General features: G+C 41.4%; 1 protein-coding gene and 1 long non-coding RNA gene across 2 annotated transcripts; one reads left to right on the top strand and one right to left on the bottom strand.

The window, feature by feature from the left end:
• Window positions 1–18,146: 18,146 nt before the first annotated feature.
• LOC308300351 (uncharacterized protein) lies at window positions 18,147–39,720 on the top strand (the record flags this gene model as incomplete). Its single annotated transcript, XM_080744167.1, has 6 exons — window positions 18,147–18,603; window positions 18,909–19,052; window positions 26,775–26,906; window positions 29,267–29,764; window positions 30,363–30,389; window positions 39,713–39,720. The coding sequence occupies 6 exons, from the start codon at window positions 18,147–18,149 to the stop codon at window positions 39,718–39,720; spliced, it is 1,266 nt and encodes a 421-aa protein (XP_080600293.1).
• Window positions 39,721–42,187: 2,467 nt separating this feature from the next.
• LOC308300499 lies at window positions 42,188–43,206 on the bottom strand. The gene is made up of 3 exons (XR_013962832.1): window positions 43,073–43,206; window positions 42,833–42,959; window positions 42,188–42,251 (listed from the first exon to the last, which is right to left on the bottom strand). It is a non-coding gene; the product is annotated as an uncharacterized lncRNA (long non-coding RNA).
• Window positions 43,207–72,089: the final 28,883 nt, after the last annotated feature.

Genomic DNA, 72,089 nt, shown 5'->3' with positions numbered 1-72,089 from the left:
GTGTATCCTAAACAATGTCTAAAGATACAATTCTGAAGAGTCTTCCATGTATGGACTGATGACGTCGGAGCGCGCGTGGAGCCACGGTCCCGACAGCTGTTGCTGAGTCAGTCTTACTGTATTCTTAGGTAAAGTGACAGACACGTGACTGCACATATAAAACAAATAGATTACATTTCATAGAATCTATTACACTATACACTACACTTTAAAGGAAAAAAATACTCCCAAAAAGATCTGCTTTAAGTGGGATGTTTGAGGGGTCAAACTAGGGGTTTTTAATTATTCTGAATCCATTGCAAGCATTTGTTTTGCACAAAAAACATTCCTTGGGAAAGAAATGGCCCCTCAAAATGATGGTTTAGTGATGAGTCATCAATTTTCACAGTCTTTTGGGGTCCGTTTTTAGCCCAAGGAATGTTTTTCATGCAAAACAAAGGCTTGCAATGGATTCAGAATAATTAAAAAACCCTAGTTTGACCCCTCACATCCCACTTAAAGCAGATTCTTTGGGAGTCATATTTTCCTTTATAGTGTAGTGTATAGTAAGTGAAGGTAGGTAGGTCGTTTTCAAAACTTTGCCCCGATGGGATTCCTTGGGACTTTTTTTCCCCTCACTAAGGACATAATGAGGATACAGAATCAGTTGAGTTTGCTACTATTGCAATTTGTTTTAGGTTTTTTCATATAATGACTGGACTAATTGTAATTAGAGAAAAGAAAAGATGAGTGTTAAAAAATGTTTTTTTTAACTTACTGCTTTCTATCGTTTTAGCGATTTTAGTAGTTTGATTTCAGTGGATGGGGACATGCGTACGTGGCTAAACATGTCTTTTAGGCGCGCCACACACATATGCGTGAAACATCTTCTCCGTATCGTCTGAGAATGGCCACTGGGGGCGCCGTACTAATGCATTGTCAATGGAAGGTTGTTTAGTGTTTTGACGTTGCCGTGTCTCTTGGCCAAAAGACAGGCTGTGGTTGAGCTAGAGACATGGCAACGACAAAAAACAAAACAACCTTCCATTGACAATGCATTAGTACGGCGCCCCCAGTGGCCATTCTCAGACGATACGGAGAAAATGTTTCACTCATATGTGTGAGTCCAGCCTTAGACAGAATAAGCCAGCAATTTCTTTGTTACTATTTACACCAGCCCCATAAGTCACATCTGCCCATGAAAGATAGCGGTGCACCTTGGGAATGGCTTATTGTGTCTAAAAATACATATTTAGACCCTTGCATGCATGCCCCCAACCTGGGGTCATGCATGAAAATCTAAATCATTAAAGGAATTATATGCAGGCAGCAGCCTAAATTTAAATGTTTGCCAACAATGTCTGTTGGCAAACTGAAATTCAAACTGGGCTCCACCCCCCCACTCCAACACCTCCCACCTCCCACTCTTCCCACGATCATCACCACGAAAGCGTGGGATGGCTCAAAGTAGCTGACAGAGTACAGCATCTTGCAATGGGCCTGGTGTACAAGATACACTACACCTCCAAGATCCCCATGTACCTGACAAACTACTTCTTAAAGGTCAAGGATGTTCACGACCACAACACCAGAGGCAGCTCCACTAATCATCATCAACGTAGATTCAACACTAAACAAGGCTCTAACTCGTTCTCCTGCTACACCATCAACATGTGGAACACCCTTCCTCAAGCCCTAAAGGAGAGCAAATCCCTAGCCTCCTTCAAAATTGGTATGAAAAGTCACCTTCAGACAGCTGCTACCCGTGACTTGTAAATAGACTAAGCCCCCATGCCCCCCCCCCTTTTTTTTTATTATTCTTTTTTCTGCCTTTGTATTTGATGTTATGCTTTTGAAACTGATATTATCCTAGATAAAGTACTATGTTCTATCCGTCTGTCTTTCAATGTTATATGAGATACTTAAAGTGTGGTTCCTGTGGAAATAAGCCTCGGCTTTCTAGGATCTCCTTTTAGTTGACCTTGTACCAGTGATTTGTACTGTCATGAAACTGTACTTTTTTCTATTGCAAACATCTAATAAATTCTTCAATCAATCAATCAATCCCCCGCTCAACGTCATACTGCAGCACCCGCCCCCCCTCCCCCCGGCATGTGTTTCTGTTGTCCTAAACTGCGCATGCGCGCGTGCACACGCACTCACGGACGCGCCTGTTCCGTGCACACACGTGTACGCTCGCAAGTTAGTCGCAACATACGATCATCATCATCATCTCGACAAAACATCATTACAAAAGAGAAAAAAGAGCACCTTTCCTGCACAATGAGTGAACAGGTATGTTATACAATTTTTTACTGCACGATGCCATTATGTGTTTTTATAGAAGCTAGAAGTCGGCCAATTACAGCACGGTAGTTATCAGTAGCTTTAGCATCAGTGACAGTGTTAGCCACCAAGTGAATTGAAATACTTGTCTGTCGAGTGACACTGGACAGCTAGATAACAAGCCAACATATATTTTTCTTTTTAGGCCGGATTCTCCGGTAATTCAGAGGGTGACGATGAACCCGTTAGGCAACGGCCCCGTCGTGACGCCAGCCGCCGCCGATCCACCGCAACTCCTTCTCAACCCGTTGTAGAAGCTCCTGAACGACTACCCAGAAAATGTGTCCCTCGTGTAGCAGCAACATGTCGGTCCATGATACCCACACACGCTGCCGCGTATGCCTGGGACAGTTGCACTTCACAAGGGCTTTGCAAGATATTTCCTACTGTGAACATTAGAACAAAAGCTGTCATTGTTTGGGATAGTTAACGTCTCTTTAGTCAACGTGTGCATACCTGCCAACCTCAGACCGTAAGAAAACAGGAGATTTTTTTTAAATACTTTTATCAGGCCTGCTTTATTAGCATGGAAAATTATGGGTACACTTAAGCCATTAAAACGCAAAAAGTAGCTGTACAGAAATTGATTTGCAATGTAAGACCCATTTTGTATGATAAAAAAACAATCATTACTTAAATGAATATCTCTGTATGACTGCATACACTGCCCCCACCCCTTAAGCGGGGGGTCTGGGGGTTGTTCATTGTACGTGGCTAAACATGTCTTTTAGACAGAATAAGCCAGCAATTTCTTCATTACTATTTACACCATCCCCCATAAGTCATCTGCCCATGAAAGATAGCGGTGCATCTTGGGAATGGCTTATTGTGTCTAAAAAAAATACATATATAGACCCTTGCATGCATGCCCCCAACCTGGGGCATGAGTGAAAATCAAAATCATTAAAATCACTAAAATGATAGAAGTAAATGAAAACATTTAGACACTCATCTTTTCTTTTCTCTAATGACTATCTAAAATATGAACCCTTGTTGTAAACAACCAAAGTTGTCCTTTAAACACCCAATTCAAACAAAATATAAAGGTGGATTTTTGTTAGAACACCCAATTCAAACAATGTAAAGGGGGATTAAAAAAAATGTTATAATTGTCATGCACATACACAAATGTTTCTGTAAAAAAATACAATAAAAATGATAGTGAAACAATATCAGAAATGATAAGATTTAGACAAGCTCTGCCACTGGCATTACGTTTCAAGTTATATGGTGATCTACATGAGATGAGGCCTTAATAAACATTACACCAAGAAAACACCTGAACAAAATACAGAGGGATATTGTTTTCACAGTATTGCTTGCTTTGGGCCTTGGGCAGGTAATTTTAGGCGAATATTCTAAAAATGACACTGGGGTTGAAGTGGTTGACCATACCCCTACCCGATCATTAGATCAGATTGTTTGTCCAAAAATGACACAAAGAAGAGTCACTCGTCTTGTGCATATTTGCACACCAAATATGAAGCTTTGGTCTGTAAAATGGAAAAGTTCTTGGGTGGTACACGACTGTGGAGAGCATGCACTGCATGTCTGGAGAGAGCAAACCGACTGTGTGGAGTGGACTGGCTTAAATAGCAGGTGTGGAGGACCAAACAGGTGTGGGGAATTTTCCAAATCAAGCTGGGGTTGCCATGGCAATCAATTGGCCCAGAGCCTGCTGTAACTCAAAATCACCCAGAATCACTTGATTGTTGTTTGTTTTATTTCTACATAGTTTTATTTGTTAATTTAAACACCAAATTATAAGACAGTTTAAAGGACCACCTCACCTCTGGGACAACCAGATCTTTTGTTTGGGACACGATCAACACAATCCTGAGTTATTTTTTGTGTTCAATCTGTGTTTTTTCGATATTTTAGTATTTCAGCATGCTACAACTGGTCATATGATGCAAAATGCATGCAAAATGTTTATAATTGTTAGGCTAGGGCTCCACTGGGAGCGTTGCATGTGCCGACTTAAAAGAAATATGAACGGGGGCGAATTTGGACGTCCGATGTCGAGTGCAACGTCGGCAGTGGAGCGCCCTTCATTGATTAAAACTTGAGCGTTCCCAGCGTTGACGTTGATGCGACGCTCGATGCACCCAGTGGAGCCGGCGGGGGTTATATTTCTCATGCACAAACACAAATGTTTATGAAAGAAATTAAGTATAAATCTCAGAATTAGTTGAATTAGACTTGTTTTCGCTCCACTGATCAGTGTAAAACGTTTTATGCAATCTCCCTAGAGGGCAAGGAAGACCCTTTATCCTGCATTTTTCACATCTGACTTTTATAGCGCCACCAGGAGGCATTTTCGTGTCATTTCATGTCGTCTCCGTCTTCATCTACAAACACGTATCATCTGCAATATAGAAATACTATGTTACAATTAAAAGGTCAACAAGTACTGCCATCAAAATGTACTTAAAGTACCAAAAATAAAAAGTACACATTATGCAGAATGTCACAATCCCAAATGTATAAAAAAATCTTTTCACAATGCACCGCGACGCATTGTGATCTTGTAGATTGTCTATTTTCAAATGGCTTAAATAGGGCCAAAGTGGTTAATGTTAATGTAATGCCTGTTCCAAGACGCGTTTGCGTTCCTCTTCCAAAACGCGCGCCTGTTCCAAAAGGCGTCCTATGCACAGGTACAACATCTGGATGAAGGTGAGGAGCATGGCGAGGGCAGAGACTACGAACATGATCAGCATGAAGATGGTCTTCTCTGTGGGTCGCGAGATGTAACTAACTTACTTAATCCTCTTCATCCCAAGTGGGACATAAAAGGCTTCGACGATCTGCCTCCATCCAGACCGGTCTTGTGCTGCGTGTTGTGCCTCGCCCCATGTAAGGTTCATCTCCTTGAGCTCAGCTGTCACGGTTCGCCGCCAGGTGGTTTTGGGTCGACCTTGACTTTTCCCTGCTGGGGTCCATCTCAGTGCAACCTTTTAGAGGAGGAAAAAGAAGCCCCAAAGTTGACCCCTACCCGGGGTAGAACAAAACACAACATAGTTTTTTCATATCTTTAGGATGTCCCCTTCATGAAATGGATTGTCCCGAGTTTTGCTTTTACTTTTAATCCATGAATGAACTCACCACATAGGCAAAAAAAGAAAGAAAAATTACTATCCTGAAAGATGGAGTTCCAAGTCAATCCTTTGTCATTTTCTACCTGCTGGTTGTTTTGACCTCATACTTGCACAGATGGTCTAGAGGTAGTGTCCCTACATCCCAAAACAATCAGAATGCACAAATGTGGTTCTGTTTTGAATCAGCAACCTTTTATATACAGACTTTCTATAGGCGTAAATAACATTTCTGAGGAATATTCCCCTGTAATCCTGGTGATAATCTTCTATAAGGGGTAGAACAAAACCTGACAGTATTCTTTCATAACTTTTACTTGTCCTCTTCATGAAATGGATGGTCAGTAGTTTTAATTTTACTGCAAAAGTCATTAAAGTCTTCAATAAAGTGATTTACCAAAAAGTGCAGAAATCATGCACCATTTTTGTTTTTTTATACTATTGTATAAATATAATATTGCATTGACACCAACCAGACATTCTTAATGCCAAATAATCAATCACCAGGTTTTTGCATTTTCATTTATTTTGTTTATTTCTTTTTCAATATTTTCAAATCAACAACTATTTCAGAAACTGCCCATTTTGTTTATTGTGTTTTTTCCAGCAGGTTGAATTACTCACAAACATTAGGACAGTCCATGTAAATACAGGTGCAATATTCTGTGCAATTTAACCCCACAGACAGACATTGGCACTTGCTACTTTGACCACAATCCTTATCATTGCAGTAGAGATGAGTGAGGTCTCTTACAGCTTTTGGTGCAGGCTCATTTTTGAACATGACAGGCTGCAGTGATGCATCTTCCTTTAGCATCCAACCCTTCCCAACTGGATTCCACAGAAGGGGTCTGGGGACATGACTGGCACCATATACCATATGTGTGGTACATATCCCGTTGAACGTGCTGTTCAAAAGCATCCTCAGTGGGAGGTAGATGTGAGACTGGCATGTCTGTCGTTGATGCAAGAATGCAACGTTACATGGCTGGCCCTTTGCCTTCTTTTTTAGGCCATAGAGAGTGAGGGCTTATTGTCTTGCACATTCTAAAGCTTCTTGTAGACAATCTGTCAAGCCGAAGGTTCTCAGACCCTGAAGCTCTTTTATGTGCTTCTCCAGCTTGTTGAAAGCTGTTGTTTTTTCCTATTCTGAACAGGCTGCTCGCTGTATCGCATCCAGTCAATGCGTGGCATGCTGGAAGACTCTCACACAAAGCCACTCCCAATTTATCTGAAATATGAGACACTGGGATGTATCGTTGTCTATCCCCATGACCAGCATGCATGAAAATGGAAGCTGTTCCAAGGGGTTGTCGACTGACATAGTAGATGAGCAACACAAGTACATCAGTTCTGTATCATCACTTTTCACAATGATGGTGTTGTATTTTTGACAGAGGCAGTACCATTCTGGTGTCGGCCTTCTCTTGGGTGCTGTACAACTCAGGCAAGCAGCGGACACCTGTATGGTCAACAATCCTGACTTCCTGGCCATTTTCAAATCCTCCCGCCAACACAATGGAGTCTTCGACTTTGAGTCTTGTCTGTGCTGCTCCAATGACGTAGTTAGACACAAACAAGCAAAGGGCTTCTTTGTTACCACAGATCTGAAGGTACTGTCGATAATTTGGAACGTTTCCTGTGCCTGTGATATGATGTGTTTTGTGGCCTGTTATGTTTCCTCTTCTCTCCCTCTCGAGAAATTTGATTGACTGCGGATTATCATACCGATCAAAGACTATGGTGACACAGTTTACTTTCTGACTTTGATTCAGTAGAGAGAGAATCTTCCGCAACACACACTCTCCAAGGTCATTGAATGTTTGAAATAGAGAATCATTCAAACTCTGCAACATGACCATGCCATCTATGATGTGAGCAGATGGTGATGCAGCATCTGGCAAGTGATTTCCTTCAACAGTAGACTCCAGTTTCTTTGCCAGTGTTGCTTTTGCAGTTTTTCGCATACTTCCATCATCGTGAAAGAGAGAAGGTGGAACAGCGGCCAGCTCATGGGCTAAAACATCCTCCATACATATACTTCTCTTTGTTTAGACACTGCCAACAATCTTCTAAAGAGGATATCTGAATCCATTACAATCTGTCCTTTGGCTTTAGAAGTTAATGGCTTCTTCATATCAGCAAAGGTGGCTGAACACTTTCTGGACTCTGGAGCCCATAAACTTTTAGATTTGGTTTCTTTGACCAACCGTTCTTCAATGAATGTCATGCTCTGTATCTTTCCATCTTCAATGAAGTTCGACAAGTCTTTGGAAACTCAATCTGATGCCAGCTGCCCAGTTGCAATGTGTATCAGCATGTCAGGAACGGTGTCTAAGTCAAATGGGATTTGCTTTTCTTCCATAACCTCCATAATCTTTTCCACATCTTTCTCATCCCGATCCATCCTCGATGCTCCATGCTCATGATGAGTTTCAGTAATTGGTGAATTATCATCACAGAGTAGCTTCATTGCATCCACATAGTCTGCAGTCTTGTGCCTAGTCATGAGCCATCTTGTGAGAGTGCCTTTTTTTGTGTGTATCCCACAACTCCTTGTGATGTGCATGCCATCAAGTCTCATAGTGACCTTGCCAAATCTGCTGTCACAAAAATAAGACTCTGCCCCACTTTTGATGCAACGTCCACTAGGTTCAAGAGTGCTGTGTAAATGGTTGAAAGCTCTGTTGGAGGTGCTCTCAAGAAAGGCATGCACTTCACAGTTGTTACTTTACATGTTGGTTAACTGACAAATTCATTGAAAGCTGACCATGCAGGCATACTCTGCCGACCTTCCTTCATTATCCTGCTAATTTTCCAAGCGGTGTCTATTTTTGCATGGTGAAACTGTTGTGAACCCTCCAGTAGAGCATTGTCAATGTGTGGAGGCTCTGGTCTCACTGGAGGCTGAAATTGGTGTATAATAGAACACAAATTAAACATTATAATGCCATTTCATGTAGGACTATGTATATTTGAAATACTCATTTAGTGATTTCTAATGATATGTATTTCACATTACTTACCTCTGAATTACATCTTCATTGACATCATAAGTGTCTAAGGCATTCAGGGATTTCTCAGGCACCCTTAAGATGCGGTCAGCGTTAGCAGAGTTGTAACCACATGTATAGACAACTGTTGCCATGGCATGAGTGGTGTGTTTTCCATCCAGTGTCTCCTCAAGCTGATCAAAATTATCTATTGCTGCATGAATAGGTTCATGAGATGCAACTCCTGTTATCCCTTGTGGAACAGAACCTTGAGTATCTCTCGATATCTGGTCTGCAGCAACAGATGTGAGGAACTGTCTCACTTCTGCATATGATACACAATGGCCCAATCCATGCAACTCATAATGATGGCTATGCTTCCAAACTCATGGTGTACAAGAATGGCCAGACCAAGTGTTATGGGGGTTGAGATTTTGCAGCTTTGTGCAATGATATTATGACAAATTGCAATTACTGGCAGTTCTTGTCTTTGTTCGCTTTTCTCTTCATGGGTCTGGCCAGCTCTGAATGATTTTTCATCAACACACCAATTTATGAAATCATATATTTGGCACGTAGTCACAGCAGTGTGAAAAAGAGAGGTCATCACTGCTTGCATAATATTGGTGGTCATGATGAATATCTTCTATAGCTTTCCTTATAATTCCTGATGCTCTGTGTAGGATTTGATTATCAGTTATACTCTCATCCATGTACACATCACATTCAGTGGGGTCCTCCATGTACTTTTCACTGTTTTTCAGGGTTGAAGCTTCTTTCATAGCATCACGTATTGCCTTCATATGTGAGTGTGACAGGGCGATATAATTAAACAATAGCCAGACAACGCCACCTGGGGAATTGCACCCCAGGAAATATCTATATAAAGACCTAATTTAACTATCAACCCTTGTACAATAGTTACTCCACACACAGGTTCGTTTCACCATATTAAGATGGGCAGAAACATGGTTACAAAAGTACAAAAAGCTTTTATTAATATGATTTCATAGTATCATCAACTTCATCATTGTAACAATAAGAAAAGAATGCATCCAAGTTTGCAACTTTAACTCAAGTTGAGTATGTAAACGGACGTATTTGCATGTGTCAAGGACTTCAGGCTGAACTGGTCCAACTCTACAATCCAGTAAGGACTCTATGGTCAGCTATCCCCTATGGCTATCGCTCGACTTATTACTAGGGGCGATCGTGCCTTTGCCGTGGCATAAGGCTTTGGAACGACTTTCCCCTTCATGTCTGATCCGCCCAGACCATCAAGGTTTTTAAATCCTTCATCAAGACTCACTTTTAAAATTTGGCCTTTAATCATAGCTCAGCTTAAGTGTTAACTTGGTCAATTCCTTTTGTCTGTTTACTTTGTATGTTGCACTCTCTCTCTCTCTCTCTCTCTCTCTCTCTCTCTCTCTCTCTCTCTCTCTCTCTCACAGGAGACACTGGAGAAAAAGTTCCAATCAGTCATGTCACCTGAAGGCACACCAGCGTATCCACATTGGAGAAAAACCTTTTCATTGTAAACATTGTGACAAGAGTTTCAGTGATTCATCTAGCCTGAAGAAACACCAGCATGTCCACACTAGAGAAAACCCTTTTCACTGTAAAAATTGGGTGCGTTAGGAAATGCGCACTCAAGGCACTGGTGTGCCATGTTGTCGTTTGTTCATTCGGTGCACTTGGTGCGTTGTCGTTCGGAAATCCAGTGCGTGGCACACCGGGTGTGCTGAGTGCACGCACTGACAGACTCTACTCAGAAGATGGGGTTTAGCTGTGTGGTGCGGCAGTGCCGTGTTTTGATTGGTTGGTTTTCATGGCGGTGTCTCGCGCTTCTCAGCTGTGAACAATGGAGGAAAATTATAACAAAATGCACCATTTGCTGCTTTATTGGTCCTATTAATTTCCATATAGTATCCTTATAATGCAATTGAATGTGTCAAATCATGCCTGGAATTGATGGGTACTGAGTTATAAAACATTGTAATGCAGAAGAATATTACTTAGAAATGCAAAGTTAGTATATAGAGGAATAATAATATTTAAAAAATAGGTCAAATTTGATACATTTTCGTTTCTTTTAAGGTCACAAAATGTGCTATATTTTCCTAAATATTTAACATAGAGACTTGCATTTAGCATTACAATGTGCACATAAGACTCTGATGTTGTGAATTATAACTATTAAACAGAAGAGTTTGAGCTTAGGTAATTATGACATGAGAAATAACTGAAATTCTTGTTTTTTTTATTCATTTCCATATCATATCCTTATAATGCAATTGAATTTATTAAACTATGCCTGGAATTGATGGGGACTGAATTGTAAAACATTGTAATGTTCAAAAATGGTACTTGGGAATATAAAATTAAGGCATACAAAAGTAATTATTCAAAAACTTTTTTTTCTTTTTTTGCACAAAATGGGCTATATTTTGCACAATATAATACCTAGAGACTTGCATTGAGCATTCCTGATGTTGAAATATAACAATTACTCCAGCTATATAGGCTTGGCCCCTGAGAGGCGCAGGTGGTCAGATCTAGTTCCAGACCCCCTCCACCCACAGTGCTGATCCGGAACACTGTGATGTTCAGACTGTGATGCATGTTGAGTTTTGCTCTGCAGGAAACTAGACTTGTACCAAAAATACTCAAAGTGAAATAGACGGAGGATAATCAAACAAAAGAACTTGAGACAGAGAGGCGTCAGCTCAGGCTGGAACTCAGTGACACAAAACTGAGGCATGATTTATTTTGTCAGCTTAAATACCATGAGGCTAACAAGCCCTTCCGGTCCAGTCCTTCACAATAAAGGTTCAGCAATATGATGGGAGAGCATATCTCAACAATGCACTTTCTGCAGTCACTGCTGGATAAGGGCTGGCCGGCTAACACACTGAAGGTGTATGTTGCTGCTATCTCTGCATGCCATTCTGGTGGAGCTGTCACCCTTTATGAAAGGATTAAGGTGCCTCCATTCAGACTCTTCAGGTTCTCATTTGGGACCTTGGCTTGGTGAAGTCTCGGGAAGTCTCCCTTTGAGCCCCTGTATACTCTTGAGCACCTTTCATGGAAGGTGCCATTTCTCTCAATCACCTCCGCAAATAGGGTTGGTGAGCTCCATGCACTCTCGGTGAGCGCGGAGTGTCTTCAGATAGGACATGACAAGTCGAGTGTCACCTTGCAAACCATTTCCTCATTTCTGCCAAAAGGTCTGGCCTCTGTACCCGTCAGCTTATGTCCCTCCCATGAGTGTTGACGGCTTGGGAGATGCTCTGCATGTCCTCTGCCCGGTGAGGGCTTTGGACACTTACAGTACATCATATGGACAAAGGCTGACTGATCAGCTCTTTGTATACTATGGTGATAGAGTCCTGGGCTGAAGGATTTCGAAACAGAGACTCTCACATTGGCTTGTTGATGCCATTGCTTGTGCGTATCACTTGGCCGGACAGACTCTGCCATCCACAGTAGTGGCACATTCCATTCAGGGTATGGCCACTTCTTGGGAAGCCTCGGCAGGCTGGACATCGCCTAGTACCTTTACCAGGTTCTACTGCGTCAACGTGGTCCCTGAGAATCAGGTGGAACAAGCTGTTCTGCTCGTCTCTGTGAGTTGAACTGGAGCTGTCCGTTTCCCACAGGGAGGGCTTGAACTCATAGTTCTTATTGATAGATCACCGACTGATCTGGTAGTGTACTATCATATATTGGAGTGATCCAATATAGCGATATGTTTGTAACCACGGTTATGTGAGCGATTGGATCACTCCAATCCAGTCGCAGAGATCAATTGAAACCATGCTAAATCTGTGCTTGCATTGTAAATGGACTGAAGTGCACCCAAATGTGTTGGTTAAAGGACTGCCAGAATGTCCCTGATGATCTAGGTCAGTGGTTCTCAATCTTTTTTGGCTGCAGTACCCCCTTACACTGATTTCCGAAGGCAAGTACCCCCTTCCCCTGACTACAGCAAAATGTACAACAAAAGTCCAGTTCCGATACCAATACATTCAAAATACATATTCTCATTTTCTAGTTTTTCCTCACGTACCCCCTGCCCCGCGTACCCCTATGGTTACACGTATCCCCATTTGAGAAACACTGGTCTAGGTGACCTCATAGATTCACTTGCAATTGATGATGATAGCTTTGATTAATTATCTCTGACACCATTCACTGAATGGTTTTCAGTAAGATAATAATGACTAGACCTTACCCGTTCGAATATATGTGCTGCAAAATATGTGCAGAGTGTGGGTTATGGGGAAAGTAACTGTAACTGCATGGTGCGTGCGTGAGAACATGTGGGAGCATCATAATGTAAGGAGCAGCCCATGGAGGAGTGTATATTTATGATGGATACAAATAATTTAACAGCAAAATTAGGTGAATAGAAGTATGAGGATGTATTTGCTCCACATAATTTTTCTATACCCGTTAGAAGATGAAACACACATCACCCGTTGCATGCGTGACCCATGCAGAGAGAGAGAGAGAGAGAGAGAGAGAGAGAGAGAGAGAGAGAGAGAGAGAGAGACTGCAACATTCCTAACTGTGAGAGAGGTGTGTGTGGGCCTGGGGCTACAGATCCCATGGCCTGGAGGGACGGACCGTAACCCTGACAACAGGCTGTAGAGCTGTAGAGTGAAGAAACGCTAAGAAACCGCTAGAATTTGGGAAAAATGAAATTCGGGCTCCGTCACCGTGTGTATAATGCTAATGGCCAATGCCATGTTAAATTTGAGATCAGTCGCTGAAGCGAGTGAATAGATAATGCATTTTGTGACTGACCTCTCTCTCTAATTATATGTTAGATAATAATAATGTAATGAGGCATGGTCTTTCGATGTGCACATTTTAATGCTAAATGCAAGTCTGTATGTTAAATATTTAGGAAAATATAAACATTTTGTGACCTTCAAAAAAACGAAAATGTATCAAATGTAAAACTTTTTTTTAAATAAGTTCTCTGTATACTAACTTTTTGCATTTCTAAATGTTTTATAATTCAGTACCAATCAATTCCAGTCATGATTTGACATATTCAATTGAATTATAAGGATACTATGGAAATTATAAAAAAAAAACAGAATTCCGGTTATTTCTCATTTAAAAGTGGTGGTAACAGACCTAGCATGTCATAAAAATCACCATTAGAATTTGCCACCAGAATCTATTGCTTTTCATGAAATTCTGGGCTCTGTCCCATGAACTAAATGTTATGAATTAAATTACCTATCAATAGCTACATTAGCAACTGGCACTGCTGCTTTTCAGAAAGTTTTCCGACTGAAAAAGCACACAGCTGCCTCTTAAATCTTCGTTCGTAAATAAGCCACAAGGCCAGTTTTAATACTGGCAGTTAATGTGAGTCGATTTTTTTGACAAAATCGGTCCGTACGAGTAGGCCTACATTACAAAAATGTGTCTTGCACCTCCTGGTGGCGCTCTAACAGGCCTGTGTGAAAGATTGGTTCTGCTGTGGCAACCAGTCCAGCAAGAGCAGCGAAACTGACTGTGCGTGACAGTTTTGCTGCCATCGTGCCTTTCGGCCTGGCTGTGACAATAGACCGTTTGTCAGCCTTCTGATTGGTCCCTGAGACTCCCTGACTGGAAACTACTGTTTTGCTATGTAACTACTGTACTTTTTTCTTCCCTTTTTATTAATATCACGTAGATGTGTTTTTTTTTTTTGTACTTTATATAGCTGTAATGAGGCTATGAAAAATCTTTTTTCCCCATTCATTTCCAATGTAAAAACAATCTGCCATGGTGATTCTGTCCCACTGGGATTAAACTAATCAAAACATATATTTTCTGGGGAAACCCCCTGTTTTGCAATGTAACTACTGTACCTTTGTCTTCCCTTTTTATTAATATCACCTAGATGTTTTTCCTTTGGTACTTTAAATAGCAATAATGAGGCAATGAAAATACCCCCTCCCCCCATTCACTGCCACTATCCACGAGTTTCCTACGCCCCATAGTGCATTGCGCAAACGTCTGCACCGAGTTTCCGCCGCCGATTTACAAGCTCACAACGGGTTGCATCTGCGACGCGACATGAGCTTGTATGTCTGCTGTTAAACCCGGAAGTTTGGTCCTGATAGTCTCCAGTAAACTCCCGCGGAAACTTGTGGATAAAAACAATCTGCTAGCCAGGGGTAATTTGTACCACTTAGTAACAGAGCAGAATGGGGCGGGATTTGACCAACAGTGTATTATAATATTATCAAACACAACCTTTGGCCCTATGTTATACCTGTACTCACTTCTGACATAGACAGGTTTCTTGTTTACAAACATTGAGACATGCACAGCTGACTGTATCATGTAATCAATTCCATCCAATCCCCAAACCTGTTGTTTTGGGGAGCGCTGGTTTCATTGGCTAATTTTGGTACGGACCCTGCGCACGCATCTAGTTTTATCAGTGTAACGTGGACCAGAAACCCGTCTATAAATGAAAGAGTGGCAGACAGGCTGGGAGAGGGAGGAAAAGGGACGAAGTGAAGCTATGTAGACTCAGGCTAGGGCACAGTGGATTGAACGGGAGCCTGTTTATTATAGGGAAGCATGACACTGGTTTATGCCAGTGTGGGCAGTCAGAAACTGTGACTCATGTGTTCCTGGAGTGTAGGGAGTATCAGACTGAGAGAGACAGGGGCTTTTTACAAGCATGGCAGAAATAGGAGTGGAGGTTTTTTCCCTTTTTACTTTGTTTGGGCACAGTGAGAACCACCAGAAGATTACAAAGGCAGTACTGCAGTTCCTGCATGACACTGGGCTGTATGGAAGAATATGAGTAATTAAACCACCAAAACAGTGGAGGGCAGTAATACGCCGAACGGCGTCCACACTGCCGGAAACGAAAAAGAAGAAGAAGAAGAAACCCGATAATAGGCTACTGTAGTACTAATCTCTCGAGACAGCCTCAGAGAACGCTACAAGAGACAGACCGATAGGTGTCGCCCTTTCTTCTTTGACGATGGGTTCCCAGATTGCTGTAGTACTGTTACAATGGAAATTACCCGAGACCAACAGTGGGGGGCAGCAAGCAATACGCCAACTGGCGTCTGGACCAGTCTGGACAAAGTGGTCAGATGAAGAACAACATTACCCACAATGCAGCAGTGAAAACAACATGGTGGCTGCGTAGAGCTGCCTGACGGACCGTTGTTGATACTTGTCTTGACTACAAAGAACACTATAACAGTGTCGTCGTTAAGTAGCAGCAGGAGGACGTTTGTTTGCAGCTCAACCACTGAAACACAGTAGGTAGGACTATTTATTATGAACTCATTCATGTGTTCCGTCTATTAATCAGTTCACATGAGGAGACGCGATGGACCAGAGCTAAGTTCACATCAACACGTCCATGTGTTTCAGCAATGTGTGTTTGTTGACACGTCGTTTAGTGCAGTGGTTCTTCTCAACCATTTTCAGGTCCCGACCCAAAAAATAATCAAATTTTAATGTGGGGACCCCCCACCCTGCGAGCACTATGAGTTTTTGTATTACACAGGCATTACATTTTGTATAACACGGTTCTATTGTGAAAATAGCAGATCTACATGCTCACATGTAAATTGGCTATTTTCACAATTTCTGCCTCTAATATTTGACAATTTGCCCAGTGTTTAATTTGTCATTTTAGAGGTATTAAAAAGTCATTAAATTGTCACTTTAGAAATGTGTAGATAGTAGATACCCTCTATACACTTATACTTTATGTTGGTTTGTTAACTGTTGAGTGAGAAAACAATGTTGCATTTATCATCTGGGGACCCCCCCAACACATTTTGGGGGTTGAGAACCACTGGTTTAGTGCAGTGCTTCTCAAACCTTTTCATGTCAAGCACCCCCAAGTTGACCCGCGGACTGCCATTTGGAAAGATATCCCATAAGAGAAGATTGGTACAGCTTAGCTATAGCAGTGATTCTCAACCATTTGAATGTCAAGGACCCCCAATTTGAAATGCGTTATAGCCAGGCTACAGACGGACCCCCATTTAATGGCATTTCTATCTCTGGGACTCCAATTTATATTGAATCATGTTAATTTAACTCTGAGGGTGTACAAATGGAACCAAATAGACCTGTTCCATGATTTGTACACTCTATGAGTTACATACCCATAAGGGTCCATTTAGTTCCTAACTATCATTTAGCTGTAGACCCCCTGGAACTCAATGACCCCTCAATGACCCCTGGGGGTCCCCAGACCCCCACTTTGAGAACCAATGATTTAGAACCAGAGTTCCCAGTTTCGCCGGGATTGTCCTGTTTTCAAGCTGCGTGTCCGGACAAATATCACAAGTAATTAAGTACATTTACTTAAGTACAATTCTGAGGTATTTTTATTTTATTTTACTTGAGCATTTCCAATTTCCAATACCTTTACTTCTACCCCTACATCTCGGATCCATATATTGTACTTTTTACTCCACTACAATTATTTGACAATGTTATAGATTTTGATTAAATTACAAAATATACATTAAACTAATTTAATCCGTTATATGTTTCGGCCATTTGAAAATGGCAGACAAGCTCACAATATACATTGCGATGCGACTCATATTTTATGAGCTTTTAGATCTGCTATTTTAAAAAATATTTGCATACGTTTTGAAAACTTGTGAAATAGGACATTCTGCATAATGACTACTTTTACTTTTGATACTTTAAGATATGTTTTATAATAATAATCAAGATCTTCAAAGTAACCAGTAACTAAAGTCTTCAAATAATTGTAGTGGAGTAAAAGTACAATATTTGGATCTGAGTCCGAGATGGAGTAGCTTAGAAGTAAAAGTATTTGGAAATTGGAAATACAGTAGAAATACTTAACCCCAGGCCCGGGAATAAGGAGTAAGCATGTGGGAGAGAAGTCAGAGAACTCTGCTGTTAGATTGACTGTTGTAGTGAGTTGAATTAGCACATGCACTGTGAGACCATTTCAAATGGGTTAAAATGGAGGCCTGGAGGGCCAAACATTTATCTAGTGATCTATACATTTCTACCACCACACCCCAACCTTGTTTGGATCTGACGACGTAGTTCACATGTCGTTTTTACGTGGTAAGACATGCCTCATCTCGCTTTTCTTAGTGTTGGTGACAGCAAGAATCTTAGCAAGTGAAGCATGATTTGAATGTATTGATGAATTACTCATTTCCATCAGGCATAACAAGAGGGAGGATGAGATGAGCAAGGACGTCATCACCATAGCCGTGCCCGGGGCCTGGCGCTGAGATCACTGCTGCTGAAGCCCTTCCACCAGCGAGGGAGCTGCAGCAGGAGGCAGTGCAGCGAGACCAGCCCTTTCAGTTCCCTCTTCCTGAGGATGCCTCTGGTCTGGCTGTCGGCAGAAGAAGGCACACTGCTGCTGCCTCTTCCTCCTCTGCCCTGCACACACCCGAGCCTTCCTCCTCTGCGGACACTTCTGCCCCGTCCAGTACCCTTGCATCTCCCCTCGCCGACTACTGTCACCTCTGCCCCGTCCCATACCCTCGCCTCCGCCCTGCCGACTACTGTCACCTCTGCCTATGACTCTGCCTCCTCCAGTGGTGCCATCTCTAAATGTTCAGCACACTCAACCTTCTACCACAGGAAGAAGAGGCAGGAAAAGGTGCAGAAGGCACGGGAGGCGGGTGCTTTTGTGAAAGACCCCCTGATCAAGGAGAGCTTTAACTGCTCCAAGTGTGGCATGCCCAAAACTAAAGAGTATGGTCACAGTATCTACAGAGGTGAGCACTACTGCTCCCGGAGTGGACACCTCTCGGTGGAGGAATGGCTGGCCGAAAAGGGGAGGGCTAATCCTAAAAGTACCTCTGCCCCGTCCCGTACCCTCGCCTCCGCCCCGCCGACTACTGTCACCTCTGCCTATGACTCTGCCTCCTCCAGTGGTGCCATCTCTAAATGTTCAGCACACTCCACCTTCTACCGTAGGAAGAAGAGGCAGGAAAAGGTGCAGAAGGCACGGGAGGCGGGTGCTTTTGTGAAAGACCCCCTGATCAAGGAGAGGTTTAACTGCTCCAAGTGTGGCATGCCCAAAACTAAAGAGTACGGTCACAGTATCTACAGAGGTGAGCACTACTGCTCCCGGACTGGACACCTCTCGGTGGAGGAATGGCTGGCCGAAAAGAGGAGGGCTGATCCTAAAAGTATGTTTACTATTTGTGTCCATAATGTGATCCTTTTTCTGGGTTTTGTCTAAACTAGCGAAGCAATTTTCTCTGCGTTGCCTCTCATCATGAGCTACACTGCAGCGCGTACGTCCCTTTGGCAATCATAATAAGGAGATTAACTAATAATTACTCCACCAGAGTTGTGTTGTTGGTTAGTTTACCTGCTTCCCCAGCCAAAGAAATATACACGCCAGTGGTGGTTTGTGGGAGTTAGTGATGTTTTCTGTATGTAAGGTTGCTGAATGATAATTACAAGTTCTTTCTACTGGCTATTTCCACAGACCACCACAAGGAGAGGTCTACAGTATCGAGAGAAATCACCTCCAAAAGATATTCAACGTTGTCTGAGGAACAGCGAGAGATGGATGAGGGACATGGATTGTCTGCTGCAAGGATGCAACCTGTAGTGAAGTTGTACAGGATAGGTATGTACTGTCTTATTTACTAGAGATGCAAGGATTGCAATACTCTTGGCCGATACATATTCCAGAATTCTTCTAATCAGGCTGACTTGCTGATACTGTTTTCTGCCGTCTTTACATCTAATCTAAGAACTATAATTAGGGAAAGCACACTTTTTAATTTATTTTAAATGTTCTTCCCACCGGTCATCACCGGTACACTTTTCTTATTTTCTGGTCTCACAGTAGTCCTGTAACTTCTTCAGCAATGCAATTTAGTCTCTCAACATCCTCAAAGACAATTGAAAGTGCAGTTTCATCGGCTCCAAATAAACTTCCAAAACCCCACTGATGCACCCAGACTGTTAGTTGTACGCAGACAGGCGAAAGAAAGCAATATCCACAGCTTCATATTTAGTTTGCATACTTTACTTTTACTTGTTCCTCAAAGTGCATATTGGTACAAACAACAGTGGCATTGTTCTCTGTCTCTGGTCACTCTGTGCTGGTAAAAACCGTTTGTCCACCCAGGTGCATGCCCTTCCCTCGTTACCCAGGCCTACTTATACCCTTTGCTGCCAGTCAATCAACTAGGCCTGGGAGAGGCGTGCCCTTGGTGTACAAACTAATTAACCAATAATATGTGAAACAAATAGAACTAATTAAGCTAAATAATGCCAAATAATCACAACTATAATAATGAAAATAATAGCAATAGTCTAACATACAAAACAGTGCAATGGCCTTTACACTCCCCCCTAATTGGGCATTATATGAACAATTACAAAAAATACATGTAAGAAGCCATAAACAAGAAAACGGTAATACATGGTATGTTCAGCAGAGCAGCGCTCTCAAACCGATCCACACCACAAAAAGTTTTAAGAACAAAAGAATCTCCTACACAACAACAATCCCTACAACATCCCGTTTGTATTCTACATATGGCCATGCATTGGAGCGATGTCCAGAACTGGGGGAAAGGGGCACCAAGACTCTGGACTTCTATAGGAGAAGGCTGTGTTTGTTGGTTGCCTGTGCATAGGGCACCGAAGCCAGAACTGTGACAAGTGCATTGGGCGCATACTTCACTGCAATATTCCCAGTGTCCTACATATGGATGGAGAGTAATTAGGAAATGGGGATTGGAGATATTGAACTGCAAAATAAGACCAGAGCACTATATCAACGTGTGGTCACACAGGCCAGAGATGACAACAATGACATTCTTCAGATCTTGCCTGAACCATGACTGTGCTGTTCTGAAGAGTTGAACAAGTTGAACAAAATCTGCCTTTTTATGGGAAGTAGCATCTAAAAGCAATTTGAGTTTGTTTTTGTAATGATGAATTCTGCAATTGAATATTGACTGAGTTATACCTGCAAGGTTCTTTGTATTTAGATTTTTTTGTTCAATGGCTTTGTAATTTATTTTTTTGAATTGCTCTGTCTCCCGCCAGTAGCAATTGGGGGCGGGTGTAAGAGCCATTTGAGCCACATTGCTTATTTAATTGATGATGTCACTGATTGCCTGATTGCCTATCTATTTAACCCTGCCCCTAACCAGCCTCAGGTGGTGTTGATGGCGAGGCAAACAGTTTTCCAACTGTGTCTCATGAGCTGTGTCTGTATTCTTGCCTTGCTGTGTAAAGTTTGATTATTTCTTTATTTGTTGCTGAAGTATAGGACCGAAGTTACAGATAATAAATATAATTTCTTTAACCCAATGACAACGTTTTGGACAACAGATTTATTGAGCAGACGTTTTAACATCACCCTGGCCATCAGCATCCAGTAGCACCCAAGTATTGGACTTGGGCACTACATTTACTCAGTCAATATTCAATTGCAGAATTCATCATTACAAAAACAAACTCAAATTGCTTTTAGATGCTACTTCCCATAAAAAGGCAGATTTTGTTCAACTTGTTCAACTCTTCAGAACAGCACAGTCATGGTTCAGGCAAGATCTGAAGAATGTCATTGTTGTCATCTCTGGCCTGTGTGACCACAAGTTGATATAGTGCTCTGGTCTTATTTTGCAGTTCAATATCTCCAATCCCCATTTCCTAATTACTCTCCATCCATATGTAGGACACTGGGAATATTGCAGTGAAGTATGCGCCCAATGCACTTGTCACAGTTCTGGCTTCGGTGCCCTATGCACAGGCAACCAACAAACACAGGCCCTTCTCCTATAGAAGTCCAGAGTCTTGGTGCCCCTTTCCCCCAGTTCTGGACATCGCTCCAATGCATGGCCATATGTAGAATACAAACGGGATGTTGTAGGGATTGTTGTTGTGTAGGAGATTCTTTTGTTCTTAAAACTTTTTGTGGTGTGGATCGGTTTGAGAGCGCTACTCTGCTGAACATACTGCTGTGTTGTCCCGGTCCAGGTGATCTCTGCTGGCTGCTGGCGACACCCCAGTGAGCCCCTATAGCTCCCAGTTGATCGCATCCAAAAACAGCAGACCTTTCTGACAGAGGATCGCTGCCGATGTGAGCCCCAATGGCTCCGGCTCCGGGTCACAAACAATCAGTCCACTGCCACTCCACATCAAACACACGGCCTGTCCGTGTGTCCAAACGAGCCCCGCTGGTTTTGATTCGTTTTCCAATACGAATCACCGCTGGAACGAGGCAGTTTTCCAACTAAATGTAGTGCCCAAGTCCAATACTTGGGTGCTACTGGATGCTGATGGCCAGGGTGATGTTAAAACGTGTGCTCAATAAATCTGTTGTCCAAAACGTTGTCATTGGGTTAAAGAAATTATATTTATTATCTGTAACTTCGGTCCTATACTTCAGCAACAAATAAAGAAATAATCAATCTTTACACAGCAAGGCAAGAATACAGACACAGCTCATGAGACACAGTTGGAAAACTGTTTGCCTCGCCATCAACACCACCTGAGGCTGGTTAGGGGCAGGGTTAAATAGATAGGCAATCAGGCAATCAGTGACATCATCAATTAAATAAGCAATGTGGCTCAAATGGCTCTTACATCATCTGACCAGTCACTGAGATCTGGACTCGGTTCATCAGAATCCCACCATTCTGACATTTTCTCAATCACTTCGGGACTGAGCTCTGGAGGGTTGTCTGACCACCAGTCTTCTGATAGTTTGTCAATCACTTCTATGTGCAAAGCCATGCTGTCTTCTCCATACAATTTGTGTTCCTTTTTCTTGTTGCACTTGCAGCACACCGTTGCCCCTGGACTATAGCGTGAGTTTTAATTACTTTTAACATTAACCACCACACAATAAAGTGCGGTGCAGCTCACTTACAGTGCAAAAAGTGAACGGTCAAAAATAAAACGGCAGTGGCTAAGCAAAAGGTACGTCACAGATAAAAGTCCAGCAGTGAGTGACATACAAAAATTATAATGGACTGTAGAAAACGTATCACCAATAAAAGTCCAGCGGTGACAAAAGGATAAAAACGGACGGCAGTGCAGTAAACAGGTCACCAATAAGAGCTTAGCAGTGACAAACACGAAAAATATGCCGTTTTCCTATACGTTTTTTCAGTGTCTGTTACATACCCCGATCTCCTTTTGTTTTCTCCTTTTTCAGTTGTGGCTTTCCAATACCAAATCAACTTCCTTTTCCCTTGTCCAGCTTCTCAAAGGACTGGGTTTTTACTTGTGCCTCCGATTTGACCACAGAGTTGTAGTGGTTTTTGTTGTGGTAGCTGACTCTGATTGGCTCGTTGTTGTTCTGGATGGTGCTGTTTGGCCCTTGAACTGGAATGTAATCTGGCTCTGAAATGTCATCTGGAGTCGTATCATCTATCTTGTAGATCTCCACGGGTCTGTTGTACATCGTCGCCATGACCTGGATCTCGACGAGGGCCCCTTCGCTGTGTTTTTTCCTCATGTGCTTGATGTGAGTGTCGAAGTCCCCCTCCACAAACCCGAGGAAATCATCTTTGTTCTCCTCCAGGTAGTCCATACAGTCTTTCCTAACCACTATATGCTCCTCCTGATTCGAATACAGCTGGTCAGCGACAGCTCTGAACAGACACGCTCCGTCTCCTGTCATTTTTTTAATGAGGTATCCTTTCTCCTTCAGGAGATTCTTCTTGAACGAGTGTTCCTGATTGTTGATCTCCTGATCCCTGTAACTCATCCACTCATCCTCCTGACGACTGCGCTTCTCCTTGTGCCTGCGCCCAAAGCAGCAAGGGCAGAACACTGCCAGTCCATCCTCGTCAACCAGCTTGATCTTGGAACCAAGCAGATCTTGTTTCAGCTGGTGCTCATGCTTGTCAGACTCCAACATCTCGGTTTCCAGCTTCTCTCTGGCCTCTCTGATCTTTATGTCCAACAGCTCCCTCTCCTGCTTCTCCATCTCTTCCAGTTTTTTACAATCGGACGCATACACGTTTTCCAGCTTCTCTTTGGCCTCTCTCATCTTTATGACCAACAGCTTGCTCTGCTGCTTCTTCATCTCTTCCAGATCCTCAATGGTGCCTGGCTTGGCTAAGGGTGGCGACTGCTCCCTCTTTCTGCGCCCAAAGCAGCAAGGGCAGAACACTGCCAGTCCATCCTCGTCAACCAGCTTCAAAAGATCCATGTCTTCTTGTAAAATGCACTCCGGTGTTCGCAGATGTGGGCTCTCTGGTGCTGGAGCAGCAGGCTCTGTTACAACTGGGGACTTGTCCACTGGGGGTTCTGCTAGTGCTGGTTCCTCTGTGACAACAACTGGTTCCTCTGGAACTTGTGCAGGCTCTATTTCTTCTGAGGATTTTCCTTTATCCTCCGTTTGAAAATATCTTTTAACAATTTGGTCAATCACGTCCAGACCAAGCTCTGGAGGTTCGTCAGACCACCAGTCTTGTGACATTTTGACAAGCGCTTCCGGACTGAGCTCTGGAAGATCATCTAACCGCCATTCTGCCGCCTGAAGATTCATATGTTGGAGAGTTGGGCTCAGGACTAGGGATGGCCAAATGGAGATTTTTTCTTAACCGATAACCGAAAGGCCTTATCAGTTAACTAGAAAAACTGTTCCTTCGAAACAGTGTGGGCTCGCTTCCAACCCAAAACAATAATAGTAAAAGTGTCAAGTTCCCAGGCAATGCTCTCTTTCATTTTACTGACGTAAAATGGTAATGCAAATACAATGTAGACAAGCAGTGTTATTACATGAACTTAAAGGACCAGGTCACCTTTGGGACAACCAGATCTTATTTTATTGTTGTGTGGGGACACGATCAACACAATGTTGAGTTATTTTTTGTGTTCAATCTGTGTTTTTAGATATTTTAGTATTTCAGTATGCTACAACTGGTCATATGATGCATTTTGCATCATATGATGCATGAGATGATGCAATATCATGCTACAAAGCATCATATGACCAGTTGTAGCATGCTGAAATACTAAAATATCTAAAAACACAGATTGAACACAAGAAATTACAGGATTGTGTTGATCGTGTCCCACACAACAATAAAATAAGATCTGGTTGTCCCAGAGGTGACCTGGTCCTTTAACGGTATGGACAATTAAATCAAAATAAAATTAAAATATAATGTGGACGGGTAAACAAACAACAAAAGTTCGAGACCAGTAGCATGTTGGGAACTGAAGTTATGGCTGTTTAAAGCCTGGGAAGAAAGAGGGGGGACCTGTGTGTGTGTGTGTGTGTGTGTGTGTGTGTGTGTGTGTGTGTGTGTGTGTGTGTGTGTGTGTGTGTGTGTGTGTGTGTGTGTGTGTGTGTGTGTGTGTGTGTGTGTGTGGCTCCGTCACTTTGAACAAGTAGAGGACAAAACTACAGAAAGATGCATGATCTGGCTATGACCTACCACTCCACACCGAGCAACATCATCACTTGATAAAAGTTTAAGTCCCTTATGTAATGTCCATACTCCCAAAAGCAACGCAAACGTGCACGGAAGTGTTTTGTAAAATCCAATCGCTGTCTCTCTGTCAGGCTCAGCGCAGGCTGTGCAGCGTGCCAGCGTCTCGTGAATAGATGCATGTATGTTACACAGATATTGGTGTCCTATAGAAATGTGTGACCGGCGACCGCATCGCCTATACAGTAGTTGCATGGCTGTTACACACAGACATCGGAGTCTGGGGCTTTAGCTTCTAAGTGAATAAACTTTACACCTGCTATAGGCCTACTTATTTTAGTATTTTGTTATTTAATTCGCCTTATATTATTTAGTTTATTTATTTTAGAGATATAAAAAAAAAAAAAAAAAACGAAAAATAAAATAATAATAATAATTTAAAAAAACGGGCCATAGTCGACTAATATTCGACTATCAACACAATGACTGAAATCATAGTCGACTATACAAATCCTTAGTCGGGGACTGTGTGTGTGTGTGTGTGTGTGTATGGCTGACTGTCCCTGCGGGCTCTAGGATATATGGCTATGGGATTTACATCCCATCGCCCGGGATGAAAACTAAAACTTGATTCTTTTAAAGTTAAATTTCTCTAAAACTACAAAACATTTCAAAATGAAAAATACACGCACACTTGTCCTCAGTAAGCTGAACACATAAAAATTTGAATGGTGTTGAAAGGTTTAAGCGTTTAGGAGATGAATCGCGCCAAAGTTTTGAGGAGATACTGACTGACTGACTGACTGATAGATAAATAATGAAGATAACATACGTGTGCTCGCCTTCCAGGCGAGCCCACAATTAACCGTTAACCGTTAAGGAAATGTGTTTGTGATTTAAAAAAAAAAGGAAAATACACCCGTTTTCCCCATAATAAAGTGCCATATTTACACATTACAAACAATAAAACTAGGAGAAACAAGAATACAAATGTTTTCTAAAAGAAATGTGTTTTTGCAAAGAAACCGTGGGATTGAAATGATCAATCTGTAATGTGATGCGCTTCCGCCAGGCACGTGCGCACATACAGCAAAGGGGGCTGGAGCCCTTAACTTTTATCAACAGAATTGTCCACCAAAAGGCCCTTCAGCCCATGCCTCTCTAAAATTCTGTGCACTCCCTGGCTCTCGCCTAAAAACAGCAGCAACGAGATGCTCGCATGTAGAGCAATAACTTTCAATCGTATGACATTTGGAATGGTTGAATCGGCTAAACGTGATGTCCATTTCATTCATTTTCTTCTCTCTCGACCGTGTTTTGTGTGTGCTGATGCAGCGATCATTGAATTTGCGACTCTGAGCTGTGTTATTTTCGCATATCCTAGGCTACTCTCTGTAACCAAGACGACTTTAGCGTTCCTCACGTCGTCAACATGTAACATTAGAAAGTTGTGTTTTAAGCTCTTCTTAACGGGATTCAATGTGACGCTGACGGGGGTCTGTTTTGTAAAATCCAATCGACGACGGAGCATTTGTTGAACAAGTCAGCGTGTACGACTCCAAAATCAAGCAGCGTCGCACACTCCCAGTTGCGTGAATGCATGGATGTTACACAGATATTGGTGTCCCAGAAATGTGTGACCACAGCGCGTATATATATATAGTTGTATGGTTGATGACTTGATGTTGCGTAGATATTGGTGTACGGGGCTTTTGGTGTGACACATGGGTTGATTTCCTTTTTCTTTTCTTTTTTATCGGTCAAAATTGACCGTTAGTGCTTACCGGTAACCAATTTCTTACCGGTAACGGTTAACCGTTGGCCATCCCTACTCAGGACATTTTGCCTTTAGCGTCTAAACATATTACTGTTATTCTTGACACCACTGGGTCTCTACTCTCAGGCATTAAAGTCGTTATGCTATTGCTTCATTTCAGAACAGTCTATGGAGTCCAGACTGCAGGTGAAGATGAACTCTCCAGACTCCGCCAGGGACATTTCTATTAAACTAGAGGAACATGAGGACATTTCTGTTAAACAGGAGGAATCTGAAGACCAACCACATCTCAGTAAGTTTCATGTGCTCTCCCTTTCCTCCATATTTTTTGTGAAGTATGTCTTCCTTTGCAGTAAAAGTGTTTTGTGGTCACCACCTATAGGTGGCAGTGTGACCTAGAATAACAGATTGATTACGAAAAAGAAAGTGTAAAAGCGATAGGCTTATGGGCTCCACTCTATGCTATGAGGGCTGCTGGGTTCTGCTGAGGAAACTGGACAAGGGCATTGCTGCCGAATAGAACCCGTCGACAGTCATTTGGGATCAATATAAGTAGGAAAATGAGCCTAGATGTTATTTAGTCTGGAGTTGTCCTTTAACACACGGGTGACTAACAGGTATTTTTGACTGATTTTGAGATTGCAAAGTGCAATAACTCCCCGTGAAGGTCTCTGAAATTTCCCCTTCCATGACTTTTCCTAAATACTCGACATATGTTCTCGTTTTTTCCCCCTTCTGAAACGTTTCCTAAGTATGAAATAATATACCATTATACCACTCTGACTGTTAGTTATCGGTCATAAAGACAGGTCTCACCCGTTCCTCCCCCTCCCAGAAGCAAGAAGAGAATTTCACACCTTTGCACTCCCCATTTGAGAGGTCAATTGAAATGCTAATTCACATTTGGAAGACAATATAGAACCCCTGCTGGCAGCAGGGGAGGAGGTGTTGCTCTTCTGGGCCAAAAGGGAGAGAATTTACCTGTCAATTTGACTGATAAATGCAGTCAGAGTGGAAGTGATTTCTTTTTTCAGTCACCCGAGGGTTAAAGTCTTCATTTCAGATCAGTCCAGACTGGAGCAGAAGATGAACTCTCCAGACTCAGCCAGGGACATTTCTATTAAGCAGGAGGAACCTGAAGACCATCCACTCGGTAAGTTTCACCTGATCTTTCTTTCTGTCATTGTTATGTTGTAGAACTGTCAATAATCTCATCTCATTTTTCACTGTATACTAACCATTGCAAAAATATCTTGAGAATGATAATAATAATGCAAACTATTACTAAAATGTCTCTATCATTAAAATACATCTCAAAATTAATTGTTAAACTAGTTTGTCTCAAAATCACATCTCCTTTGTGCGAATGCAATACTAAAGACTGCACTATATTTTACAGACAGATGCTGATAAACAGACCTATGTCTAGACGTACAGAGCCACAGCATAAAAATCATTTACTGTATTTTCCGGACTATAAGGCGCACCGGACTATAAGGCGCACTTGCACTGTCAATAAATGGTCTATTTTCGAACTGTTTTCATATATAAGGCGCACCGGACTATAAGGCGCACATAATAGACGCTACCATTGCGTTATGCATCCAACAGATGGAGCTGTGCTAAAGGGAATGTCAATGTATGATCCATATAAGGCGCACTGGACTATAAGGCGCACTGTAGTTTTTTTTGAAAATTAAAGGCTTTTAAGTGTGCCTTATAGTCCGGAACACACGGTACACACAATTTAAACTTTGACCCGACTTGTACAGTACCGTATGCAAATACAAACTCTGTTCTATGCTGTATGATTTGCCCGAAGGCCAAGCCTGCAAAGACAACAAAAGCCTGCAAAGACAACACGCTATCCCTTCCAGACGCATAGCCAGAGACGTTTTGGGTGTTTTTGCATACCTGAGTGTACAAAATGGAACCAAATGGTCCCTTACATGTCCATTTGGTTCCAGTTGTACACTCTGGAGTTAAATGAATACAAGCTAATGAATGCTGCAGGGGTCCCTGTGTACATTTTATATCTGTTGTTATTTAGGAGGCAGCAAACAAGCCCCCAAAACAGTATTTGAGCAAACACATTGGGTCCCTGGGCAGTAAGTAGGCTACATCTGCCAGCTGGGAAGGTGGAAAAACACAGCATTGTGGCTTTGAGTGCTTTTCACAGCTTGATTGTAATGAACTATATTTTAGTCATGAAATAGAACTTTGAGTTGCTGAATCTTTATTATATAAATATATATATATATATATAAATACAACTGCAAGATTAACACTTGATACAAATTGTCTGCTGTTTTCATATGTTAAGTGATTGACAGCTAGAAGATGCGACCATTTTTACCTTGAAAATATACACTTTTGTCCCATCGCAAAACCCATCGTTCCGTGCTAAAATGTTTTAGCTAAACACGCTACAAAGTGAAATATAGGAGCGGTTTGCACCGCTCAAAAATATATGCTATTTTATCATGAACAATAGTGAACAATAATTATATGAAGATAGGTTGAAAAGTGGTGAAGTCGTCCTTTAAGTAGGTGATACACCAATTTATACATTGAACATGGAGGATGGATTATGTTTACAGTATTTACACTTCAGGAATCCAGTGTTCACTATTGTTATTTTTCTGCTCCTAGACATCCTGCACATGGTTGTGTGTAAAGAGGAGGATCCTCCTGAACAGGAGAGGAGCTCCAGTCTGCTCCAGGAGGAACCAGAGCCTCCACACATTAAAGAGGAACAGGAGGAACCAGAGCCTCCACACATTAAAGAGGAACAGGAGGAACCAGAGCCTCCACACATTAAAGAGGAACAGGAGGAACCAGAGCCTCCACACATTAAAGAGGAACAGGAGGAACCAGAGCCTCCACACATTAAAGAGGAACAGGAGGAACCAGAGCCTCCACACATTAAAGAGGAACAGGACGAACCAGAGCCTCCACACATTAAAGAGGAACAGGAGGAGATACTTCAAAGACCAGAGGAGCCTGATGGGTCAACGTCAACATTACCAGCAGTGAAAAGTGAGGCCGACGATGAAGACGTCTCTTCGCACTGTGCTGGAGTTGAAGTGGAGCTTGAATCTGACTCTGAAGTCACTGAAGACCGTGACGATTGGGAGGAGACCAGAGGAGGTCAGTCAGTGTTAAAAACTAGGGATGTCCCGGTCACGTTTTTTTGCTTCCGATCGATTTGATTTTGAGTATCTGACGATACCAATTTTTCCCAATCCGATCTTTTGGAAATGTATTAAGGAAAAATAAAAGAAAGAACGCATTCAAGTTGTTCCTTAAGTTATTGTATTGTATTTAAAAACAGTATCTACACTATCCAACATGCATATAGATTATTTTGTTCACTTAGTACAGCATTGGATCAAAACAAAACGAAAATAAATCTAATCAGCTTATACCTTTCATAAAATTCCAATCTTTTGAAAATCACGTGATCGGGCCCGATCTCCGATCTCCGGATCCTGTCCCCGTAACAGGGACAGGACTTACATGTGTGGGGAAAAGAAACTGGGAGTTGGAATAAAAGGGGTTGATGACAAATATAATTAAATCAGAAATATTAACAGGGAAGCCGTAATTGTTCCTCATTTTATAATTACTAGTTTTTAACCTGCCTGTCCCCTTCTCTCTTCCTCTCTCTCTCCCCTCTGTCCCTACTTCTCTCTCTCTCTCTCTCTCTCTCTCTCTCTCTCTCTCTCTCTCTCTCTCTCTCTCTCAGGAGACACTGGAGAAAAACCTGTTAACTGTAAACATTGTGACAAGAGTTTCAGTTATTCATCTTGCCTGAAGAGACACCAGCGTGTCCACACTGGAGAAAAACCTTTTAAATGTAAATATTGTGACAAGAGTTTCAATAACTCATCTACACTGAAAAGCCACCAGCATGTTCACACTGGAGAAAAACCTTTTCACTGTGAACATTGTGACAAGAGTTTCAGTGACTCGGGTAACCTGAAGAACCACCAACGTGTCCACACTGGAGAAAAACCTTACCACTGTGAACATTGTGACAAGAGTTTCAGTTTTTCAAGTCAGCTGAAGAGACACCAGCATATTCACACTGGAGCAAAAACATTTCATTGTGAACATTGTGACAATAGTTTCAATCAGTCATCTAACCTGAAGAGCCACCAACGTGTTCACACTGGAGAAAAACCTTTTCACTGTAAAGATTGTGACAAGAGTTTCAATCATTCATCTAGCCTGAAATGCCACCAGCATGTTCACACCGGGGAAAAACCTTTTCACTGTAAACATTGTGACAAGAGTTTCAGTGAGTCAAGTAAACTGAAGATACACCAGCGTACCCACAACGGAGAAAAACCTTTTAACTGTAAACATTGTGACAAGAGTTTCAATCATTCATCTAGCCTGAAGATACACCAGCGTACCCACACTGGAGAAAAACCTTTTAACTGTAAACACTGTGACAAGAGTTTCAATCATTCATCTAATCTGAGGCGCCACCAGCGTGTCTGTCCAGAGTTGAGAAAAACCTTATTGACGTCACCAGTGTAACACGTTTTTCAGTGTGTCAAGTAGTCTGAAGGCACACCAGTATATCCATCCACATAACACAGGAGGAAAACAAATCCAGTGTACAGTACACGTTGTGACACAAGTGTCAGTTGTTGTAGTAATTTAAAATGACACCAGTGGTGAAAGTGAGCCGTTAAAACATTTTGGGGCGGAACGGCGTTCCGTTAAGAAGAGGAGAAGCCAGCTGTCAAAATCCCATGTTAAATAACCAGCCACAAACGCACGTCCAGGAAGAAAACAATAGCCTATACTAAAGTCAGATTAACATACAGTAGCCTACACAAGTGTTACTAGTTATATTTTCTGATGAAGTGCTTCTATATTATTACCGTCGGTTTGTGTAGGTCAGTGTGATCCAGTCTGTTTGCGTTTCAGTGTTTGTTTGACACGGAGCCGGTAGAGGTGGGACGTTCGCGAACAAATCGAGTCTTTTGAACGGCTCTTTGAAATGAACGATAGGATTCGGTTCACAGTAGGGAGCCGTTCCTTTCTAATGTACAGTGGTGGGAAAAGTACTCAATTTCTTTACATAAGTAGAAATATCAATACTGCAATCAAGTAGAAGTTCGGAATGTTAATGTAGGCTACTTGAGTAGAAGTATCATAATGTAGGCCTACGTCTTTTGAACGGCTCTTTGAAAGGAACGGATCCCAGAGATCCGGCTCACTTCAAAGAGCCATAAATCCCATCTCAAGGAGGACTCGTGTCTGTGCCTGCATGCGGACATAAATGCAGAATAGACCAAAATGATTCTATTCTGCATCTGGGAATGGGAGAAGTAGTGGAGTAGAATTAAAAGTATTGGAAATACTCCAGTAAAGTAGGCTAGGCTATACTTAAAACCTGTACTTAAATACAGTACTTTAGTAAATGTACTTAGTTACTTTAGATAACTGTTTTAGACGGCACCCGGGAGCAGGTTGGGTTAGCACCCCAGCATGTGTCTTCCGTGAGGAAGAAGCCCAACAAATCCACGGTGAGGCCTTTAGGAGGGCCATTCAACTGCAGCAGCTGAATGGAATGTTTGGATTGGGGTCTGGTGCAACGCACAGGTTCTGAACCTGGTGAGAGCAGGGGAGGACCTGGTGAGACGTAGGAGGAGCCCGGCCAGGAGTCAACCCATAGAGCCTAGTTCTTCCACGCGCCAGAATGGTACCCCCAATCCCGGCAGAGTAGTTCCGGTGCAGCACATTGAGTGACCCTGTCTTTCCCTAATAGGACTGATCGTGGATAGCTACTGGGACGTAGGTCGGGACTTGATCAACCCCGGCTGGGTCACCTGGGCGAGGGTGTATGATGTTGCGAGACCCGAAACACCCGTCGACCCCAGGCTACATCACTGATGATACGTCCCAGTTGCATCCTTGTGATGTTTTTTACACTTTATAATAATATTAATAATAATATATATAACAATATAATAATATATATATATATATATATATGCTTACCCTTCTGTATGGAACAATGAACAATATGAAGAGGCTTATTATAGAAGGGCAGCAGGTGGGCCTCCCAAAATGCAGTTTTCTATGCATTTCAAGGGTTTTGGGGGATTAGAGCCTCCCAAATTTTTTGACAATTTATGACAGTTCCGGCAAGAATTTCAAACCACTTTCACCACTGAACGACACCAGTTCATTCACACCAAGGGGGGAAAACATTTTAGCCTACTATAAAATGTCACTGGGAGGATCAAATTAAACAACCTGTATGGATAGGAAAGAATAAATATTATAGATATTCATACTGATCCTGTCAGAGGCCTCTGTAGCTCTTTATTTGCTCAATCCTTAATTTTTTCAATTTGTTTTAAGTGTTAACACAGCAAACATATATGCTCAGAAATTATATATATATATATATATCAGAGATTGCGTTAGACCGGGAATTGCCGGATTTGACCGATTTTAAATGACAAAGACCGGAAAATATAAACCTCATCGGACATAAGGACCGATTGAAAATGACACGGCAGTTCATTAATATTACCGCGAATCCCTCTCTCTCTCTCTCTCTCTCTTTCTCAATGTCTCTCTCTCTCTCTCTCCCTCATCACTCTCTCTCACATGCACGTTTGGTTGCACAAAAACACACGGGTTAAGCTACACTTTTTCCTGTTAATAATAACCTGTGTGAAATAAGCTGCATTGGGAGGTAAGCGGGAGACACTTTATTGTGAAGGTAAGACAGGAAACGATAGTTGTTGCTGGGTTGGCCCTAGTTGTCGGTTTGTTATGTTCGCTAAACTCTGTGAGCTGCATTGGTTTGGAATACGAGCGCGCAGTTATACATGATGAATGGACAGCCAAAACAAGTTGTATTATCAGAACAGTTTAGCCTATACATTAATTTGCGAACGGGGCGCTGGGGGGAGAGAGAAGACAGCAGTCCATTTCAGCGTCATCTTGCAACGTGCAGCTGTTGCACGCAGGACAAACAACCCATATAAAACAAACATTATACACTCGATTGAAGTTCTTTATGAGGAGATGTTATGGAAACTGTACAAGATCACCACCAAAGCCTTTACAACCTTCCCAAAGTTGCATAACAGAGATGCATGGACGCACTATTGTGACCACTCGACCATACTAGTGAGTAGTCTATAATTGATTCCTTTCTGGCCAGATTAATCAATCAACCTATTTGCGCAGACCCCACTTTCAGACTATTTCTCATTATTCTGTACATGTGTTGGCCTCGATGCAACAGAAACAACTTGTTATGAAACCATGCAGTATGCATGCAAACACACAGCCTGAGCCTGCGCGAGAATTCCCAGCAGAAAGCCTGGTGAGGCGAGGTTAGCGCGAGAATAGTCCAATATAAATGAATTCCCTTATGCAAGATGAAGCTGTATGTTTTTTGTACAGCCTACTACTCCTTTACATTCAATTCTTCAGTCCCAATTATACAACAGGACTTAAAGGAGACATCCAGACCAAAACACATATAGGGTTAAATCTGCCTTTTATCATACCCCTTCATACCTGCTTTAGTCGATTTTTTTCATAGCTGCCCCTGTTGCTAGATTTCGGCTGCCCCTGTTGCTAGATTTCGCGGGCTCTCTCATAACTAACAGAGTGGATTGTCCTTAGGCTAGTGCGGTTATTTCTTTAGCTTCAAAGTTAGTATTTTTTGATTGGATTGTGTTTATACAACGTCCTGAGACCAACCAAACCGCTGTTTTGACCTCACAGTTACCCTTAATTGTCAAACAGACCCCTCCCTCCCCTCCCTTTCTAGCCTCTCCTCTCCCTGCTCTGGTGCAGAGCAGAAGCCGTTTGACAAGTAAGGGTGCCTGTGAGGTCAAAACAGCGGTTTGGTTGGTCTCAGGACGTTGTGTAAACACAATCAATCAAAAAAATACTAACTTTGAAGCTAAAGAAATAACCGCACTAGTCTAAGGACAATCCACTGTGTTAGTTATGAGAGAGCCCGCGAAATCTAGCAACAGGGGCAGCCGAAATCTAGCAACAGGGGCAGCTATGAAAAAAATCGACTAAAGCAGGTATGAAGGGGTATGATAAAAGGCAGATTTAACCCTATATGTGTTTTGGTCTGGATGTCTCCTTTAAACTGTTGTTTTTGGCTATGTTTTTGCACCTGCTTGTCATCCATGCATTACAATTATTATGTCCGGTATTTTTTATCACATGTCCGATAAATTTTAATCATGCCGGTCACGGTGACCGGCTGTTAAAAATCCTAGCGCGACCTCTGATATATATATATATATATATATATATATATATATATATTTATTTATTAGAGGTGGGCAACGATTAATGTTTTTTAATCGCGATTAATCGCACTCAATCCTGGAGTTAATCGCGATTAATCACGATTAAATGGCTAATTTTAAGTCTGCCGAAGGCATTCAAAATTAGTGGCCAATGATCAGTGGCGTCCCTGAAAATCGCGGGCCCCATCTGTATGATGATGGAGTTCTATCCGTCTGTCATTCAATGTTACTAGGATCTCCTTTTAGTTGATCTTGTTTGTCATGAAACTACTTTTTCCTATGCAAACTTCTAATAAAGTCTTCAATCAATCAATCAATCAATCTCTCTGGAAGAAGTTGCACATGAACTCTGCAGCCGCACTGAGGCTCAGTAAATGTAAGCTAAATGCTGGGTGCAGTAAATGTATTTGTCTGCAAACAGCCAAATGAGCCCATAATATTAACAGCTACATGTTTATTTTATTTGTAGGCTATTTATTTATTTTCAAAAAAAATAATAAGGGTAATAATAAGAAAACCATAATTCTTAAAAGATTTTTTTGACAGTGTACTCAGTCTCGTTTTTGAGGTGATCAGAACAATTGCTCCGGCAAGCCATGATGGGGCCATCTCTGGGCCGTCATTCCTTGCGGTATGTGGGCCAACTGTAAGTGGTTTATGTGGGCCATAACTGGCCCAGATCTATTTTGCTATGTGGGAAGAAGGCACAACGTTTTTTACAGTGTAGGCTACTTTGTGCTTCCTTGTGGTCGGAGCTGCTGCTGCACTTCTATCAACGGATTTACACACTTTTCTTGCACAAGTGATTTATAGGGGAGTATTTAACAACACGGAGCACTTTTGCTTGCTTGTTTTGTGACGGCAACGATCACGACAGTCAGAACGTGGTAGGAGGCGGCTTGAAAACCGTTTTTAGGGCACTCAAGCTCAGAGACAGAACGGTCAGACATGTCTGTCCATGCAGTGAGCTTGAGTAATAACAACTGAATTTAGGAAAGCTGACGTCTCATTATCAAAACTAGCACAGCACACAGGTGCAGCCAATGACAGTGTGACATTAACATGCACATTGTTGTGAAATATACAGCCAGAATTTAGAACGCCTCTGCCAAGACAACATGTTGGCTGCATCTAACAAAACAAAGCAGCGTGTCCTGTGTGTGATGTCATTGCGCATGCAGCTCCCAGGCCCAACTTTGATCCGCGATTAACGACGATATTTTTTTTTACCGCCGATAAGAGTCTTGCGTTAACGCAGCACGATAACGCCGATAACGGCCCAGGTTTAATATATATATATATATATATATATATATTCTTACCTGCAGGCCACCCTTTATTATAGTCCGAGGTGAAGGGTGATCACCTCAACTTTTAGGTGATAAGTTATCACCTAAACATTGGATAACAAGTGGAGGCCATCATAGTCAAGGCTCATGCCTCATTCACACTTAGAGAAGCCAAGCTAATGGTTGGCTTGGTAATTCAATGTAATCTTTATGCAAACCAGCTTTTAAAATTTCCAAGCTGGAAAAAAAAAAGCTTGGACATTTTTAAAGCTGGTTTGCATAGAGATTACATTGAATTACCAAGCCAACCATTAGCGTGGCTTCTCTCAGTGTGAATGCAGCATAAGTCCTATCACTGTGACCCCGCCTCCCTCTGATCAGTGGTGGAAAAAGTACTCAAACTTTTAACTTAGGTAAAAGTATCAGTACTGCAATGCAGAAATACTCTGTACAACTCCAGATTACCAGAATTCAAAATGTACTTGAGTAAAAGCTTGTGAGCATGTAGATCCTCTATTTTCAAATGGCCGAAATGTATAGGGTGGAAGTGGTTAATGTATGTTTTGTAATAATAATCCAAATCTACAAAGTAACTAAAGTTTTTAAATAAATGCAGTGGAGTACAGTGTTTTCTCTCTCAACAGAATGAAGTTTAAGTGTACAGAGGGTTTCTGCACACTACATGCTCACAACGCAAGGCGTTGTGAGCATGTAGATCTGCTATTTTCACAATAGAACCGCGTTATACAAAATGGGGGGGGTCCCCAATTAAAATATGATTATTTTGGGGGTCGCGGCCGTTTCTGAAACTATTCATTACAGCTAGCTATATATATATGTTACAGTATGTTTGGGTAACTCAGGACGTTCATTGTAAGAGCGCTTGTTTTGTCGTTCACCACACACTAATCACCACCAGATGGCGACGACAGCCATTCACTAGTGCAGGCGCTGACGTCACTCGTTTGCGACTCTCTTTCTTTATTTACTAGCCTAGCTCGGCGGTGTTTAGCCATTAGCTTAGCCATTAGCTTAGCCATTAGCTTACTATGAGCGTTTATCGTGGGCTTGCCCAGGCCTTACGGCCTGGGCATAAATATAACGATTGCATTCACCACGGCTTCGTAACTCGCGCGGCGCTCCGCGGGCCGCGCGGCCCTGGCCCGCTCTTCGCGGCCACTCGCGCCTGCGGCGCTCGGGGGCGAAGAGCAGGACCAAGGTCCGCTGGCCTATCGCCGCTTGCAATGTCGTGGACAATCGAGCGGCTCCGCCTGGAGGACGTTGTTGTGGCGACCGCTTGTTCCGCCCCGTGCCGCACCACGAGTGCTCCGTTTCTCGACCGTACTGTTTCTCTAACAAACCGTGACATATATATATATATATATATATATATATATATATATATATATATATATCCTCCTTCAAATCACTTATGCCTCATTCACACTACAAATATATAGTTGAACGTTTTGCTTGGTAATTCAATGTAATCTCAATGGAAACCAGCTTTAAAGCTTTCAAAGCTTTGTTCTTTGTGTGTCCTGTATCTTTAAAGCTGGTTTCCATTGAGATTACATTGAATTACCAAGCAAAACGTTCAACTATATATCTGTAGTGTGAATGAGGCATTACACTACCATCATTCTTAATGTTTCTTAATTGTTTGTTTATCCTGTTTTATTGAAACTAGAAGTTCGGGCGGCCCAGCGTCTAGTCGGCGACCTGGCCAACTCGGGAACGATGTAAATAGGGAATGAATGCCCCGCCCTTTAATGCAAACCCCATTATACCTGTTGTCATAGGACCCGTTTTGACCATCTGTTTGCCTGTGTCAATTTATGCCCATATATGGAGATATCTGTTATCTGTCTGTCTGTCAGCGTCCATTTTATGTCCATATATGGAGATCACTGCAGATATAGTTCTGGGTCCATTTTATGCCCATATATGCCCATATATGGAGATATCTGTCTATTTGCGTCCATTTCATGCCCAATTGCCCATATATGGAGATCTCTGTATCTGTCTGTCTGTGTCCCTTTATGCCCGTATATGGAGATCTTTGTGATTCTGCGTAAATTTTATGCCCATATATGCCATTTGCGTCCATTTTATGCCCATTTATGGAGATCTCTGTATCCGTCTGTCTGTGTCCCTTTATGCCCGTATATGGAGATCTTTGTGATTCTGCGTCCATTTTATGCCCATATATGCTATATATGGAGATATTCAGAGATTTTTTGCTGACTCATGTGGCGTACGTGATGTCAGAGCCTTTTATGAAGTGATGTCACAATGAGTCAGCGCTTGCGCCGATTTCCTCCGGAACAGCCTGATGTCAACAATCAACCCCGCATAAGGAGATTCCGAACGTTTCGCGCCGGTTCGGGAAAACCTTGTTTCTGCGTAAATTTTATGCCCATATATGCCATTTGCGTCCATTTTATGCCCATTTATGGAGATCTCTGTATCCGTCTGTCTGTGTCCCTTTATGCCCGTATATGGAGATCTTTGTGATTCTGCGTCCATTTTATGCCCATATATGCTATATATGGAGATATTCAGAGATTTTTTGTTGACTCATGTGGCATACGTGATGTCAGAGCCTTTTATGAAGTGATGTCACAATGAGTCAGCGCTTGCGCCGATTTCCTCCGGAACAGCCTGATGTCAACAATCAACCCCGCATAAGGAGATTCCAAACGTTTCGCGCCGGTTCGGGAAAACCTTGTTTCTGCGTAAATATTATGCCCATATATGCCATTTGCGTCCATTTTATGCTCATTTATGGAGATCTCTGTATCCGTCTGTCTGTGTCCCTTTATGCCCGTATATGGAGATCTTTGTGATTCTGCGTCCATTTTATGCCCATATATGCTATATATGGAGATATTCAGAGATTTTTTGTTGACTCATGTGGCGTACGTGATGTCAGAGCCTTTTATGAAGTGATGTCACAATGAGTCAGCGATTGCGCCGATTTCCTCCGGAACAGCCTGATGTCAACAATCAACCCCGCATAAGGAGATTCCGAACGTTTCGCGCCGGTTCGGGAAAACCGCGCGTCGGGTCGGGTCGAGACCCGGCACTGCACTCCGTGCCGCGGCGGGGAACGCGCGTGCCGAATCTGAAGCCGGTGGGACGAACGGTTCTCGAGATACGCGGATTACAGACACACAGACAGACAGACAGACAGACAGACACACACGCAGAGACTTCTCGCATTCAGATAGATGATCAAAATCGCTCTACATGCAGTGTATCTCCAGCCAGTTCCAGTACGTCCCTCCATTGGATGTGTAACCATTTTCTCAGAGGTTCACGGATAGACTTAGTTACAGAGAAAGGGGAAGAGAGAGTTGAAATTAGCCCAACCAAAAACAGCCATGATGTTGAGGCATGTTTTGCAATGCGTTGACTTCCTGCTCCAAATGGGAGAGTGCCCTGGGAGCTGTGACCTGTCTTACACTACGCCTCTTTTCTTGTGTTAGTTAGGTAGAACTGAGGATAGTCAGGTTTTTGTATTTTTTTCACTCTTGTCCCCATTCTATCGCTGCAGATGAAATAACCCACACGGAAGAAAAATATATGAACATATATGTTTTTAATATATGCATGCATATATGTCTAACATATATGCCACATATAAAAAAATGGCCGCCTATATGTCATATATGTCATATATGTGTGCATATAGACATATATGTACATATATGTATATATGCACACATGTTTATATATGGTCGCAAGATATATGCACATAGCCTACCAGTCAAAGGTTTGGACACAGCTTCTATTCAATGTGTGTTTGAGAAGCTGTGTCCAAACCTTTGACTGGTATGTACACATATACATGTAGAATATATGCACATATATGCACAACATATATGTACATATATGTGTTAAATTATACACATACCATACTCTCTATATATACCTACAGGAATACAAAATAAAACACACAATCTTGAAGTCATTATTAGCATTTATTCACATACAAGCAGAACTCAACTGACACTGATACTGTATGTTCCATTTGAAAACTGAACTGACGACATATTGACTGCTGTAGCCTGGCACATTAATGGCCACACATTGTGTGTGTGTGTGTGTGTGTGTGTGTGTGTGTGTGTGTGTGTGTGTGTGTGTGTGTGTGTGTGTGTGTGTGTGTGTGTGTGTGTGTGTGTGTGTGTGTGTGGGCAGTAATTAACATACAGGCACATACTTACAGAGAATGCAAAATGTCCATTGGTCAGTGCAAAAAAGTAGAAGTGACATGGTGACATGGGCTGGACTCCCAGCAAAGCCGCACAGGAACAGTCAGTAACAATTATTCCAGTTAAGTTACAGTTGTCCAACCGCTGTGTCTCTCATTGTATAACATTCACAAAGGACTTTCCCAGTCTCTCACATCTCCGTCCTGGGTAGATGAATCTATCGGATCCTCTGTCTATCCAAGGAAGGTGGAGGGGGTGGGAGGATATCCAGCGTCCTAGCCATTTGCATCCTGGCCAATTAATCCTCCACCCCCTACAAGGAGAACCCAACAACGGAGCCCGCCTTCCTCACCAGTCTGTTGAGTTGAAGGTGTCACTCGCTCAGTTGTTCCTCCCCAGCACGTTATTCCACATTAATAAAAATGTTTGGTGGCAAAACGATCGCAGTCTTCTCAGGAAGAACAGCCTGCTCTTCCCCTTGCTGTGAATCACCTCAGCGTTGTCCAACCAGTCTTGATGTTTCCACCGATACTGCCTTCCATCCAGCTCCGGTGCTATACCGTAAGATTGGAGACAGAGAAGATGAAATTAGCTATAATAGCACATTAAACATGTTTTCCCCTAGCCCATATAGAACCTCTGCTGCATACTGTTATGCACCGCGGGATGGAAAATCATACTACCTTTACTTTTTGGATAGAACCTATGGAGGCATTCTACTGCAGCCCAGGGATATCCGCTTAGGACCTCATCTCGAGGAGCACAACGGTATGCAGCGGAGAGTGAGGTTCTATATGGGGCTAGTTTTCCCCATGTTCGGTCCTTTGCTCAGTCAGTGGTGGATGTTACAATATTACATTAAAAAGTATTTGACTAGACTGGGAGAGACTCTCACCACTGCAACATCATGTTGAAGCTGGGCAGCGCATTTCTTTACTAACTACTGCACAATGTGTCAGACACATTATTTCCCACATAACCAATGCAATGGTGACATCATACTGTATATCTGAATATACTTTACAAAACGTGTAAGTGTAAGATAAACTTACTTTGAATCTTTTCCACTTTGGTGGGGTCCAGCATATGTTTGCCCTCGAGCTCTGGAACAACACCATGCCTCCCTGTGACAACTGCATCCTTCCAGTTTCAGTCGTGAAGAATTTGTCAAACAGCTGGTGGAACAGGCGACTGCAGTCCTTCTTAGCACTGTGGTGAATGGCTACCTGTTCCAACGAGAACACAGAGTCCACAGCCAGTGAACAAAGATTCCATGATTAACACATTTCACAAAGTTTCTGCTCTTCAAGTGGACCATGGAAACAGACCATTGTGTGATCTAATTAGGCCTGGTTTACACTGGCAGCCAAACCCAGCCTGAATCAGATCTGTGTCACATCCGGGTTGGAATCTGATTGGTTCCATGTGACCATTTAAGCCAATCGGATTCCAATCTGAATGTGACTCAGATCTGATTTAGGCTGGATTTGACTGCCAGTGTAAAGCAGGCCTAAAGGAAACTTAACTTTCTTGCTCTATCAGATCACAAAGCGTAGTATGGGATATAGTTAAGATAGTTAATCTTCTCACTGTAGTGTGAAATGTATATTGAACATGTTCGTCTACCTCCCAAATTTTTACCTGGACTATAATCGTACCATCAAAAATGTAAAATCCATTATACATTTGTACATACCTGGATATAGCTCTTGCACCTCAATGGCCAACACCTAAACTTTTCACATTGGATCTGCCATCTCCATGTCCCCAACCATCTCAACAAGTCCCTGTAGAGCTTGCAGGTGTTCAATGCCTGGAATGAAGAGGAAAAAATATTATGACAATCCCAACATATTCAAAGGTTGAGTACAAATAAGTGTTAAATAGCGCTATATTCTGATAACAGTCATTGCTATGCCATTGCTATGGAATATTTATTTTCTCAGTAGCAGGGATTGTCATGTTCAACGGCAACCTTCTCTCCCCATCTCTCCAGTAAACAGAAAATGTAAAGTTTCAAGTGAGACAAAGAAATGAGCTGACAGAATTGACAACTGCAACACTATGCTTAATTTTTTGTGAATGGTGGGTGACCCAGCCAGGGTAGGGGATATTTATAACAACACACCCGGGGGTCTAGAGTAACTTAAAGAGATATTTCAATTTCAAAATTACTTTTTGTCATTTTAGCATCTAATCAGGCTTTTGGGAACACCCAGGACAGTTTTTGAATTTCTTCATTCAGTATTTAGATTTAGAAGCAGACACATATCAGTCGCTGATTACAGATGAGCATGGTCATCGCATAATTTCAGAAAAGTATAGTTTTAAGGGTGAATATTAGGGACAGTACAGTGAGCCATCTTAAAAACTTTAATTGAACTGTAACCTTACCTAGATAAACTTCAAAAGGTGGTCAATGGCTTGTCGGGCTGAGAGCTTTCCTGGTCTCGTTGCGGCCTTGAGGTGAGGGTGGCATGTGGTGGATAAGGCAAGATGGAGGACATCTCACTGTCCCATCCTGAAAATACAAGGGTGGGGGGAAACAAAGACATTTTTACTAAAATCAGTTTACATTTTGGTTTCAAAACCATCCCCTCTTCCATTAGTATTATTCCTTTAATTCCAGCGTACCATTTTCCAGTTCTTCTGTTGTGGATTCAGCATTATGAAGCAGATCTACATGGTCGCCTGTCTGGGCGAGTCCACAGCTTTGTTCAAGGACTTACTGCATGTAGTGAGTAAGTAGGCCACTTCTGCAGCGATGTCATCACCAAACATCAGACTGAAATCCTGTATCTGCAGACAGGATGGAATACAGACAACATGGCATACATTTTAATGGGTTCACCCTATGACCAGGGATGTGATCTGTTTAAAGTCATTTTTCATTTCTGTTTGACTTTAAGGCAAGACAGTTAAAGAGCGACATACCAGCTGCAATGTCAAGAAATCGTGTAAAGGTGGTGAATATTTCAGAGGACTTCACTGGGTCATGAACCATTGTTTGGCGATGGGTGAAGGTCTGTTTCATCTTCTCCTTGACCATCATCAGTGCGATGCCCTCAAGACACTGGGTTTCTGTCATTAGCTGAAGAAACCCACTCCCATCTACTGGATTGTAATACTGCTCCTAAAAAACAAGAACGTGTTTTATTTTTTCCCCTTAAAAAACTAAACACATGCCCTTGTCTGGAGAATTGCTAAAATCAAGGTCAACAGGTCTGATATCTGTGACGATCAACTTGTTGGGGTTAGGAGAAAGGTATGTACTTGTAGGGGTTAGGAGAAAGGTATGTTGGGACTTGGGACTAGTTCTGACCAATGGGCCATGGCTTGGAGCAGTGGTTCCCAAACTATTAGCTCAAGAGAAATTATGCCCAGGACCCAAGCTAGTGAAAACAGCAGATCTACAAGCTCACAATGCGGTGCGACGCATTGTGAGCTTGTAGATCTGCTGTTTTCACTAGTTTAGGCCATTTTCACTAACTACTTTTTTATACAAATATAAGGGACGTTAAAAAATGTGTCTGCGACCCACATATGGATCCCGACCCACTGCTTGGGAACAAGTGGCCTAGTGGGCACCCACGCGATTTGCTACAATGTGATGTTGGGTTTAGTTTCTCAAAAACGTTAAGACAGTTTTTACCCCTTACCTTACCAGAGGGCCACTTGTCTTTTTACTGGACCCCCTTGCGATGCCCACCACAGTAGCAAAAATGCACTATAGGCCTATGCACATTAAAAAATTATTCAACTTGTGAAATTCTAACTATAATCAAAATCACATAGCTGTCAGTGGCTGAGTGTTTCTTCTCTTCTTTTGTCCCCCTGAGGCTTCGTTTTGAAGTGTTTTCACTCTCCATGCAAGAAACCCACTCCCATCTACTGGATTGTAATACTGCTCCTAAAAAACAAGAACGTGTTTTATTTTTTCTCCTTAAAAAACTAAACACATGCCCTTGTCTGGAGAATTGCTAAAATCAAGGTCAACAGGTCTGACATCTGTGGCGATCAACTTGTTGGGGTCAGCATATAGAAAATGTGTTGAAATTTAGTTGAAATCTCACTCTTGTCTTTTCGAGCAATTCCAGGAGGGGGAGTAAGGAAGTTAGACTTGTATTATGTACTTACATAGCCCAAAGTGCCCTAGGGATCGGCCAGGTATGGAAACAAGGCAGTGATTTGCGTAGTCCTCTTTAACACACCTTGAAGGACTCTTCCTACAGTGTGCACACACACACACACACACACACACACACACACACACACACACACACACACACACACACACACACACACACACACACACATTCAATTAATTAAACCAATTTGATTCCAGAAATTAAATGAAATGACCTGACAAATGATGATGGATCAAGCACATGCCTCCTTTGAGTGTCAGATGTGTGTCATTTTGTCTGGCTGGTGTCAGTGGTGTTAACATCAGCTCCACTATAAGATCTAACATCAAAAGTAAACAACATTAAATACAAACTGGTCAAACATTGGCCAAATTGTCAGCTGATATAAGAAAGAGGCAACCAGTGTGAAAATAGCAGATCTACAAGCTCACTGCAGTCCAAGTGCTTGGTGGGTGGAGGGTCCCCAGTTAAAATGTGAATATTTTGGGAGGTCCCCATGCAGATCAAATGTGATTATTTTGGGGGCTAACAGATTAAAATGTCAAGGTCTCCCCTTAACTCTAACAGTGTACAAATGGAACCAAATTAACCTGTTAGGGGTTGTTTGGTTCCATTTGTACACTCTCTGCTACCATTGAACAACTAGCAAATTGACATTAGCTAGCTAGCTACAAACAACACATGCTGCTAACATGGAACAATTGCTAACTAATGTTAGCTTATAGCCACACATACTACAGTACACAGCAAAGCACCTATGATAACACAAAACAAAAAACTGCCACTTCTATCAAAAGGGCATAGTATAAGCTATTCAACACAGTTGGAACATTCAGTTCCTTTAGGATGTACTGTAATAACTTTAGCATCAGTTAGCATTAGCTTTGTATTTGTCTACTGGTTAGCATGGGCCCTTCAGGAAACACCACAGACAAAAACACCACAGACAACATTCTTAACATACATTATCCAGTGGTATAAGTATTGTTTAAATTTCACCTACCAAAAGGAGATGATGGAGAGGAGAATTTAGTCCATGAGAAAGCCTTCAGCCTGCATTCACACTCACTGGCAGTGGCAGTGAGTCACTGAAAGCAATTCAAACAAACCGGTTCAATCCAGTTTCACTCTGCAGGCACATCAAAGCACTGTGTGATGTCACTGGTCTAACCAAGTTTGGGAACTTAACCCTGTAACTGCTGATGCAACAATGCATTGTTTCTCATGTGATGAACAACACTTATGCAAAGATTATATTAGATAATAAATTGATTGATAATGATAATAACAATAATTATTACAACTATTATAATTATAATACATACTATAAATAATTTTAATAATATAATTAATAGCCTATAATTATATTAATAAATCCGGATGTTATTTTACATAGGAATGTTATATTAGTTTTATATTAAAAAACACACAGCATCAATTATATATTTTTTCAGATAAAATACACTTATTCTGACTTGATTTTTGACATTGAGTCCGATGTAGTTGGTCCCGTCACGTGAAAATGCTGGCTGTCCGTCACGTCACACTTTTCCCCAACTCATATCTCTGCCACCGTTGCCCCATGCCAAACTTTGCACACACAGTCCTTGCCTGGCAAACCACAACCTCCACCCCTCCCAGGACCCCCTGTTCCAGCTGCCAAAAAGTGCAAAAATGACCAAATGTCAAATGACCACCCCAACAGGGCTGCTCAAGGGGAATTCCCGGGGGGCCACCGACTCCGGCTGCTCCAGAACAGATCCAAAAGTGATTGCACCCCCTAGTGGAGCACCCCCTCCACTGCAGTTCACATAAAATGCCGTAACTCGGCCTAGGAGCGACCGGGAGAGCCGGGGCCGGTATCCACGCGTCCGCCTCGGCGGCGCGGAAATAGCCATTCGTAGACCGCCACCTAGTGGTGGACCCCTGCCACTGCAGCACACTAAAAAGGCCATAACTCGGCCCCCCAGCAACCGGGGTGACCTGCATTAAGTAGAAAATAAGTACTATGCATGATAAATTGTGTTATATAAAACTTATATGCACATTATTTTGCAAATAAAAGTGAGATGTAGGCATTATGTATGGCATATATGCAAAAAGTCAGACATATATGAGCTATTTATGAGGCATTATATATGACATATATGCATAAGGTCAGACATATATGAGCTATATATGAGACATTATGTATGACATATATGCAAATATATGACCATGACTATGGCATATATGTTGATATATATAAGCCATATATGACACATATATGTTCCTATATATCCACATATATGAACATATATTACCCTGAATATGGCATATATGCAACATATATGTTTCATATATGTCACATATAATATCATATATGTGCATATATTTCCTTTCCGTGTAGTAAAGTATTTTATGTATTTTGATTGTGAAATAAATGTCAATGTATTTTCACGTGACTCCGCCTATCTTTATGTTGTAGCCCTTTGGTGTGCGAGCAAATTTATATTTTAAGCGTTATTGAAGATCTACAGACCATACTTTAGTGACTAACGGTCCGCTGGCCGGCCCGCCCATTAGCTAATTTTAACGTCGGAGTTTTCTTAATATGAGCACAGTTTTCAGGGCCTGGTTGAAGCTACCTGAGAGAAGAGATGTGTTATTAACTAAAGGTAGAATATCTGAGCGTCAATGTAGGTCCAAATGTTAGGTATGTATTGTACAGTATCTGTCTGTAGGGACTCGAGTACCGGAATAGTTAGGGAATGGGAAGTGTTAACTCAGAGAATCAACATGACCTGATCAATATACCTTTTATCAGTGATATTTCTTTTCTGACAGTTGCTCATCACAAAACAATGGTGTCGTGTATCTACTAGGGATGTTAAAAAGTCGATCGACATGCCGATCAACCTTTTTCACTTTTTTTCCCGCTAAGCAGCAGCTGAGAGGAGAGCACAACGGCGCAATATTTGTTTTTGTAGGCTAATTTCCGATTTAGCCCTAACTATAGGTTAGGCCTAAATGGGTTAAGCAACACAACTTATGCAGCTGCACCCATCAGAACTTGCATCAAAGCCCTTATAATAATTATAATAAATAATTGCTCTTCCTTGCATTAGCATGGAGTCTGTTCTCTAGAGACTAGAAGCGGAGTGACAAAGTCCATGGAATGTAGTTGGAGCACTCAAGGCTGGCACCCGGCTTGCACCAACACGGTTTAAGCCTTAAACTGGTTTAAATCAAGGTTTATCTTTTAATCAGCTTGCACCAAACCTTAAACCTAGTTTTCAATAATCAGGTTTAGTTTTAAACCATCCTTTTAATCTTGGTTTGAATTTTCACGGTAAACCTGGATTACTTTAATCCTGTTGCACCACTACTTTAAACTTTGATTTAAACATCAGTAAGGGATTCATTTTAAACCTGCTGTAGAGGTGGTTTAAATGCAAACATACCATTGACATGAATGGGGGTCCCCCTCCTGTGAGATTGCGGACAGTGTTTCACAGCTGAAAACAAACATCTCATCATATTATTGCCTTCAATACATCCTTGGAGTACTGTACATCGGCTATTTTAAATTAGCGAACATTTAAATATTTACAGGGACATAATACAGACATTTGTCATGGAAGCTTGTGGACTCCCCAAGCAACATGGAGACGTTTTAATTTTCGAAATCGCTTCATAATTGACTCAAATGTGAATGTGATCAAAACTGTGGTGTCTTTTCTTGCTTCCTTCGCGCATCGCTGCGCCGCACCGCACTGTGTAGCGTCCGAGCGTCACCGTCGTATGACAGAGCGTTATATATATATTTTTTTGTTTTGCTTTGTTTTGGCTGCAGGCGCTCTTCTTAACATAGGCCTGCCCACATTCTCCTAGAAGTGAATAAAAGAGTAACTCTAATGATATTAGGCTCAAGAGAATAGCATATTCCAGTTTGTTTACATCGAAATCCAAAATGGAGGACATTTAATACATGAATTAATCACAGTTTATGGTTTTAATCACAGGTTAAGGGTTTAATCACAGATTTGTTAAGCAAAGCTTAAATTTAAGTGGTGCAACAGACCTCGATTTAAAATAAAACCTAGATCAACAAACCCTTGATTAACCCTAAACTAAGATTTATTTAATCCCTCTTGGTGCAAGCCGCCCTATGTGTATCAAATGTGGAGCTTTGGTCTGCCTCGCTCTCCCTCCCCGACCGCGTCCACGGGTGTGTCGCATTAACGACGAGTAGTGTATTTTGTGTTGTGTTTTCAAAATCATCGCACAAAATCACAACAACGACGACGCTGCCATTAACAAGCGAGCTTTCGTTTCAAGCATGCATGCACTGGCAGGAGGTAAACAAAACACATCCAGTCAGCGTGCACACTGCACAGCTATGACGCGTGCATCAGACCAGTCCAGCAGTGTTTCTCAAACAGTAGTCCGCGGACCATGCATGCAAATCTGCGATGCATGCATGCACTACACAGACATGCACTCGTCTCCGACACACACACACCGGTCATCTCACATTTGAAAAACTTTTTGAGTCATGGTGAGCATGAGTCGATTTTTTCATATCCCTAGTATCTACATGTACATATAGCTGAAAAGGAAAAGATAAGGAGCACTGGTAATGTATCAGGCAAACATGCATGCCTTTCTTTTCTACACAATGGGCCACTACTCAAATTCACCAACTTACTTACAAACGTTCTTACGTAGAAATTTCTTCTTAGACCCTCTTAAGAAGATTTTTAAGCAGATTTGGCATGCACCAATGTTTTCTTAGCTGTGATTTGTTCATAGGTCAAGAAAGAATCTATGCACACTGGAGAGCACACTTAGGGTGGCCTTTTAGTTCTTAAAGGGCCTACACCATGCTTTTAAAACTATATTTTTTGTTTAAATATATGCTCAAAATTGAGTCTTAGACAGGTCTTGACCCCCAACAAACACCCTGACCATTCCTTTTAGTTTCTACTAGCTGTGCTAAAATGAGGCTCTCCAGCTGCAATACCAAAACGGCCTCTGTTTGCTCAGGGGGAGGGGTTTTTCCACCCCTCCCCCTCCCCCCTCCGTTCCTCTCCACTCTTCCCCTCCCAACTCCTAGCCTCATTTGAATAGCGCGTCACACTGAACCAAGGAACAACACAGAGGTTTCCACATGAGACCCCCGCCCCCCTCCCTCCCTACTAGCAGCATGGCAGAATATGCTCGTGTTTACGATACAATTTCGGATCAAAGACTACGATCCAGACACGGACGCACCGCAGCCGCATCGGACATTACAGAAAGTTAATCTACATTAGACAATCAACCCCACCCGCATTGTATTTATGTATAATGTAGAAAAATGTATGAAATATAACACCCCATGAACCATAAAACTGTCTCCGCGACTCACAAATGGGTCCCGACCCAGTGTTTGGGAAACAGATGGAAGCATAGTGAAGTCGACGTTGAGAATCGCTGATTGTAGGCTATATATTCTTTTCTTCACTGCATACTACGTATCACTCACGGTAGAACAATGTTTAGGCGATAATGAACCAAGGACATCATGTCATAGCCTAGTTTAGAACAGTGGTTCCCAAACTTTTTGACCGAAAAGACAGATTATACATGGGACCCAAACAGCAGATCTAAAAGATCACAAGGCGAAAAATGTTTAGAAATATATATATTTTTTTTAAACGTAGGAAAAAGAAATCAAAGACCCAAATGTCTCCACGAGCCAGTGTTTGGGAAACTGGTTTAGAAAGACCTGTGTGCGACAGTTAAGTTTTGGCTCGGTGGTGCTAGTTTGTGTGAAAAAAATAAAAGGCACAATAGCTATGCTGGCGTTAGCAGAGACAAGTTTGTTGCAATAGAAGGGATATATATATATGTGATATATATCGTGTAAAGACTAGATGGCCCGGGTGCCCCGCGAATCCTGGTTCTTTTTCCCCTTCTGGAGGACAGCCATGGCCTCCGCGAGCTCCGGGGCGCTTGCCGCCATTAAAAATAGTCTTTTGTTTCCTTGTTAGAAGGGACGAAGCTTGGGTCCTCGCAGTCTATAACGTCACATATATAGTGCAATCCAGGAACGTTAAGACTTCTCCTTGGACATGTTGATAGCAAAAGTGTTGATAGAATAAAAGAAGGAAATGACTCTGTGGTGGAATTCAGATCAATCAATAATCATGAGAAAATGAGGAGACAAGACAATGTATATTAGGTGGTGGTGTGGTCAAGTTTATATATATCATGATATCATGGACAGAAGTACAATTAACACTCTGGGCAGTGGTAAAAGAGTTCTGCCCAGAAGAATGGTCAAACACTAGAGTTATACTGTGGCTTCAAGGCCTCTGGAACAAGCTGTACCATAACAAGATAGGCTTTATCAAAACAATAGTTACTGAGGCCTTCTGAAGACCTCTCGACTCCTGACTATCAAGTATTAGTATCATCATACTGTACAGACCTAGATATTAATATAATCAATGAATACATGATCTACTCTATAACGTCATACATAATCAATCATGATAAACTCTAATCTACTGCAACTCTGTCTACTATACAGGGAGGCAGAGTGAGAGAGAGAGAGCACTGAGTGAGCAGCCCCAGAACAGTATACCCAGGGGGCAAAGGAAGGTGTGCTGCATTTGCCCCGACATACAAAGTTGTCCACCAGAAATATTATCTATGACCCAGTAGGATCACAACCTATATGGACAACCCGGTCAATTTGTACAACAAAGTCCAATATGGCCGCCACAATATGGCTGCCATAATGTAAGGACCCAGAAAATAGGTTTTGCCTCTAACTTCTGAACCAGATGAGCTAGAAACGCAAACTTGGTGTCTATTTCATGGTGTCTGACCATGGGAGACTCAATGGAATAGCTAATTTTATTATTGGGTGTGTCTGGACCTTTATTGTGCATATTTGCAAGATGGTGGACTTCCAAAATAGAGCTTTAACATCATTTCTACCATGATTGTTGACTGCTTTTGCAAATACAAGCAATATGAATCCATTTGCTAAGATTTATGGCACAGAAGGGACTTATACCTGTATTATTCTTGAGTTTGGGATATGTGCAGAGCCTCCGGATACAGGCCGCCAAAACGTTCCCCAATGCGTCCATTTTCCTCCCCAAAATCCCCTACTCCCCCAGTCTCCCTGAGGGAGATAGAGCTCGACTGGACCTGCTTAACAACATAATCGGGGACGGTCCACACATCCCGGCCCTACCGGCCACGAGGTTCGGGACCCGGGGAGACCTAATACATTGGACACAGAACACGGCACTGGCTATCCTCAACATCTGGAGGGCGGCTTTAAACTGCCAGGCAGAGGCGTAATTTGACCAATATCTAGGGTGTTGCAAGGAATGGAGTTTGTCCATGCGTGTGAAAAATGTTGTGTTTTTTATTTCAGTTTCGGGTGTTTATTCCCCACACAACAGTCTAACAAGGAGATGCAGATAGCTGTATACCGGTAGTTATTTGGCATGCAACGAAACACATACAGTTTTTATATAATTTTTTATTATTGGAAACAATACTCCCATAGGCTTAGTTTGACATTTGCCCTTTCATTATTGGTATCACAGTTGCAGCAAGAAATTTGGTACGAGAGATATTTGTTTAAGAAGTGCCAATAAGAATAAACCGCCATTTGATAATCTCTGCTATAATGTTTAAATGGCTACAAAACATTTTGTTTGATGCAGGACAATAATTATTTTAATAAGGGAATATCAGTGAATAGCCTAATAATACTTAAAATTGATATTTTTACATTTTAAACCCTTTTAATTATTATTTTTCAAAATTTTGAAAAAATAAGTTATTTTCTTAACATCATTAATTTTCAAGCCTAATATAAGTAATCTTTGAGTAGCCTACAGTTCGGATATTGCAGGTATGTACAGTAGAGCCCGACCGATATATCGGTCAATTCGATATATCGGTCGTTTTGGAGGTATCGGTATCGGTATCGGTGAATTATTCCACCGATACCGATATATATATATTTTTTTGATATATATATATTTTTTTTTTGACCCCATTAAATCTAGTAAACATGATTTCAATCGCGATTTTGCATGTTCCACCCCCCATACAACCCCATCTTTCATACAGGGCAGCCATCTTTGCTTACATAACATGAAACGTAAAACATAATGGCTATTTTCTCAAGAATGCCTGAACGGATTTCCAATCTGATTTTTTTGTTTGAAAGCTGTGAACAGCCTGCACAAACATGGTGCATGCTCTGTGCATGGGCGTGCATGATCTGTGCACTATAAATTACATGGAAGTCTATGGAGATTTATGGCAGGGAGAACCCAAAGAAGGCATATTTAATTGGCAGTAACTGAGTTAATTGTCTGTAACGTGTCTGCGGATAGAGCATGAAACCCTGAGTTATATAGGCCTATGTGTGGGCAATACCAGAATTATCCAGCAGAGTGCAGTATAATAGTCCAAGATGCAAGCCAACACTACTGGAGCTGCTGCCTCTCGTGTGTCGTTCACTCACCACATGCACTGTCTAACTCTGATTTTTCATGTTGCGGTGGAGGAAGGTGTGTAGGCCTATGTGAAAATCCACAGAGAAATATAGATGTCTGACTATAGACTATAGAACTTGTGTTGTTTAATTGCTTGGCAATGCATTTACGTTTGGATAAAAGACACATATTAATTCATAAACGAGACAAAACACAGCAGAACCCCCAAATTAAAAGAGTATTATTATCCAACAAGCAATAGAAATTGATAACTGCGACCAAACTTAAAGTTTGACATGAAAAGCACAAAAAAAGCAATAATCTGACCATTTATCCGAGGGGCGAGCTGTCAATTAAATGATCTTAAATGAATATTTTTTTTTTTTTACAAAACATCGGTATCGTATCGGTATCGGTGCTCTAGCACTCTCCAACATCGGATATCGGTATCGGTCGGAAAAAATGGTATCGGTCGGGCTCTAATGTACAGATGTATTCATAGCCAGACAACCAGAGAGAGAGACAAGAGAGAGATAGCTGATCACTTAATTCCAATCAATCAACTCAATTGTCGCCACCTGGTCTCTGTGTGAAACCTAGACTCCAGTGAGCAGTTGGTTAATTCTTTAACAAATCATAACTCTTGACAGGAATGGGCTAGAGACTTACTTTTTTCCCCTAAATGCTCAGAAATGCTAGGGTGTTGCCTTGGCAACACCCTGGAGGCCCAAATGACGCCCCTGCTGCCAGGGCCCCTCTCTGCTCCAGGGAAAGGGAGGGGCGAGGTCTTAAACCTTTCGGAGCACTGTGTCCTTTCCCCGGCACAAATTACCCTACTTAGCAAGGGCCTATCATTCATTCCCACCCTGAACACCACCCCTAGGCCAGACCGTGGAGTCATCCTCGAAGAAACCCGGTCCTATCATAGATCCCTTAGGCTGGCGGCTTTCTTCGGGGATGACTCCGCGGACCCCCAGTCCGCGTACACCCCCTATATGGCCAAGTCCACCTGGGAGCCGGAGCCTGAGCAAATCCCTGCACCCATACGGAGACTTATCCGTAAGGACCTCCACTCTATTTGGACCCTCCCACCCCCCACCCCAGCACCACACAACCTTACCCGGGAGGAGGTGGGAGCCCTAAACTCCCTCAAAAGAGACCAACAATTGGTCATTAAGCCAGCGGACAAGGGGTCCGTGGTAGTTATGGACAGGGCGCAATATGTGGCGGAGGGAGAGAGACAACTCAACGACACACGATACTATCAGAAAATCCGCACAATCTATTTCCTCCCCAAAATTCATAAAGATCCCTCTTCCTGGCCAGTCCCCCGTTCCATTCCCGCAGGAAGACCGATAGTGTCTGACTGCGGGAGTGAAACGGATAGAATTTCCGAATACATAGACGGCTTTCTCAACCCCCTATCTACTCTCCACTCCAGCTACCTTAAGGACACATATGACTTCTTGGCCAATGTCCGGGCCCTGTCCCTCGGCCCCACGGACCTCTTGTTCTCTATTGACGTGGCCTCCCTGTACACAAATATTGATTCGACACAAGGATTGGCTGCAGTGCGCAAGGCTTTCAATTCAAACCCCCAACCTGATCGCCATGATAATCTCATTCTGGAACTCCTCAGCATAGCCTTGCGCACCAACGAGTTCACATTCAATGGCCAAACGTATTTGCAAGTGAAGGGGGTCGCCATGGGCAAGAAATTTGCGCCAGCCCTGGCGGACCTTTTCATGGCCGAGTGGGAGGCGGGTGCCCTGGCGGGGTTCCCCTTGAAGCCCCTGGCCTACTTCCGCTATTTGGATGACATATGGGGTATCTGGCCCCACTCCCGGGAGGACTTTGCCCACTTCATTACCCACCTCAACGCCCACTCATTCAACAGAGGCTCACACCTTGACCAACGGGTACAGGAGACCTCACGAGCCCTAGGGGAGCTCCAACAGAACATCCCCTCCACCACCTGGAGAGGGGCTTGCTCTCAAGCGGACCATTCCTTGGAGGACGGACTCAGTCCGGGGGTCATTAGGAGGGTAGAGGCTCTACTGCCCATATTGGGATGCCCGATTGTACCAGAGGACACACAACCCACGACCCAACTCCCCCCTCCCCGGAACTGTCACACCCGCAGAAGGGGTCCTCCAAAAGGCCAGAGAAATCTGCAGAGGCAACATTCTTCCAGAAGGCTACACAGACAAGCTTCTTATCCTTAAGGGGTGTTTCACACCAGTGAACCCCAGTCCCCAAATTCAACAGAGGCTTTAAGACGTTAGCAACTTACCAATAACTCCTCTTGGTGTTCAAGTTGTGATCAGTGGTCTCTTTAAGGATGATGAAAAAAGTAAACTAAAACCAACGTTGGCTTATATTGATTAAAAGTGTCTATTTAGTAGCAGGTGACCTAGCATGTTTCTTGACCAGGTAATTCTTCTTTGATGCTTTAATTGATTAGAGTGATCACTAACCAGCACAGAACAAGTTTGACACTCAGTTCACTGTCCATTTGCAAGCTCAAATGTTAGAAAGGCCACACTGCTCTGACTTAATTGTGTGTATTGCCAGATCACACTGACCTTTATAAATACCAGCTGTACTTGGTCTATGTCATTGCTGACAGTTTTTACTTTTATCCTGACCACCTAAGTTTGTCCTGCTCACTCCTGTGTGTCGATGAGCTCTTCCCTCTATACGTCCTGGATGTATAGAGGGAAATGAGGGCTAAAATATTGATATAGTTATATTTAAAATATAGGCTATATCACCTTTAAGTATCTTGTGGTCAGAAACCATGCAATAGACACCAACTTTGCATTTCTAGCTCATCTGGTTCAGAAGTTAGAGCCAAACCCATTTTCTGGGCGCTTATATTATGGCGGCCATATTGGATTTCATGGAAACTTGCAATACAAAACAAAATCGTATTTATACCATTGATCAACCTGTGAAGTTTCGTGGAAATATCCCTCAGTTTAAAATTTTGCCCTATTCACCCCCCATTAAAACTAATAGGGGCTAATATAGAGCATCGCAGCGGAAGTGGATTCCTGGGGTCACTACGTCATTCCCCATTCATTTTCGCCATAGACTTTTACAAAAATAATTATTACAATTATGTTAAGCCTCGAACCAAGCCATCCAGGATGGAGGTGAATCATGACAATATAACCTTTGATCCTATGTGAAAACATATTTTAATATTACATTATTTGATGTACTACATTTAATAACTACCCTTTGTTTAGCGATTTTCAAAATGTTCTTTTCATAGAAGAAAAGGTTATATGGTCATGATTCACCTCCATCCTGGATGGCTTGGTTCGAGGCTTAACATAATTGTTATAAATATTTTTGTAAAAGTCTATGGCGAAAATGAATGGGGAATGACGTAGTGACCCCAGGAATCAACTTCCGCTGCGATGCTCTATTGAGGCGGCCATATTGGACTTTGTTGTACAAATTGACCGGGTTGTCCATATAGGTTGTGATCCTACTGGGTCATAGATAATATTTCTGGTGGACAACTTTGTATGTCGGGGCAAATGCAGGTTTCCTAAAAAAAGGCTGGTTTGCCCCCTGGGTAGTAAGCCAGCTGCAGATGGAGGTGGAGGCTAAGCAAATTAGAAACAAATGAGGGGCTGGGTACAACAGTAGCTCTGGTTTTTACCCGAAGGGCGGGGGGGGGGGGGGGGGGGGGAACGCGTGTGACGTCACATGCGTCAACTCTCAGAACAGCACTGTTCTGAGAACCCGTGGAAAGCTTTTCAACTCTGCCTTCCCAAAAACAGAGAAAGACACAATGGTCAGAAATAGGACTTTGTGAGGATAGAAGGTGCCAGTGGGACCCCAAAAAAAGGTTTTAAAATAGAAAAAGTGAAAATTCATGGTGTAGGTCCTTTAAGTGTGACAGTTTTTGCAAAAATAATGTATTTTTGAAGTTCTACAGTTAATAATATTAAACTGAATGCCGCGTTGCGATCTTGTAGCTCTGCTATTTTTGAAAAGTCATGAAAATGTGTGCAAATCTTTGAATATGTGTATTTGTAAGAGAACATTTGTAACTCAAATGTTGCTTCTGGGGGGTCCTTGGAACTAAATATTTTGAGATGTAGGCCAGTCAATCTAAAGCCAAAAAAGGCCCAACCCAAAAGAAATTGCAATAGTAATCATTCCATGTTTTTTATGATCCTTTGGGTCGTCCAAATAACATATTAAAAGTTGTGAATTATATATTTAGTGGATAAAGGTAAATTCAGGGGGTTCGCGTTTATACAGGAAAAAAAAAGACCCACCAAAAAATCTGCTTTAAGGGGGCACGGTGGCTCAGTGGTTAGCGCTTCGCCTCACAGCTAGAAGGTCCTGGGTTTGATTCCCGCCGGGGGACGCTGTGGGTGCTGGGGGCGTGTTTCTCCCTCCGCGTCATCAGCGCCCACACCCTAGGTGGGGTCGGCGATAGGGCCTTTCTGTGTGGAGTTTGCATGTTCTCCCCGTGTCTCCTAGGGTTGATACCCTCACAAAAACATGCAGTAATCCTGGTCTCAATAATGCCTCCCCCTGGCCAGCCGGGGCGCTTGATGGAGGGGAAAGGAACTGGTTGGAATAACGTGTTCCTTCCACGCGCTACGTCCATCCCGGGGAAATCCCCCCTGTCAGATGAAAAGAAACAACTTGGACTACTCATGCATTGAAGGAAGCATGAGGTCTCCCCAGGTGCGGCAGAGGGAGAGCAGAGCCCAGGATTACATAGGCAATTGGCACTGGGTGAAAATGGGTTGCAAAATCGTGGGATAAAAATTATAAAAAGCATGTGAGGGGTCTAACTAGGGGTTTTTCATGATTCCGAATCCATTACAAACATTTGTTTTGCACATAAAAACATTCCTTGGGCTAAAAATGGTTGGTTTTAGCCCAAGGAATGTTTTTCATGCTACACAAATGCTTGGAATGGATTCAGAATCATGAAAAACCCCTAGTCAGACCCCTCACATACTACTTAAAGCAGATTTTTTAGGGTCTTTTTTTCCTGTATAATAAGTGAATGGACCCAAATTCGAACCCCCTGAATTTACCTTGATCCACTAAATATATAATTCACAACTTTTAATATGTTAATTTGATGATCCAAAGGATCATAAAAAAACACTGAATGATTGTGGGCTCGCCTATAAGGCGAGCACACTTTAGATATTGTCATTATTGTGGGCTCGCCTATAGGCGAGCACACTTTAGTTATTAAGTGTGCCTGCTATGCAATAGCAGAACACTTATTGTAATCCGCCATACTTAAGTCAGTCAGTCAGTCAGTAAGTAAGTAAGTAATGTTCTTGCAAATTTCTGCTCGTAATAACTGCCGCACGATTTACGCCACCCCCGCAATATACACATCAAAACGTGCGGCTCGGCCGGGAATGGTGTGCTATTACTTTTCTTTCCGATCCGCGTTACCATTGCGACGTAATTCGCAAAAAACGACGCCAAAAAAACCCATTGACTTAGAATGGGGGAAATTTCGGCACGTAATAACTGCCGCACGATTTACGCCACCCCCGCAATATACACATCAAAACGTGCGGCTCGGCCGGGAATGGTGTGCTATTACTTTTCTTTCCGATCCGCGATACGATTGCGATGTAATTCGCAAAAAACGACGCCAAAAAACCCCATTGACTTAGAATGGGGGACTCCGAAAAAAAACGAAACTTTGGCGCCACATAACTCTGCCATACTTTTGCCTAGCAACGTGATTTAAACTTTAAAATGCACACACAACTTTGGTCTTTTTCCGGCCAATAGGGATGAGCTGTAATTGATTAAGCCCCGCCCCCTCTGTAACAGGAAGTGCCTCTATAACTCATGAACCGTTTGTCGTACAGACTCGCGGCTGGTGTCATAATTTTTTTTTTCTCAAATTTTTTTTTTTCTCAAAAATTTTTTTTTCTCAAAAATTTTTTTTTCTCAAAATTTTTTTTTCTCAAAAAATTTTTTTTCTCAAATTTTTTTTTCTCAAAACATTTTTTTTTTCTCAAAAATTTTTTTTCTCAAAATTTTTTTTCTCAAAAATTTTTTTTTCTCAATTTTTTTTTTATCAAAATTTTTTTTTTCTCAAATTTTTTTTTTCTCAATTTTTTTTTCTCAAAAATTTTTTTTTCTCAAAAATTTTTTTTTCTCAATTTTTTTTTCTTCTCAAAAATTTTTTTTCTCAACATTTTTTTTCTCAAACATTTTTTTTTCTCAAAAATTTTTTTTTCTCAAATTTTTTTTTTTCTCAAAAATGTTTTTTTCTCAAAATTTTTTTTTCTCAAAAATTTTTTTTTCTCAAATTTTTTTTTTCTCAAATTTTTTTTTCTCAAATTTTTTTTTTCCTCAAAAAACTTTTTTTTTCTCACAAAACTGTCGTTAAAGTGCGACCCGTGATAACGGCCAAAAATGCGCCAAAACGCCACTAATTAGTCGAAATGGCTGACTTCCTGACAAGATTAAGAGTCCTTAAACTTAATTGGGGCCTATTTCGCCAAACAGGAAGTGCCCCTCACCAAACAGGAAGTGACCCGTTTTCTCGTGAACCGTTTGTCGTACAGACATGTGGGTGGTGTCATATGAAGAACAATAATGTTAACGTTTATGCAAAAAAATGCTAATGTTAATAACGCTAATGCTAACACCAACCGCTACACAAGGTTGCACAGACTTAGCGAGCTGCAGGCACACTTAAAATTTCTTAGAAATTTTCTTTTCTAGTTGTCATTATTTCTATACTATACTATACTATACTATACTAGAGCAAGTTCTCCTTCAAACTTCGGTTTCCTATAACTCCTACATACGTAGTGAGAAAATGAAAATAAAAACATCAATGTGTTCAGTTTACTGTGGCGAAGTGTGCTATTACTTTTTACAGCAATCGGCCAAATGGTGGCGCTGTAGGAAGCCTTCGAAAGTGCGATCTTTGAACAGGTATAGCTCATGCTGTGTTATACATACAGCCATGAGACCTGTATACACTTCTCCTCATGCCGAACAACTTTTACCCTCTAACTTTTGACCTCTGACCTTTAGGTCTCCCACAATTCTGAATAATATGAAAAACAGTAAAAATCTATCTCCTCCTGGGTTTTTTTCGTTACGCGCACGAAACCTTTTTCACATGAACTTTGGACCAATACGGTCAAACTGTCTGGTCGGATTTCTTTTAAAGTGAAATATAAATTTTTAATAATTCAATCAATATTGCGGTTTTATGCAAATTATTCTTCGGCCTCTAAATCATACATGCAAAGTTACACGTTCATGGCATTTGGCAAAGATGTGGAGGGTTAGTCAAAGTATCACTGAAACCAATTTTATTCCAATCGGCCAAAGGGGGGCGCTATACGAAGCGTTTGAAAATTCAAACTTCAAACGGGCATAAGTCATGACTCGTTTCGTTTGAAGACATGCAACTTGTTACACGCGTGCTTTGACTCGAGCGGAAGACATCTGTGTCGTTGTTAAGTAAGCTCCGCCCTTCGATTTTCCGCCATTTTGAGCAGTTTGTAAAACGCGTAAACCCGCTTTTATTCTGGAATTTTTGCTCCACGTGCACAAAACTTTTTTTACGTGAACTTTGGACCGATATCTAAAGATCTGTCGGATCGGATTTCTTTAAAATTGAAACATGCTTTTTTAAATAAATTCAATGAATATTGCAGTTTTATGCAAATTATTCTTCTGCCTCTAAATCATACATGCAAAGTAACATGTTCATGGCATTTGGCAAAGATGTAGAGTGTTAGTCCAAATATCACTAAAACCAATCTTACCCCAATTGGCCAAAGGGGGGCGCTATATCATTTTGAGCAGTTTGTGAAACGCTTAAACCCGTTAGGATTTTTTTTGCAATTTGCATGAAACATTCTACACACAATCTAAGGACCTTTATCTAATATGCCTATGAAGTGCATACACACAAAAAAAATAAAAATAATAATGAATATAGCTGCAAGCAGCAATAAAGTGGCCAAAGCCAAAAACACCTCAAATCATGAACACAGCCTGCAATGTGCGTGAAATCTTGCAAGCACATTCCCAATAGGTCAAGGAACAGATACCACCCTTCTTACATTGGCCTGTTATAGCGCCACCAGCGGGTCAACTTTTCCACAACACATTTTTGGAACAATATGGACCGATCTTTGACGTCGGTAACGTCAAAGAGAGCACTGCCTGCGATCTTGACATTTTGTACTTTTATAGCGATTGTTTTCTGGCTTGAAGCGAGCCCACAATTGTTTCGAAGGAACAATATTTTCTAGTTTATTTATCTATCAGGCAGGCAATCAGTAGACGGGATCTTCGGTTCCTTTCTACTCCTACATACTTAGTGAGAAAATGAAAATAAAAACATCAATGTGTTCAGTTTACAGTGGCGAAGTGTGCTATTATTTTTTATAGCAATCGGCCAAATGGTGGCGCAGTAGGAAGCCTTCGAAAGTGCGAACTTTGAACAGGTATAGCTCATGCTGTGTTTTAGGTACAGCCATGAAACCTGTATACACGTATGCGTCTCCTCATGCCGAACAACTTTTACGCTCTGACTTTTGACCTCTGACCTTTAGATCCCCCAGAATTTTGAATTATATGAAAAACAGTAAAAATCTATCTCCTCCTGGGTTTTTTTCGTTACGCGCACGAAACTTTTTTCACATGAACTTTGGACCAATGCGGTCAAACTGTCTGGTTGGATTTCTTTTAAAGTGAAATATATTTTTTTAATAATTCAATCAATATTGCGGTTTTATGCAAATTATTCTTCGGCCTCTAAATCATACATGCAAAGTTACACGTTCATGGCATTTGGCAAAGATGTAGAGGGTTAGTCAAAGTATCACTGAAACCAATTTTCTTCCAATCGGCCAAAGGGGGGCGCTATACGAAGCGTTTGAAAATTCAAACTTCAAACGGGCATAAGTCATGACTCGTTTCGTTTGAAGACATGCAACTTGTTACACGCGTGCTTTGACTCGAGCGGAAGACATCTGTGTCATTGTTAAGTAAGCTCCGCCCTTCGATTTTCCGCCATTTTGAGCAGTTTGTAAAACGCGTAAACCCGCTTTTATTCTGGAATTTTCGCTCCACGTGCACAAAACTTTTTTTACATGAACTTTGGACCAATATCTAAAGATCTGTCAGATCGGATTTCTTTAAAATTGAAACATGCTTTTTTAAATAAATTCAATGAATATTGCAGTTTAATGCAAATTATTCTTCTGCCTCTAAATCATACATGCAAAGTAACATGTTCATGGCATTTGGCAAAGATGTAGAGTTAGTCCAAATATCACTAAAACCAATCTTACCCCAATTGGCCAAAGGGGGGCGCTATATCATTTTGAGCAGTTTGTGAAACGCTTAAACCCGTTAGGATTTTTTTTTGCAATTTGCATGAAACATTCTACACACAATCTAAGGACCTTTATCTAATATGCCTATGAAGTGCACACACACACAAAAAAATAATAATAATGAATATAGCTGCAAGCAGTGATAAAGTGGCCAAAGCCAAAAACACCTCAAATCATGAACACAGCCTGCAATGTGCGTGAAATCTTGCAAGCACATTCCCAATAGGTCAAGGAACAGATACCACCCTTCTTACATTGGCCTGTTATAGCGCCACCAGCGGGTCAACTTTTGCACAACACATTTTTGGAACAAAATGGACCAATCTTTGACGTCAGTAACGTCAAAGAGAGCAATGCCTGCGATCTTGACATTTTGTACTTTTATAGCCATTGTTTTCTGGCTTGAAGCGAGCCCACAATTGTTTCGAAGGAACAATATTTTTCTAGTTACTATTGCAATTTCTTTTGGGTCAAACCACAGATTGACTGGACTAATGGGGGGTCTGTGGCCAAATACATATCATTTCGGGGGTCCTTCACATTAAAAGGTTTGAGCACCACTGACATAGAAACATATATATTTTTTTAAACCTTAGAAGGATTTGAAATATTCAAAGACTTGCACAAATTTTCACAATAAAAAAAAATATCAGATCCACTTGTTGTAGATCTGCTATTTTTCAATAGTTAAAGCACAAAATAACGCGTAATAATGCGTTCCCAGTCTAAATGGCCCCCTCTGAATTTTCCCTGGTTCAGGATTGGTTAACGAATAATAATCTTATACTGAATAAACAGAAGTCCTGTAGCATGCTGTTTGGCACTAGATACAACCTCAATCATTTATCCACTGATTTGTCAATTTATTTTCTTGATCAGTCTCCCCTTAAAGTGGTTGAGTCTTTCAAGTACCTGGGACTCTGGTTGGATTCTGAGCTTTCTTTTAAGCCTCACATTGAATTCATTCGAACTAAAATAAACATTAGTCTTAAAGTTATGTATAGATCAATCAATTGTTTTAGCTTTAAAATAAGAAAACAAATTGCCCAGCAGCTGTTATTTCCAATACTGGACTATGGTGATGTAATTTACCAGAACACCTCTGAAACGCATCTCCATTCATTAACTGTGGCTTATAATAGTATTTGTGGATTTGTTTTGAAATGTCCTTATCTTACTCATCATTGTGTCATGTACGAATCACTGAATTGTTTATCACCTCAGGCTAGGAGAACATTTCATTGGTTACTTTTTGTTTTCAAATGTTTTCATTTCAATTAAAACAGTACTTACAGCCATTCACGTCATCATATTCCCTAAGACATACACAACGTCTTTTTTTCATAGTGCCCATCATGAACACAGAAATTGGGAGACGTGCCTTTAAGTTTAAAGCACCAGTTGACTTTAATATCCTCTGTGCATCTGCAAAGTTTGGTTATTTTTATTTTTATGTTTTCATTTGTATATAATTTTTATTCATCTTTATCACTAAGGATACTAGGGTTTAAGATTTTCCGGGAATTATCTCATTTTAATTCCCGGGAATGTTATGGCCTTTTCCCGGGCTTCCCGGGAATTCCCATTAAAAAAAAAAGAAATAAAAAAGAAAAAAAAGTGCCCACTGAAATGCATTTATAGATACTTATGTTTTCAATAGAATTGATATTTAATTGTTTAAAACCTTTTATTTGAACGAAATATAAACATGTAAAATCAAACATTGAGGCCTATATAGGCCTACCATATTCAGAAAAAATATGACACATTTGTGAACATTGAATGAACTTTATTGAGCTTTTTCTTGAACTGTTAATATCCTATGCATAGCACCGTCCATCTGTCTTTCAATGTTATATGAGATACACAAGTGGTTCCTGTGTAAATAAGCCAAAAAGCTTAGTTGACCTTGTATCCGTGATTTGTACTGTTGCAAGTTGCAACAGTACAAATGGGTATCGTTCACCTCTGAATCGATACGATACCTTTTTCGATACCTGGGAATCGATACGATACCTTTTTCGATACCGTTTGATACTTTTTTATTTATTATTATTATTATTATTATTATTATTATCATACAGTACAAGCAATGTGTGACTGTTCAGATGAATGTGATTGGAAGGTGAAATTGATGATGATTTGATAATCAATCATTTCCATTTGAACCTGATGTTAGAGCTGAACACCAATCGCCAAAATAAAAGTCTGGGTTTTCCGAGCCAACATGCAGACAATGGAGAAAATCTCGCTTTTGCGAACGCCCATCATTTGGACCGGAGGGTTAGCGACTCACTCCACGGGGGTTAAGGTTAGGGTGAGGGTTAGAGACTCACTCTACGGAGGTTAAGGTTAGGGTGAGGGTTAGAGACTCACTCCACGGAGGTTAAGGTTAGGGTGAGGGTTAGCGACTCACTCCACGGAGGTTAAGGTCAGGGTGAGGGTTAGAGTCGGGTGTCGAAAAGATGACATGTAGTAACAGCGACACGCTCCCACAGACAATATAGCAGCGCTAAGATCAGACTGATAAATATGATGTTTAATCTTTCCATAAGAACATACTGTATTCATATTAATATGATGTTTAATCATTCCATAAGAACATACTGTATTCATATTGATATGATGTTTAATCATTCCATAAGAACATACTGTATTCATATTAATATGATGTTTAATCATTCCATAAGAACATACTGTATTCATATTAATATGATGTTTAATCATTCCATAAGAACATACTGTATTCATATTAATATGATGTTTAATCATTCCATAAGAACATACTGTATTCATATTAATATGATGTTTAATCATTCCATAAGAACATACTGTATTCATATTGATATGATGTTTAATCATTCCATAAGAACATACTGTATTCATATTAATATGATGTTTAATCATTCCATAAGAACATACTGTATTCATATTGATATGATGTTTAATCATTCCATAAGAACATACTGTATTCATATTTCTCTACTGATTATCTTACTGCTGTCTGTTTGTTTTACTGTCAGTTCACTGCTTATCCACTGATCTACATTTCTATGTGAATCCTTCCAGATCAACAAACTGTACTGCATGCATTCTTACACTCAGTGATCTTTTAGACGACTTTGTCTGCTTCATGAATGACTTTTAAAAAGCTACATGCTGACCCAGGGCTGCCAGCTTGGAATGAGATGTGATGTTTGGTTGTTCCATTCAGGCTCACCACCGCACACCAAAGAATGGATTTTTATTTGTTTCTGTACAATTTACATCCATTTCTCCAGTTTCTCAACTTGTAATCCTTACTCACTCCTGTGTCAATAGGTTGGAGCTGCCATCACTTCTTGACAGGTGGAAAGGTACATGTTATGTTTTATAATGTCTCTTTAACATTGTTTCTACAGGCACATTGCACTGGGTGGGCTGTAATCTATTAAATATACTCTCCACGAATGAATGAAATCATTTTCTCTTAATGATTATGTTGGTCCTTTAAAGTTATTTAAAGGGGAATACCACCCATTTTCAAGACTGAACTATGTCATTAATATACCCTAGAGGAGTTGTGTGGAAATAGAAAAAAAGTTCCTCCCCTTCTGTGTTGCCTAGAACTGGAGGATTGATTTGGGGGTTTGTATTGTAAAGTACAATGTGTGATGTCATCAAGTTGTACTTTACAATACAAACCCCAAAATCAATCTTCCAGTTCTAGGCAACACAGAAGAGGGGGAACTTTTTTTCTATTTCCACACAACTCCTCTAAGGTATATTAATGACATAGTTCAATATTGAAAATGGGTGGTCTTCCCCTTTAATGAGTTTATTGTAGGCCAGGAGTCTTCAGTGTTGTTCAGGTCAAGGAACGGTGTTGATTTTGTCCATGTTGTCCCTGACCGGGCAGGCAGCCTCACGGTGTCGCTGGAGGGCCACAAATACTACTTTTTGAGTCAGCTTTTATACAACAGTAGACTACATACATGGAAGGAGGGTCTGTAGACTGTCTGGAGGTGAGACCCTTCCTCTAGGTTACATACATGGAAGGAGGGTCTGTAGACTGTCTGGAGGCGAGACCCTTCCTCTAGGTTACATACATGGAAGGAGGGTCTCTAGACTGTCTGGAGGCGAGACCCCTCCTCTAGACTACATACATGGAAGGAGGGTCTCTAGACTGTCTGGAGGTGAGACCCTTCCTGACAGCTGCACGGATCAAAGTCTACTGTCACCTTCTATGTCTATGGTTGGGACTCCTGGGCTGCAGTTGCCCGATAAAACCACCATGTGTCATCAGAAAGCCCTTTCATAGACTGACTTTTAGAGACTGCTGAAATGTTCTCAAAGTATTCTGTGGCTACCTTGGACTTGTGCCGCCGCACCCTAAGGTGCCATGGCACTATTTAAGAGGTATTCATTACTCCATTCTCTTTTATTGACAACAGTTCACACGCGACTCTTCTTCACACTTTACCAAAGCTTTACCAAAGCTGCTGTGTGTCAACAGTGCATGCTGTGTATCAGTGGTCCATTCACTGTGTGAGCTGCTAGAAGTACACTGTGGGTTTTTAGAGCTACTTTAACTTCAGTGGTCCATTCACTGTGTGACCTGCTAGAAGTACACTGTGGGTTTTTGAGCTACTTTAACTTCAGTGGTCCATTCACTGTGTGACCTGCTAGAAGTACACTGTGGGTTTTTGAGCGGTGGTAAACCGCTCCAGAGTGGCTGTGCGTGTGTCTGTAGCCACTTTTCCTCAGCGTTTTGCCATAGCAATGTGTTTTCCTCAGCGTTTTGCCATAGCAATGTGTGTGTGTGTAGCCTGTATTACATCACCAATACATCCTAGACCTATATCCTTGTCTGAAGACGTTATGCAAGCACGACCACCGCTCACTTCACATTGGGTGTGATTTTTAGAGCTACTTTAACTTCAGTGGCTGCAGGGCTATCAGATGAATGGACCTCATGAGGAAACACTCGTAAGGTGTGTGTGTGTGTGTGTGTGTGTGTGTGTGTGTGTGTGTGTGTGTGTGTGTGTGTGTGTGTGTAATGAAACCCCAGAACACACTGAGAGGCAGCAGGTCCACTTCACATCTTGATTGACAGGAGGAGGAGCTTTTGCAGTGAGTGAGATAACTTTGGAGGCGGGCTTTGAGATGCTCACCCAATCACAAGTTAGACATGCTGCTGTACTGTCAGTATAATATTTCTCCATAAATAAGCAGACTACCAGTAAGACACCCTAAATAACTATAAACACTCTTAAGTAGAGCATTCATTTATGGGAGAAAAGTGTTCTGCTTTACAGAAACGAAATGATCTACACTGAATGCTTTGTCAGACCTGAATTCATGCCTGTATACACACACACACACACACACACACACACACACACACACACACACACACACACACACACACACACACACACACACACACACACACACACCTTCTAAACGTCCTCAAGTGCTCTTGGCATGGTGCCAGACTGCACCCATCTCTCTCTGTGAATCAAACCAGTCCAACAGCAACAGGCCAGAGACGAACACACAGAAACACAGGACCAAACACAGAGACAAACACACAGAAACACAGGACCAAACACACAGAGACAAACACACAGAAACACAGGACCAAACACAGAGACAAACACACAGAAAGACAGGACCAAACACACAGAGACAAACACACAGAAAGACAGGACCAAACACACAGAGACAAACACACAGAAAGACAGGACCAAACACACAGAGACAAACACACAGAAACACAGGACCAAACACACAGAGACAAACATACAGAAACACAGGACCAAACACACAGAGACAAACACACAGAAAGACAGGACCAAACACACAGAGACAAACACACAGAAAGACAGGACCAAACACAACACAGCTTTTCCTCCTCTCTAAGGCCTCCCAGACATGACATGGATTCTTGTAGAACAAATATTTGACTGTAAAAGTGTTGAAATTGATATATAAAGTTAAACCCAAACTAAAAATAAAGCCTTTCTGTCTGTGGGTTGAGGCACATAAACTCATGTAGATTCACAGAAACGTGAAGCCAGGACATCCCTCTACATTCTAGAAAAATAGTCATTATAACACATAGGCCTGCCTAGTAATAGAAGGAAATGTAAATCTAAGTAGAATGATTTCTTTACTTTGTAGGGTTGTCATAGCAACACATATGAGGGCTTGTAGGAAACATGTGGTTCTACTGAATCCAGCAACACCAATTTGTCTGCTGCTGTTTGCTTGCTTGTTCAGAAACGTACTTTGTTCTCTTTAGATGCCTCTATAAAGTTATACAGCGCACACACCGAAAAGCAACACAGCAGAAAACAATGTGTGACATGTTTTCTTTTATATTCCTGAGCCGAGTGTTTTATAAAGGTCTCTATCGTTCAGATTTAATTATTTTGTTCATGAGCTTTCCAGCCGGCTCTCATAGACTCTAATGTTATTCACTGAACTTCCAGCCAGCTCTAATAGACTCTAATGTTATTCACTGAACTTCCAGCCAGCTCTCATAGACTCTAATGTTATTCACTGAACTTCCAGCCAGCTCTCATAGACTCTAATGTTATTCACTGAACTTCCAGCCAGCTCTCATAGACTCTAATGTTATTCACTGAACTTGCGGTGTGAATTTACCACAGAGTGATGAATCTACCGGGCAAAGGATTGTAGGGTAGAGGAAATTACGTTGGTGTCTTTTCCTTCTCATCTCTTCCTAGCTCAGGTGTGTAAGAAAGAGACCAACACAGGACTGTAGCCACACCCTCTCTGACATCACACAACAAGGTAGAGACACAGTCACCATTTTGACACAACAAGCAGTAGGATAGAACCATCCCTCCCTCGCTCACTGCACTCACATGAAAGCTGCTCACTCCATTCTGAACAACAACAGGACAACAGGTTGACGTAGGGTAGGTGATCTTTATTCTGTTTACTACAACTATTTCATCTGGTGTGGGATAATGTTCTGCGTGTTTATAGTTTATATTAATGTAAGTGTTTTTAATATGTTTTATTTATTTATATAACCCACTGAACCCCTTAAAGCCCAGCATCTGTGTTCTGGGGAGAAAACGTTTGCAGATCTACTAAAAGCTCACAACATGAAAAGACAGAATAACAGATCTACACAAAGCTCACAACATGAAAAGACAGAATAACAGATCTACAAGCTCACAACATGAACAGACAGAATAACAGATCTACAAGCTCACAACATGAACAGACAGAATAACAGATCTACACAAAGCTCACAACATGAAAAGACAGAATAACAGATCTACAACTAGCTGCTCAGTGGAGGTCCAGGTTGAGTTAAAAAAGGATAAAACTTGAAAAAGAGAGCAGCGATCCGAGCACTCAGAAAAGTACAAAAGAAAGGAGAGGACGGACGTAAACATGTTGCTCACAACATGAGTTTGTAGATCTGCTATTCTCTCTCTTACATATCTTTTCAGGGGTCCTTCTCATGAAAAAGTTTGAGCACCAAGTTTGAGCACCACTGACATAGAAACATCTATTGGACGTTTTTGTTCTAAAAAAAAAAAAAAAAAAATCACATTCAAAGACTTGCACACATTTTCACGATTCTTCAAAAATAGCAGATCTACAAGCTCGCTGTGAGCTTGTATATATGCTATTTTTCAATAGTTAAAGCACAAAATAATTGTGCGGGGGCCCGCAGTGAATCCTTGTACCCAGGGCCCAGAATGTGGTGTGACACCCCTGGGTGACAGTAAATATGCAGGCATGCAGGTTTTGTTAATTTTTTCCTGGGTTTCTACGGTTTCTTGGGCTGGATATGGCAGCCTGGCTGGAACAGTTGTTCAAGTGCAGCTAAACTTGGCATGTTAGTAAACCTGACACAATTAACAATAAAGGCATTGCACCTGTGCAGCTGACCTGTGGAACCTGGAAATATACCATTTTGTCAAGATGGGGAGAATATAATTATAATACATTGTTAAAGTGACCATTTTGTTACATTTTACATTTGTAGTTATTTTACTGTAATTTAGCAGCATAATAACCAGCACAGATAGACAAAGAGACATTCATGGATTTATAAGAAACCTTTATTTTCCCCCCTGGACCCAGGGTATGGCAGCTGCATATCCCTGCCATACCCAATCAACGCCCCTGGTGTGAAGTAGTGCAAATCGTGTAGAGCGAGAGTTACATGAAGGGTCAGGGTGAGCAAATTGTGGCGAATGTTAGCTTCTTGTGTGTTAAAAATGGTGTAAGTGATGATGTGTAGTTTGTATCAACAGTTGACAGTAAATCATGTGACTTCATCAGAGGAAGCTGCTCGTGCTGCTCAGGCTGACGTTGACTTCAGGGTAAAGTGTGCTTTCTTTTGGCTTCATTTGCATATTTTCATCAAGGTCGTAAGAGGCGGAGCCAAGAACATCTGGTGTAGGACAGTGGAGGGAGGGCTGAAGACCCGGCATCATCACTCCTGGACATCTAGAGAGACGCTGGAATGAACTCCTGTGTTGCTGCCCCACATGCCAGCCGTAAAGAGCTCTAAGTAAGTATGTTCTATATAACATAAAGAGCACTAAGTAAGTATGTTCCATATAACATAAAGAGCACTAAGTAAGTATGTTCCATATAACATAAAGAGCACTAAGTAATATGTTCTATATAACATAAAGAGCTCTAAGTAAGTATGTTCCATATAACATAAAGAGCACTAAGTAAGTATGTTCCATAAAACATAAAGAGCTCTAAGTAAGTATGTTCCATATAACATAAAGAGCACTAAGTAAGTATGTTCCATATAACATAAAGAGCTCTAAGTAAGTATGTTCTATATAACATAACGAGCACTAAGTAAGTATGTTCCATATAACATAAAGAGCACTAAGTAAGTATGTTCCATATAACATAAAGAGCACTAAGTAAGTATGTTCTATATAACAAAGAGCTCTAAGTAAGTATGTTCCATATAACATAAAGAGCTCTAAGTAAGTATGTTCCATATAACATAAAGAGCACTAAGTAAGTATGTTCCATATAACATAAAGAGCTCTAAGTAAGTATGTTCCATATAACATAAAGAGCACTAAGTAAGTATGTTCCATATAACATAAAGAGCACTAAGTAAGTATGTTCCATATAACATAAAGAGCACTAAGTAAGTATGTTCCATATAACATAAAGAGCACTAAGTAAGTATGTTCCATATAACATAAAGAGCTCTAAGTAAGTATGTTCCATATAACATAAAGAGCACTAAGTAAGTATGTTCCATATAACATAAAGAGCACTAAGTAAGTATGTTCCATATAACATAAAGAGCTCTAAGTAAGTATGTTCTATATAACATAGGGAGCACTAAGTAAGTATGTTCTATATAACATAAAGAGCTCTAAGTAAGTATGTTCCATATAACATAAAGAGCACTAAGTAAGTATGTTCCATATAACATAAAGAGCTCTAAGTATGTTCCATATAACATAAAGAGTTCTAAGTATGTTCCATATAACATAAAGAGTTCTAAGTATGTTCCATATAACATAAAGAGCACTAAGTATGTTCCATATAACATAAAGAGCTCTAAGTAAGTATGTTCCATATAACATAAAGAGCTCTA

This window comes from Nannobrachium achirus (genome assembly GCF_963921795.1).
Source record: "Nannobrachium achirus genome assembly, chromosome: 16".
NCBI lineage: Eukaryota > Metazoa > Chordata > Actinopteri > Myctophiformes > Myctophidae > Nannobrachium > Nannobrachium achirus.
This window is presented reverse-complemented; position numbering and strand designations above follow the sequence as displayed.